The 72,089-nt window shown below is 42.8% G+C and overlaps 2 protein-coding genes across 7 annotated transcripts; both read left to right on the forward strand.

Annotated features, from left to right (window-relative positions):
* The first annotated feature begins 4,448 nt into the window (after nt 1-4,448).
* LOC110533429 (NHL repeat-containing protein 3) lies at nt 4,449-18,683 on the forward strand. 3 transcript variants are annotated; one of them, XM_036989814.1, is made up of 8 exons: nt 4,449-4,480; nt 6,164-6,200; nt 11,725-11,880; nt 12,098-12,248; nt 15,324-15,524; nt 15,772-15,863; nt 17,028-17,140; nt 17,284-18,683. In XM_036989814.1, exons 1-8 carry the CDS (start codon nt 4,464-4,466, stop codon nt 17,537-17,539), a joined length of 1,023 nt encoding a protein of 340 aa, XP_036845709.1. In that variant the 5' UTR covers nt 4,449-4,463; the 3' UTR covers nt 17,540-18,683. The 3 variants fall into 3 exon arrangements, with proteins under 3 accessions (XP_036845709.1, XP_036845708.1, XP_021473299.1); XM_036989813.1 differs by lacking the exons at nt 4,449-4,480; nt 6,164-6,200 and adding an exon at nt 8,799-9,104; XM_021617624.2 differs by lacking the exons at nt 4,449-4,480; nt 6,164-6,200 and adding an exon at nt 9,170-9,462.
* A 3,059-nt stretch (nt 18,684-21,742) lies between these two features.
* Nucleotides 21,743-54,950, forward strand: emsy (EMSY transcriptional repressor, BRCA2 interacting). Of its 4 annotated transcripts, none has more exons than XM_036989815.1 (20): nt 21,747-21,904; nt 28,321-28,429; nt 28,568-28,667; nt 28,811-28,885; nt 31,262-31,437; nt 32,027-32,176; nt 32,365-32,624; nt 32,848-33,091; nt 33,311-33,535; nt 33,654-33,803; nt 34,516-34,689; nt 42,412-42,548; nt 42,912-43,088; nt 44,498-44,687; nt 45,028-45,201; nt 46,058-46,216; nt 49,855-50,012; nt 52,515-53,084; nt 53,722-54,150; nt 54,331-54,950. In XM_036989815.1, exons 1-20 carry the CDS (start codon nt 21,887-21,889, stop codon nt 54,526-54,528), a joined length of 3,873 nt encoding a protein of 1,290 aa, XP_036845710.1. In that variant the 5' UTR covers nt 21,747-21,886; the 3' UTR covers nt 54,529-54,950. The 4 variants fall into 4 exon arrangements, with proteins under 4 accessions (XP_036845713.1, XP_036845712.1, XP_036845710.1 ...); XM_036989816.1 differs by lacking the exon at nt 21,747-21,904 and adding an exon at nt 22,035-22,390; XM_036989818.1 differs by lacking the exon at nt 45,028-45,201 and having other exon boundaries at nt 21,743-21,904.
* The last annotated feature ends 17,139 nt before the right edge of the window (nt 54,951-72,089 follow it).

Below are 72,089 nucleotides of genomic sequence, written 5' to 3' on the forward strand. Positions count from 1 at the left end.
CTGCTCTTCTGCCCGCCTCATTGGTCCAGAAATCTTCATGTTCCTCTTTAATCTGTGTGGGGTCTGAGTCCTGCTTCATTCCTGCTAACAGTGCTGATGCTAAGGGGGAACATCCTCTGCAGAGACTAGGAGAGAGACCCGCTTGAGGTCTGCAGAGGATAGGAAAATAATCTTTCACAAAAAATGTATTCCTTATTCAATGTTTAATATGGTACATTTATTGATTATAAATCACTCAGAAAATGTCCTTACACTTTCACAGCTTGAATATATTTCAGCATGGTCATTTGACACCGTCAGAGAGAATAAAGGAAATATGCATTTCTTTCCTTAATGAAATAATGTCCACAGTTATCTGATTACAGCAAAGTGGTGAGCTTACTGTACAGCGTGCATACCATAAAAGAAACAGACACCAAGAACCAACGTAAACAATGGAACAAATGGCAACAAATGGGACGGCAGGTAACCTAGGTGTTAGAGAGGCAGGCCAGCATTTCAACCCCACATAACACAATCTGAAAAAGTCAAAAGGAGTGAATACTTTTTTATACCCACTGTATATTGTTCTCTCCAGTGTGAATAATCAAATTGTCAGTTTTCCACTCAGGTTGAAAAAGTTGCTGCATTATTTGCTCCGGTGTGTGATGCCTCATATGGTTGCTCAGAGTTCCCTTCTTCCTGAAGGATTTGCCATTCCTTGCACTACTTTAATTTCTCCCCTGTGTGTGCACTCAAATGTTTAGTCAGACTTATTTTCTGGTTGAAGCATTTACCACAATATTGACAGCAATACCGTTTCTCCCCTGTATGACTTGCTGTGTGTAATCTTAATTGAAATGCTGTGGTAAAACATTTTCTGCACAGAGGACACTTGTGTGGTTTCTCCCCTGAGTGTCGCCTCATATGCACAGTCAGATGTCCTATCTGACGGAAGCATTTGCCACATTCATTGCAGCCATAAGGTTTCTCCCCGGTATGGGTCCTCTTATGCCTTTTCAGATCAGATTCCCAATAAAACAGTTTGCCACAAATATTACACCTAAACGGTTTCTCCCCTGTGTGTCCCCTCATATGCACTGTCAGATGTCCGATCTGACTAAAGCATTTGCCACATTCACTGCAGCAATAAGGTTTCTCCCCAGTATGGGCCCTCATATGCCTTTCCAGAGCAGATTTACAGTTGAAACATTTGCCACAAACAAGACAAGGGTTTTCACCAATGTGACTTGGTTTCATCTTGATCTCTTTAGTTGTACTGGTAGGGGACTCCACAATTTGCATTTGGAAAAGATGTGAGGGCTGAGGTGGGCCCTGATTTTCGACAGAAGCAGGAGTAAATATGAATTCTTTGGTATCAGACTCTATTTCTTTAAGCTGCTCTCCCCCCTGACTGGTCCAGAGTTCCTCATGTTCCTCTTTAACTTGTGTGGGCTCTGGATTCTCCTGCTTCAGACTGGGGCTCCACTGCTGCTGTTCAAGTGGGACCTCTTCTGGGAGACAGAGCTGATGGAGGTCTGGAGAAAAGGATAGGAAAGAAGAATCTTTCAAAAACTATTAATTCCTTAACCATTGTCTTACATGGTTAGTTGGTACACTTACAGTCCATTTATACTGGATAGACGCATGGTTGCTTTGAGTTGGGAGCAGTCTGACCGCATGCCTTTTTATCGGATTCTCCCAGAGAACCTTGAAGCCTCTGTTGCCTGATCTTCCATCATTCTACACTCAAAACGACTAAGTCCTACAATTTAAATAACGCTAATACGTTAAACATTGTGAACACCACTTTTTATTTCTTTACTGTAACAAGCTTGGAAAATACCTATTGAAAAAAGATTTGAAACTCTGTTGGCGCTCAAATCAATGACAAAATCCACAACCCAATGCTCTTTCTGGAAAATGCCATGGGCCAGCTGTTGCTAGCCTAGTCTGCGGCATGCTGATGGCTAGCTAAATGGTACTTTCAGTGTCCAAATGTTGACAAAATGACTAATATGCTGACCAAACCAGGCTCCGCACGTCTGTGTGCGCCATCGTGCGAGTGTTGATTTTGTCTATCCCCATCAAAATATCAAAACCAACTGTGAACCAACTATATTAATTTGGGGACAGGTTAATATGCTGACCAAACCAGGCTCCGCACATGTGTCTGTGTGCGCCATCGTGCGAGTGTTGATTTTGTCTATCCCCATCAAAATATCAAAACCAACTGTGAACCAACTATATAAATTTGGGGACAGGTTGAAAACACACATGAAAAACCATTCAAGAACATTTAGCTAGCTTTGTTGCTTTTTTTTTTGCTGGATACTAGTATAAATTGTTATCCATTTTAAGTCCTACAAAATTGTGTGTACTCCAACAATTTATCCACTGTTAAAAAGCTAAACCTTGTTAGTTTTCTTTGAATAATTTCTTCAAATGTTTTATGGCAGTTGGCAACGAACTTGAAAGTGCATTACAGCCACCAATTGGACTGGAGTGTGGACCTTTTTCATCTTTTAAATCACCCACACAGTATTTGCTAGAGGTCAACCGATTAATCGGAATGGCCGATTAATTAGGGCCAATTTCAAGTTTTCATAACAATCGGTAATCTGCATTTTTGGACACCGGCTTGTCACCAAAAACACACAATCGAGAGCATACTGTCGGGCTGTATCACCGCCTGGTACGGCAGCTGCTTCGTCCATAACCTGTTAGTTTTTCTCTAAGAAGCCCTCCTGTTCTCCACTCATTACCTGCACCTGTTTGAACTCATTACCTGTGTAAAAGACAACTGTCCACACACTCAATCAAACAGACTCCAACCTCTCCACAATGGCCAAGACCAGAGAGCTGTGTAAGGACATCAGGGGTTAAATTGTAGACCTGCACAAGGCAGGGATGGGCTACAGGACAATAGGCAAGCAGCTTGGTGAGAAGGCAACAACTGTTGGCGCAATTATTAGAAAATGGAAGAAGTTCAAGATGACGGTCAATCACTCTCGGTCTGGGGTTCCATGCAAGATCTTACCTCGTGGGGCATCAATGATCATGAGGAAGGTGAGGGATCAGCCCAGAACTACACAGCAGGACCTGGTCAATGACCTGAAGAAGGCTGGGACCACAGTCTCAAAGAAAACCATTAGTAACACACTACAGAAAGAGCTGCTATCTGAAAAAGCTGCAAAACCTGGACCGGTACAAATCAGCTGGGCTAGACAATCTAGACCCTCTCTAAAATGATCCGCCTCCATTGTTGCAACCCTTATTACTAGTATGTACAACCTCTCTTTCGTATCGTCCGAGATTCCTAAAGATTGAAAAGCTGCCGCGGTCATCCCCCTCTTCAAAAGAGGGTGACACTCTAGACCCAAACTGTTACAGACCTATATCCATCCTGCACTGCCTTTCTAAATTATTTTGAAAGCCAAGTTAACAAACAGATCACTGACCATTTCGAATCCCACCGTACCTTCTCCGCTGTGCAATCCAGTTTCCGAGGTGGTCACGGGTGCACCTCAGCCACGCAAAAGGTACTAAACGATATCATAACCGCCATCGATAAAAGATAATACTGCGCAGCCGTATTCATCAACCTGGTCAAGGCTTTCGACTCTGTCAATCACCGTATTCTTATCGGCAGATTCAACAGCCTTGGTTTCTCAAATGACTGACTCGCCTGGTTCACCAACTTCACCAAGTTCAGTGTGTCAAATCGGAGGGCATGATGGACGGACCTCTGGCAGTATCAATGGGGGTGCCACAAAGTTCAATTCTCGGGCCGACTCTTTTCTCTGTATATATCAATGTCGCCACTCTTGCTGCGAGTGATTCCTTGATCCACCTCTACGCAGACGACACCATTCTTAATTTTTTTTTACATTTTACCCCCTTTTCGTGGTATCCAATTGTTAGTAGTTACTATCTTATCTCATCGCTACAACTCCCATATGGGCTCGGGAGAGACGAAGGCCGAAAGCCATGCGTTCTTAAAAACCTCTCTGGGATATGTGGGACGCGTCCCACCTGGCCAAAAGCCAGGGAAAATGCAGAGTGCCAAATTCAAATAAATTACTATAAAAATCAAAATGTCATTAAATCACACATGCAAGATAGCAAAATTAAAGCTACACTTGTTGTTATGGATACAAGTATCCTGTGTGTGTGTGTGTTTCTTTTCTCTCCTTCTCCCCTCACAGGTGAAAATCATCACTCCCCAATCAGTCACCAATCAATCATCAATCAGAAGACACACCTCCTCCTGTTTCCTACCCAATCACAGTTCCTTTCCCTTGGTTTAAAAACCCTGTCAGTTGTTTGCTCTGGAGCTCAATCTCTCTGTAAATGCCATGTCTGTAGATCTCTCTGTTTCACTCTTTATGTATTGAGCACCTTCATATCACTTTGTCCTCACCTGTGAGTATTGTTTTTGGTTATGGTGTTTGTTTGCTGGTGGGAACCAAGACAAGTCACCCATGGGCATACACTACCCGTAGGTAAACTTTGTTAAATACACTAGTTAGAACTGGGCAGATCACCCACTGTATTTTTTTGGTTAGTTAGCTGTTGTTGAAATAGGCTAGTCTAGCTTAGGGGTGTTTTTGAATACTTATTTCTTTCCTTGGGTCCAGCTCAGCCCCTTTTCCTGCTCCCCCCAGTGTGTTTTCCAATAAACCCTGAGTTTGACGGTAGATTTCAGTAGTCGTGGTTAGTTCGTTCTCACTTTTACCTTGTCACTATTATAAATTGCGTGAGTTATGTTACGGGTCTCATTACCACCCCCCCCCCCCCCCCCCCCCCCCTCCCCTCCTAGACTGTCGGGCCAAAAGGGATTCGTAACACTTGTTGTGAATCCAGCCAACATGTCAGATTTCAAAAAGGCTTTTCGGAGAAAGAAAACAATGCTATTATCTGAGGATGGCACCTCTGTAAACAAAGAGAGAAACCATATTTCAACCCTGCAGGTGCGACACAAAACGCAGATATAAAAATATAATTCATGCTTTACCTTTGACGAGCTTCTTTTGATGGCACTCCAATATGTCCCATACTTCTTCATTACACAAAGGAATAACCTCAACCAATTTCTAAAGACTGTTGACATCCAGTGGAAGCGCTAGGAACTGCAAGAAGGTCCCTTATAAATCTGGATTCCCAAAGAAAACCCATTTGAAAAGAGTGACCTATAAAATAAACATCTGAATGGTTTGTCGTCTGTGCTAAATAAGTTCTGTTATACTCAGACATGATTCAAACAGTTTTAGAAACTTCAGTGTTTTCTATCCAAATCATATGTTATTATCATACTAATAATATGCCAATCTTATCTTCTGGGGATAAGTAGCAGGCAGTTGAATTTGGGCATGCATTTCATCCGGAAGTGAAAATGCTGCCCCGTCACCAAATACTGCCCCCCGCATCCAACCCGGAAGCCAGCCGCACCAATGTGTCAGAAGAAACACCGTGCACCTGGTGACCTGGCTAGTGTGCACTGCGCCTGGCCCGCCACAGGAGTCGCTAGTGCGCGATGAGACTTCTTTTTTTTTTTTTTTTTGAGTGAAAACCTCCTTCCATCAGCAAGAGCATTGTGGCTGGGTCTTTCAGCATGACAATCATCTCAAACACACCGCCCGGGCAACAAAGGAGTGGCTTCGTAAGAAGCTTTTCAAGGTCCTGGAGTGGCCTAGCCAATCTCCAGATTGCAACCCCATAGAAAATCTTTGGAGGGAGTTGAAAGTCCGTGTTGCCCAGCAACAGCCCCAAAACATCACTGCTCTAGAGGAGATCTGCATGGAGGAATGGGCCAAAATACCAGCAACAGTGTGTGAAAACCTTGTGAAGACTTACAGAAAACATTTGACCCCTGTCATTGCCAACACAGGGTATATACAAGTATTGAGAAACTTTTGTTATTGACCAAATACTTATTTTCCACCATAATTTGCAAATAAATTCATTAAAAATCCTACAATGTGATTTTATGGATTTTTTTTCTTTTCATTTTGTCTGTCATAGTTGAAGTGTACCTATAATGAAAATTACAGGCCTCATCTTTTTAAGTGGAAGAACTTGCACAATTGGTGGCTGACTAAATACTTTTTTGCCCCACTGTACCACCCACCACTGCAACCTGTATGCTCTCGTCGGCTGGCCCTCGCTACATATTCATCACCAGACCCACTGGCTCCAGGTCATCTATAAGTTTTTGCAAGGTAAAGCTCTGCCTTATCTCAGCTCACTGCTCACCATAACAACACCCACCTGTAGCATGTGCTCCAGCAGGCATATCTCACTGGTCATCCCCAAAGCCAACACCTAATTTGACCGCCTTTCCTTCCAGTTCTCTGCTGCCAATGATTGGAACGAATTGCAAAAATTGCTCAAGTTGGAGACATATCTCCCTCACTAACTTTAAGCATCAGCTATCTGAGCAGCTTGCCGATCGCTACAGCTGTACACAGCCCATCCAACTACCTACCTCATCCCCATATTGTTTTTATTAACTTGTTTTGCACACCAGTATTTCTACTTGCACATCAATCACTCGTTAATTTGCTAAATTGTAATTACTTCGCTACTATTAGCCTATTTATTGCCTAACCTCCTTACTCCATTTGCACACACTGTATATAGATTTTTCTATTGTGTTATTGACTGTATATTTGTTTCTCCCATGTGTAACTCTTGTTGCTTTTTGTCGCACTGCTTTGCTTAATCTTGGCCAGGTCGCAGTTGTAAATGAGAACTTGTAAAAAATAAAAAATAAATGTATAGTACATGGAAAGTATTCAGACCCCTTGACGTCTTCCACATTTTGTTACGTTAAAGCCTTATTCTAAAGTTGATGAAATTGCTCAATCTACACACAATACCCCATAATGACAAAGCAAAAACAGGTTTTTAGAAATGTTTGCAAATGTATTAACAATAAAAACAGAAATCACATTCACATAAGTATTCAGACCCTTTACTCAGTACTTGGTTTAAGCACATTTGGCAGCGATTACAGCCTCATGTCTTCTTGAGTATGACACTACAAGCTTGGCACACCTGTACTTCGTGAGTTTCTCCCATTGTTCTCTGCAGAGCCTCTCAAGCTCTGTCAGGTTGGATAGGGAGCATTGCTGCACAGCTGTTTTTAGGTCTCTCCAGAGATGTTCGTTGAATGTGTGACTTCAAACAAGGTTCAGAATGTCCACTCAGTGGGCCTACACATTGCACACCCTTTAGATTGTCCATTTTCATCTTACAGGGTTTTACATGAATTTCTCAATGTAGAATTTCAATAGCTCCTTGGTCATGTGACATACTGACCTCAAACAAGGTTCAGAATGTCCACTGACTATACCTTCATATCGCACGCTCTGATGTTTGTCTCCTTTCATATCATGCTATTAGAATTAAATATGTAAGCTTTGCAGGCCTTCATTTTACATGAGTATTAAAAAATAATAATTAAGTCAACAAAATGTTCCATCCTCGCGATAACTATCTTTCACATGGACACTGAAAAGATCCGCAAATGGCTGTATGTGGTATGGATCAAGGACAAGAGGTGTTCAAACAGAGGTGCTTAAAGGAAGGAGCACAGGTAGGCCTTATGAAAAACAGTGTTTCATATGCTCTTTTTAATTACAGTAATAGGCCGTGATTTGAAGGTCACAGTGAGCTTGATAACATGAAAGAATCCTTTTCATAGCATCACTTTCATATACTGTACATTAAGACAAATCCTTCTACGTTGAGTATTAGAACGCAGTTTACAACCGGATAACTGGATATTTTAGTGTATTCACAAGACACCAGCAGACAACTTACAAAATGCAATTTTGCATTTGAGGGTAAGTTTTTCTGATAAATAGTTATTTGATGCATTGCCTACTATCTCTAGCTGGGAAAATAAGTTATTTTGTGAGTAAAATCCTTTTTCCAAAATTGATTTAGGTACATTTTTGTGAAGAGGTATGAGGGTTGTGATATGGGTCATTTAATATTAAAATCAGCGCCCTTAACCACTGCGCCACCCGGGAGGCCACTCCCACACTATCTTTAAGCATCAGCTATCAGAGCAGCTTACACCGGCCGCACCTGTACATAGCCCATCCAACTACCTGATCCCCATATTGCTATATATTTTATATATTTTCTCTTCTTTTTTTGTGCTCATTTGCACCACAGTATCTCTACTTGCACATTCATCTTCTGCACATCTCACTCCAGTGTTAATTTGCGAAATTGTAATTATTTCACCACTACGGACTTTATTGCTTTACCTCCCTAATCTTACTTCATTTGCACACACTTTATAGACTTTTATATTGTGTTGACTGTACGTTTGTTTATTCCATGTGTAATTCTGTGTTTGTGTCACACTGCTTTGCTTTATCTTGGCCAGGTCACAGTTGTAAATGAGAACTTGATCTCAACTGGCTTCAATGTAAAACCATGTGAGATGAAAATAGACAAACTAAAGGGTGTGCAATGTGTAGGGCCACTGAGTGGACATTCTGAAACGTGTTTGAAGTCACTAGGTCACATGACCAAGGAGCTATTGAAGGTTTACATTTTGAAAAATTCATGTAAAATCATGTGAGATGAAAATGGACAAACTATAGGGTGTGCAATGTGTGCCTGTGTCATCCGGTTAGCTACAACCAATTTTGAAAGTGTTAGGAGTAATGGTTAAAGAGCTATTGAAATTTGACAAATTTGATTTGTCACTATGTTGATGGTCCCTAACTGCTGTTGGTGGACGTAAGGAAAACTACAGGCGAATATCCAACCTGAAACTGTCTTTACCTCGGTTTACAGGGACTATGTTTGGGAAACCGTTATTCCCAATCCCACTTTCTCCCCATGGCCGCAACCATAGTACGATAAACGGTAATTTTGGCCATTAGGGTCGTAGCCTAAATTACATGCTTCAAACCATGACTCGACACAGTAGTTGCTACAAACCTGATCGATGTAATTTTATCTCCGGATTGAAAACCAAATCAAGCAGCCGTCGTAAACGCTTGATCTCCTCCTTTGAATTGGAAATTTCGTCCTGGTATTCTGTTATCGTTTTTTCTACTTCTACGTATATCTCCACAGCAACCGCGGTTAGTCGCTTGGTAAGAAACCCATTCAACAACTGTAGTTTGGACATTTTTGCAAGACCTAATGTAAAAGACTTGACCACTTCTAGCTAGTAGACTGGCTACGTATGGAGAAAAAAAACCTCTCAGACAAAATGTACCCAAGACCACGTGACCTCAACCACGAACATCGTCATGTGATCAAAATAGGAAGTGGCGTTAGTCTTTTCGTCTGATTCAAAGGTGCTAGGTTGGGTGGAAGCGCCCGATATATTTGATTGTTAACCTTCAAGGTTTCCCCATGAAAAGACGAAATCATTTGTGTTTAATAGTGACGACCATGGGGACACTTTTTCTGCTTATGGTGGTATTATATGGTTCAATAAATTCACAGGTACGTAGCTCCTTTCAATAGTTTTTTTATGGTATTGACTTACCTGTTTTGCTGACTGTCAGCATCATATCCTTCCTTGCCCTTGTTGAGTTAGCTAACAGTTGCCAGAATCAATAGTTACTTGTCATATGTGCTCTAATACATAGATTACACAATTATTTCTCACTTAAAACCCTGTTAAGAACTGTCTGTTTTAGAACAGGATCCTTCCTGTCTGTCTTGTTCATAAGATACCCTGTCAAAATACTGGTCTGCATTCAGTACGTCTTTGTACTGAACGACCAGTTGAACAACGGGATGGGTTGTGGTAAAGGCCCTATTTGAGGCAATCAAATCAATGATGTACTGTGGGTAAATGGTGACTGACTGATCTATAAATAATAATGGGTAGTTCATTATTGTGCAAAATGATTTGGAGATGAATCAGTCGGCTGCAATGTAGAACAAGCCCAAAGACAGTACAGTATAAAACCCCACAGTGGAGGTGTCATAATACCCATTAAACCTTGCGGCCAAACAGGGAAATGGTTCCAATCGTTTTCCAGCATTCATTTTATCCATAGAGGATTTTAGAAACACTTCAAGTAAGGGCTGTGTTTTGTGTAGACTGACCCTGGCGTGACATTTTGATAACCATGTAAATCTCTCTCTCGGGCAAGGTGACTTTTATCAATATATTCGGCTCTATTTAATCTCAAATTCGAAAATGCTAATTCGCATCAAAGTAGGCATGCATGTCATCTCAAGCTGACACCTTTGCTAACAGGTATTATGTAAATTTAAAACTTGCGCAAGACAGTTAACAGAATTGTCAATTTAAAGAAATGTAGCTAATTTATTAATTACTATATTTAGATAATTCAGATATTCTTACCTTTGCCTCAATTCAGCAGTCTCTTCCAAATCATGGTATTTATGGTTCTTAATGATAGCCACATTAGCAGCTAATTAGTATTTCATTTTAGGGGGGTAAATACAAGTGAATATATTGATAAATCACCTTGTACTAGAGAGATTTAAACGTTTATCAAAACGTCACGGCAGGGTGATGGCGACTGCTTGCTTTCCAGCAGAAACAGTTTGTGCATATATTATGACAACATTTTGTGTATTAATTACACTTTGGATGGTGTAGCAATGCATCCAGACACTACAAAGATATAGGCGTCCTTCCTAACGCAGTTGCCAGAGAGGAAGGAAATCGCTCAGTGATTTCTTCATGAGGCCAATGGTGACTTTAAAACAGTTATAGAGTTTAATGACTGATAAGAGAGAACTGAGGATTGTAGTTACTCCATACTAACCTAAATGACAGCTTGAAAAGAACGAAGCCTGTACAGAATAAAAAATATTCAAAATCAGGCATCCTATTTGCAATAATGCACTTAAGTAAAACTGCAAAAAAATTGACGAAGTAATGTCCTGAATACAAAGCATTATCTTTGGGGCAAATACAACACATCACTGAGTACCATTCTTCATATTTTCAAGCATGGTGGTGGCTGTATCATGTTATGGGTATGCTTGTCATAAGCAAGGACTAGGGAGTTTTTGAGGATTAAAAGAAACGGAATAGAGCTAAGCACAGGCAAAATCCTAGTGGAAAACCTGGTTCAGTCTGCTTTCCAACAGACACTGGGAGACAAATTCACCTTCCAGCAGGACAATAAGCTAAAATTCAAGACCAAATATACACTGGAGTTGCTTACCAAGACGACAATGAATTTTCCTGAGAGGTCTAGTTACAGTTTTGACTTAAATCGACTTGAAAATCTATGGCAAGACTTGGAAATGGCTGTATAGCAATGATCAACAACCAACTTGACAGAGCTTGAAGAACTTAAAAAGAATAATGTACAAATATTGTACAATCCAGGTGCGCAAAGCTCTTAGACTTACCCAGAAAGACTCACAGCTGTAATCGCTGCCAAAGGTGATTATAACATGTATTGACCTAACTTTTTTTTATCAATATTAGTATTTTATATTTCATAAATTCTAACATGTATAAAAAAATATATTCTACTTTCACATTAGAGTATTTTGTGTAGATCGTTGACTAAAAAAATGACAATTAAATCAATTCTAATTCCACCCTGTAACACAACAAAATGTGGAAAGAGCTTTTTCTGAAGGCACTGTACCAGCAAGTTTATTACATATCAATCCATATCAACAGTAATCAAATACAGTAAAATAATTAGCCCTAATCAAATAATTTCCCATTAGAATGCATAAGGCAATGTTTTGTTTCTTTGGCAGCAATCGGAAACATCTGGCCTAAAACCAGATTACAGACTTCTTGGACGACCACTGTACAAATTGGATATCAACTGGCCCAAATATCCCGAGCTTTTCAGCGGCGAGGTATTTGGAGTGGCTGTCAACCAGTATGCCGGTGTGGTATATGTTGCACAGGTCAGTATGTTATCTTGAAGTCCTGTATTTGATTTAAAACCAATGGTGTTATGATACAAAACTTAAAGAGACAAAGGGAAAAGAAAAAGCAAGGCTTAAAAAAACAGATTAACATAACATTGTCATTGTAAAAACAGTGCTGAGTACAGATGTGCTGTACAAAATAGATGACAATGTAGGATATTAGGTATTAAATAACCAAACTTCTATGTCCCAGAGAGGTGAGACGGTTCCAAAGGTGCTGGTGTTCACAACAGACGGAGAGTTCCTACAGGCCTGGAACACGAGCACCCTGGAGATGCCCCATGGGATATTTTTGGCCGACGCCGCCACCAACCCCACCGTGTGGGTCACGGACGTAGGAAACGGTGAGGCCTCACAGCAGATCTAGGCCCGGTTTCCCAATAGAGATGGAACTTAAGCTTATGAGTGTAACGATGCACCTTTCCTACAACGGTCGAAGATGTAGCATGCGTTTCCCAAAACACCATGCAGAGAGAACGGTTGCTAAGTGCGTCGTTGGAGTATGTGTCGATACTGATAGGATCGAAAGGGAGTGCTGCTTTCGGATCAGCTTCATTCAGCTCTTTCCTCAACATTGTAATTACAGTGCATTCGGAAAGTATTCAGACCCCTTCACTTTTTCCACATTTTGTTACATTAAAGCCTTATTCTACAATGGATTAAATAAAACATTTTCCTCATCAACCTACACACAATATCCCATAATGACAAAGCAAAACAGGTTTTTAGAAATGTCTGCAAATTTATAAAAATATATAAAAAATACCTTATGTATATAAGTATTCAGACCCTTTGCTATGATACTTGAATTTGAGCTCAGGTGCATCCTGTTTCCATTGATCATCCTTGAAATGTTTTTACAACTTGATTGGAATCCATCTGTGGTAAATTAAATTGATTGGACATGATTTGGAAAGGCACACACACCTGTCTGTATAAGGTGCCACAGTTGACAGTGCATGTCAGAGCAAAAACCAAGCCATGACGTCAAAGGAATTGTCCGTAGAGCTCCGAGACAGGATTCTGTCGAGGCACAGATCTGGGGAAGGGAACCCCAAAATTTCTGAGGCAATGAAAGTCCCTAAGAACACAGTGGCCTCCGTCATTCTTAAATGGAAGAAGTTTGTAACCGCCAAGACTCTTCCTAAACAAGAACCCGATGGTCACTCTGAAAGAGCTCCAGAGTTCCTCTGTGGAGATGGTTGTCCTTATAGGTTCTCCCATCTCAAGATAGATCTCTTTGGCCTGAATGCCAAGCGTCACATCTGGAGAAAACCTGGCACCATCACTACGGTGAGGCGTGGTGGCAGCATCATGCTGTGGGGATGTTTGTCAGCTGCAGGGACTGGGAGACTAGTCAGGATCGATGGCAAGGATGGACGGAGCAACGTACAGAGATCCTTGATGAAAACCTGCTCAGGACCTCAGACTGTGGCGAAGGTTCACCTTCCAACAGGACAACGAACCTAAGCACACAGCCAAAACAACACTGGAGTGGCTTCAGGACAAGTCTCTGAGTCTCTGAATGTCTTTGAGTGGCCCAGCCATAGCCCGGACTTCAACCCTATCAAACATGTCTGGGAGAGAACCTAAAAATAGCTGTGCAGCGACGCTCCCCATCAAACCTGACAGAGCTTGAGATGATCTGCAGAGAAGAATTGGAGAAACTCCCCAAATATAGGTGTGCCAAGCTTGTAGCGTCATACCCAAGAAGACTTGAGGCTGTAATCACTGCCAAGGGGGCTTTAACAAAGTACTGAGAGAAGGGTCTGAATACTTATGAAAGTGAGATATTTCCGTTGTTTTTTTTTCTATTCTAAAAACCTGTTTTTGCTTTTTTTTAATGGGGTATTGTGTGTAGATTCATGAATAAATCTGTAATGTAACAAAATGTGGAAAAAGTGAAGTGGTCTGAATACTTTCTGAATACGCTGTATTTCACAATACTGATGCCGTATCAGCTCCTATAGAGATATTACTATCTACGGCTGCAAATATTCTAATGCTTACCCAATAAAAATGCTCTAAATCACAGATTTTGCACATTGCGCACATGTTCGGCTGCACCATTAATATTTTTTGACAAATTACAGATCGTAGCTTACAAGTAGCAAATAGAACTCAGTTGATTGAACATAATTTACTTGTTTTATCTTTTAATGCAGTCATCTCGGTTTTTATTTGAATCATATTTGTATATGTTGCTTGTTTGTATCAATTGCAAAGACATTGGCAACTTTGTATATGTAGTCAACTTTGTTCTGAAGGTATTGAGGTCACAGAGAGAAGGATAAACCATGCTATGTTTAGCAGAGATCTTCTGTGCATGTGACGCGGGAGGGCGTAAAAGCATCTAACAAAGCACTTAGCTGTTCTACAAGTGGTCTGATGTAGGGTTCAGATTCGAGTGTTTTCAAGTGCAACGTTAACGATAATTTTGGGAAACCACTCAAGAGATTTAACGATTGTCATACGAAGGCTCTAACGATGAATTTAGCCATAAAGAGCCCTGAACAGGTCGATTGGCACGTGTTTTTCTATTGCTCATTAGAAAACTAGATTTCAGTCTTAGAGGTGTGTTTCTTGACTGATTCCGCATTTGGTTAATGAAGTTTGCTCCCTATGAGACACTGTAGATGCAGAAGCCGATTTCACTTCCTCAAATTCCCCAGAATTAATATATGAACTCATGAAATCTGTAATACATTTTTACATTTTGGTCGAGGATGTTTTAGATGCAAAATTGTACATCTAACTAAGGTGTTTGGTGCAGTATTTCTCAAGTAAAAACATTTACGAAGTGTTGTCTTATGTAAACAGTTGGAGCTGCTGGGCAGATCTGTCTCACTGACTATGCTATTCGATAGAGAGCAATAATTTACCTAGTGTGACACACAGATGTTCCAAACTCTGTTTTAGACCAGACTGACTTTATGACCAAAATCATCCTATTTACACTTTGTAGTCAATTTTGACTCTTAAAATAACTGTTTCTAACTCATATCGATGCCACATAGGCCATTTTCAAAGGGATTTGTTGCTTTTTAAAGGCAGATGTTTTTTTAAGATGCTTTTGGGAAACCGGGCCCTGGGTCGTGTTCATTAGGACACGCAACGGACAACATTTTGCAACAGAACTGAAACAAGCCCTATTGTGAACGTATTCTATGTACTAAACACTTTAGTGTTGACAAAATACGGTGTATTTACTTTGTTAGTCATACACACATCTGGCTGATAAACATTGGATCCAGCTAAAGTGCCTTGCCTAATAGAAAAGTTTTTATACAACCTCATCACTCATCTATTTCCCAAAATATGAGCCTCCTTGACCTGTCTGCAGTCTCATTGCTTAGAACGCTGCTGTAGTCTCAGTGTTTTGAGTGACCACTGTATTTTTCCTATCCAATCTGTTGTAGGCCCGTATGGTCACTCCATTAAGCAGTACTCTCCCTCGGGCAAGCTGCTCCAGGTCCTGGGCTCAATGGGGGAAGCCGGCTCTGGGGTCAACCCGCTCCAGTTTGACCAGCCCGCTGAAATCTTTGTCCACAGCTCTGGGGAGATCTACATAGTGGACGGGGACGGAGGGATTAACAACCGCCTCATCAAACTGTCCAAAGGTGATGGTGACATTATAACCACAGAGAGCCTAGAATAAGTTGTATATGTCATTCTGTGGTTATAACATTACGTTCTATGCCAGAGCCACACTTCCAAAATGCCAAAATATAATTTCTATTCCCATTAAAGTTCTGGTAATTCTATTTGTATGGCCATTCATAGAAAATGGTGATACTACCCATTGAAATAACATAATGCTATAGCCATGGTGTGATCCATGTTATAAACTCTATGGTTTCTCTATAGACCTGGAGGTGCAATGGATGCACGGAGAGAAGGGCCAGGGCCTTGCACAGTTCTACATCCCCCATAGTGTGGCAGTAGATAACTATCAAAGGGTAGGTACATTGTGCAGGACTCTGCTGTACAAGCAGTGCTGTGTTAAAGACAACTTCAAGTTCAAAACCTTATTGTCCAATATTGTGAAGTGATGTCTAAGCAGGCATCTCGTGGTTGAAATGCTTCACAAGCTGAAATCCAAGTCTCATCTCACTCAACTTCATAGAACTGTACCTGATACAGATTGATAGTGACATTTTTGTAGTGCAAACTAATTGTGCAAAGTGCAAGAAGTACTGTAAACTGCAGTGTAATTTAATGTGAAACTTTTCTTCAATTATATGCGTTATATGGGCTACCGAGTGGCGCAGCGGTCTAAGACACTGCATCTCAGTGCACGAGGTGTCACTGCTGCATCACACCCGGCTGTGATTGGGAGTCCCATAGGGCGGCGCACAGTTGGCCCAACGTCGTCCTGGTTTGGCTGGGGTAGGCCGTCATTGTAAATAAGAATTTGTTCTTAACTGACTTGCCTAGTAAAATAAATAAGGAGGCGATTAATTTAAGTAGAGTTTATAAGCTGGGCTTTACATAAATACACTGAGTGTACAAAACATTAGGAACACCTAACACCGACTGTCCAGGTGAAAGCTATGATACCTTATAGATGTCATCTGTTAAATCCACTTCAATCAGTATAGATGAAGGGGAGGAGACAGGTTAAAGGAGGAGTTTTAAGCCTTGAGACATGGATGTGTGCCATTCAGAGGTTGAATGGGCAAGACAAAAGATTTAAGTGCCTTTGAACGAGGTATGGTAGTAGGTGCCAGGCACACCGGTTTGTGTGTCAAGAACTGCAATGCTGCAGGGTTTTTCACACTCAACAGTTTCCTGTGTGTATCAAGAATGGTCCACCACCCAAAGAACATCTGTCCAACTTGATACAACTGTGGGACGCATTGGAGTCAACATGGGCCAGCATCCCTGTGTAACGTTTTCGATGCCTTATAGTCCATCCCCCGACAAATTGAGGCTGTTCTAAGGGGAAAAGTGGGTGCAACTCAATATTAGGAAGGTGTTTCTAATGTTTTATACACTCTGTGTAGTCTCCTCTTTATAATGCATATTATTTAAGAAAAGTTTCAAATTAAATCACACTGCTAGATTGAGGTTTATGGTAAGCTTTGGATTTTGTGGTAAGTGTGTGTTGTGGTGTTGCGTAGGTGTGGGTTGCTGACAGAGGAAACAAGCGAATCCAGGTGTTTAATTCTGTGACTGGAGACTGGCTTGGAACATGGGGAAGCTGTTTCAATGAGGATGCACCCTACTCTGTCAGGTTGGTAGTGATAGTCCCAATATTTACCTGTCAGTCTTATTTTGTTATCTTTCATGGACACACTGGTTTTGCTAACTGCAACTCAATATTAGGAAGGTTTCCTTAATGTTTTGTACACTCAGTGTAATTAATTATCCCCATAGGTTGACACCAGACCAGAAGTACTTTGTGGTGGTGCAGCTGAACACCAATCAGATCTCCCTACTGGAGGCTCCACCTGTGGGTGTGATTGGTCAGTGCCAGGTGGTCAGTGTCATCCAATTGGCTGAAGACGTCAAGCCCCACCTAGTGGACCTGGACCTGAAGACTGGGGCTCTGTATGTGGCTGAGATTGGTGCACAGCAGGCTCAGAAGTTTACCCCATTCAGCCTGGGTACTGGCTTCCTGCAGGATGGTTGATGCACTCTATTATAGGCCGTGTTCCAGGCGGACAACATTGCAGACACATGACAGATCTCAGAACGCCTGGATTGGTGTTTAACATATCAGTTAACCACATCATATGATAGCAATCTGATGCTCGACTGTGCAGTCTATGATCTGGGCACAGAACCACTGGCTGATGCAGTGCAACGTCTGCAATGTAGTTGGCCTGGACCACGACTATAATCTTTTGATGAGAAGTTAACATGTATATTTAAATAGATTCAAATGAGCCAGGCCACTTATTGGACAAATCAAAGATGCCATTTTCTCCTCATACTGCTCATTTGAATAATTATTTACCCCAGGCTCACTAAGGTATAAAGTCCTTTGTATGTAACGTGCTACGCCAATCATTAACTCTTAGCCAGCTCCATGTTTACTGTTTAGTTCTTATGGAGGTATAGAAAAGTATTGCATGTCCAACTAACCAATCTCACTGGTCACTTACGTTAGCGGCTTGATGTTAACCAAATCTCATGATCCTGTTACTTAATTGCATGAAAGAAATGATTGTAAGAACCATAATTTGAAATTCTTTAAGGCAGCTATGTTTTAAAAGCGTCAAAGTGACTTGTGCTGTATGAGGTACTACTACTATCAAGTGAGAAACTTGTTTTCTTACTTGCAGTATGTTTGATCACAGTAATATGACCAGTGCTATTCAGATTAGATTTGAAAGGGTTCGGTGTCATCCGCTAGCATCTTTTGCCAGGGGAAGTGTTGTGATATATGAAATGTGTGGTTTAGCATTGAAAGTGTATAACATAAGCTTTCAATGCAAAGCATAACATTATTATGCTTGTGTGTGTGTATATGGTTTCATTGGGATTACAAGTCCTGTATTTTTTTGTGTTTTTACCCTGGGGAACAAATCTAATTTTATGGGGAAATGTTTACATTGCTTGCTCCTGAATATTGTTTATGGTCATATGCATATTTTGTTAAATTTGATTGTATGAATATACTGTGATTTGTTTCTGCTGCTTTTTATTAGTGCCATATCTTAGTCATGCTCTGCATCATTGAATTTTAAATGTTTTATGTTGCTTGTTATTCTTTCATTTTCAAGGGTAAAGATTGACAGAAATAAGATCTAAATAAACTTTTTGAAAACCAATATTGTCATAGTGATATAGCTTCCCCTGGCTTTAGTCTGTCATTATTTTGATGCATGAATACCAGGGGAGGATAGCTCATAATAATTTCTGGAGTGGAGTGTAATGGCTGCAATAGAGTGAATGGAATGGTATCCAAAACATTATTGCTGTCCTCAGCAGTCTTCACTGATGAATCCACAACCCCTTCATGTAAAGGGATTCTGAAAACAGCAAGGCAAAGAAAAACAGACCAAAAACAGGAATTACAGTCTGAGTGACAAATGTAATTAGATTATCAATCCACAGCAATTGCAAACAAAATGTTGTTAGAAATCACACGGAACCCAAACCGGCTGCGCACGTGCGCTATCGTGCATTCATTTATTTTGCCCCCCCCCCCCCCCAAATGTATTTGGCTAAGGTGTATGTTACTTCCAACTTCAACTGTAGGTGCTCCTTTTGTCCAGGTGGGAAAGGGTAGTGTGGAGTGCAATAGAGATTGCATCATCTGTGGATCTGTTGGGGCGGTATGCAAATTAGAGTGGGTCTAGTGTTTCTGGGATAATGGTGTTGATGTGAGCCATGACCAGCCTTTCAAAGCACTTCATGGCTATAGACGTGAGTGCTATGAGTCAGGAGTCGTTTAGGCAGGTTACCTTAGTGTTCTTGGGAACAGGGACTATGGTGGTCTGCTGAAAACATGTTGGTATTACAGACTCAGACAGGGAGAGTTTTAAATTGTAAGGGAAGAAACTTGCCAGTTGGTCAGCGCATGTTCGCAGTACACGTCCTGGTAATCCGTCTGGCCCTGCGGCTTTGTTAATGTTGACCTGTTTAAAGGTCTTAATCACATTGGCTGCAGAGAGTGTGATCACACAGTGTTCCGGAACAGCTGGTGCTCTCATGCATTTTTCAGTGTTATTTGCCTCGAAGCGAGCATAGAAGTAGTTTAGCTCTTGTCACTGGACAGCTCTCGGCTGTGCTTCCCTTTGTAGTCTGTAATGGTTTGCAAGCCCTGCCACATGCGACGAGCGTCAGAGCCGGTGTAATACGATTCGATCTTAGTCCTGTTTGATGGTTAGTCGGAGGGCATAGCGGGATTTCTTAGAAGCTTCCGGGTTAGAGTCCCGCTTGAACGCGGCAGCTCTAGCCTTTAGCTCTGTGCTGATGTTGCCTGTAATCCATGGCTTCTGGTTGGGGTATGTATGAATAGCATTCTCATATACAAATACATTTGATTTGATTCATATAGGTGTTCCTTTTGTCCAGGTGGGAAAGGCCAGTGTGGAGTGCAATAGAGATTGCATAATCGGTTGATCTGTTGGGGCGGTATACAAATTGGAGTGGGTCTAGGGTTTCTGGGATAATTGTGTTGATGTGAGCCATGACCAGCCTTTCGAAGCACTTCATGGCTACAGACGTGAGTGCTACCGGTTGGTAGTCGTTTAGGCAGGCTACCTTAGTGTTCTTGGGCACTATGATGGTCTGTGCCCATGTTGGTATTACAGACTCAGACAGGGAGCGGTTGAAAATGCCAGTTGGTCAGCGCATGCTCGCAGTACACGTCTTTGTAATTCATCTGGTTTGGGTACGTAAATACTGATGAAGCCAATGGCTGATGTGGTGTACTCCTCAATGCCGTAGTGTTAGGGTTGCGTCAATTTGAATCTGGTATCAGGATAAATATGACACTGAGTCACCGATTGTATGCTATGTATTTTTTATTAGCTAAGCAATAAGTGGTAAATGCAATTTTTGTATATACGGGCTCTCTGTCCCACCTCGCAGGGCAAACAGAGAACTGACTTGTTCCTGACAAAGATAATATAATATACTCTGATGACAGAAGTAGTTCCTGCTTCCGAGTCGCCTGTCAGAGTAGAGACTGGGCGTGGTTAAGACTCACCCAGCCTATCATTGATTGTTGGCGCAGAGGCTGGTCCCAGCCCCCTAAGCGCTTCAGCGGTCAGTCGTTGTAGCTGTGTAGAATATACAGTTATCAGGCACCTGGGTCCTGTTATCTAACAAAAGACAGTTTGTTCTCGCAACACTACGTTCTGAATGTTCCCCCCCAACTCATTGCACAGTTCCTGTCTTCATGTTATTCTGTATTTTTCCATCATGAGAAAGGCCCATGGCCCTGAAACTGTTAACAATGTCTCAAGTCAGCTATGTTGCATAACACATACATCCACACAAGCCAACAGCAGATAATATTCAATCACATATATGGTAACGACTATAGTGTCTAACACAGAATCCTCATAGTAGGATTCCCGGAACATATTCCAGTCTGAGCTAGCGAAACAGTCCTGTAGCTTAGCATCTGCTTCATCTGACCACTTTTTTTTATTTATCTCATCACTGGTGCTTCCTGTTTTAATTTTAAGCAGTTATCACCAATCTCCTGTTATGGATATACTGACAATATACATGTCTCTCCACACAATGGGAGTCGTTGTCCACAAAGCACCATGGCGGGCTGTCTAGCTCCCGCCTACCCTTTCTTTGGAGTGATTGATACATCTCCTTATTGTAATCTATTTTTTTAATCTTCAATCAGGGTTGTCGACGTCAACTGCTTCATTTCAACGGAGAGACGCTATGCTACTAGCCTCATGGCATGAATATCTATAGCCATCTCTGATATAAAGTTTTTTTTTAATCAAAGTCGCCGGGGTGTCACGTGCCCTACTTAACGACCCTGGGTTTATAAACGCGGAAATTGACTCTGCAGCACGAGCATACTTTTGCGGCACAGTCGGTAGCGCGCTGTAGTTCGGGCCTGAAGGTCGAGGGTTCGAGAGTGTTTCAATACACTGGTGTCAGAAGTGGGATCGGACCTTGCATCCACGACAGTGCGTGTGCTTGACCGGTGAGCGCGTTCCTGTAAGACTTAGAGTCGCAAGCTAGCGAGAGGACGCGCTCTTTGAAAGGATTAGTGTAACGACCCTGGGTTTATAAATGCGGATATCGAGTCCACCGCTCGAGCAAGCTTTTGCTGCGGAGTCGATATCCGCGCTTATAAACACAGGGTCGTTACATTATATTAGTACACTCGTAACAATTTAAGCATTACGAAACTCCTATTTGAGCAAATAAGCCATTCATTTTTGTTGACCAAATTCGATCCTCATTGACTTTGACGCCAACTGCAGGAGGGAGACAGATTTTTCCGCCGAGTTGAGCATCTCCCTTCCTCCAACCCAACCACTGTTTAAAAATGAAATTGAGAGAAATGGTATGAATGGGCGGGATTTATAACTTGTGACTGTGGTAACTAGTGACGACCAATGCCAAAACCAGTGCACAAAGAATGTCAACAGTGACGTCATTGGGTCCTAAAAAAGTGTTAGAAAAACCGCCTATCTGGATTTATGTTTCTTGGTATATCTGTATGGGTTTATTTTTAACCGTTTTTCATGATTATTCCATATGTGAAAAAATAAGGGGGTAAGATCCCCAAATTATCAATATTAGATCTTAACTTTTCAAATTAATGTCAATCCAATCCAGGTTTATTTTTGGACAGCATTATTTCAGGCCCAAGTGTTTTGGCGTTGTTCAATCATGGCGGAATTGAAGGTCTTTGGAACTGAGGTGGATCCTTAGTAAAGAAAAACATATTTTTCATATTTTGGTGTGTGCAACTTCCGTTGGATTAATATGTAATAATGTACTGATCCTTTCAATCAGGACTGTCATAACGACGTTGCAACACTGCATGGTAAGTTGGCTGAAGGAACGCTACCAGCTAGCTGAATAGCTAGCTATCAAACGTCGTTAGCTTACTCCCAGGGGGATGCTTGCACAACTTGAAATGCTTGATAGTATCTAGAACTATGCAAACAGTTTATCTTAGTGTTAGATATTATACAAATACTTATTTATTTGCTGTAATGTTGTATTTTGAGTGTCATGCAACTCTCAATTTAGTAGTTAACGCGTTACCTCGCTAATGTTGTTGTGCAGGCTAACGCTGGTTTTGCAAACCAGAGTAAGTCATTTGGCACCCGTAGGTTTCTTCTAGCTATCTAGTGTCACTGTTTAGCCACCCAACTGAATGCGTTTTCTTCCTATGTCAATGATATTAGGACGGTAGAATAGGAGTATATAAGCCTTTTATTGAAAGGATGTCAACAGGTACCAACCAATGATATGTATTAGGGTGGCGCTATTTTGAAGCTACCGGGCAGCCATTCTGGTACGATAATCTCTTTTCACGCCACTTCCATTCCAGGTTCGGATAATTTATGCAGCAGGCTAGGAGACTGAGGTTAGGAAAAGGGTTAGTGCTCTCCTAACCTGCTACGAAAATAGCTTCTTAAAAGTGTGTCCCATTTGGTGCTCCTCTGTTGGGGGGAAAAAAAACATAATAATTAGACGAGGTACGATCATGAATATCGTACCAACGGGACATCAAAAACTGTAATATCCTATGTTTCACGGAATCGTGGCTGAATGGCGACGTGTATGTATATACGCTGCACCGGCAAGATAGAACAGCACACTCCGGTAAGACGAGGTGGGCGGTCTTTGCATATTTGTAAACAGCCGGTGCACGAAACTTCCTTAGTATTGTGATAAATTGCAGGCCACACTACTTGCCTAGAGAGTTCTCAGCTATACTTTTCGTGGCTGTTTATTTACCACCACAGACAGATGCTGGCACTGTCAGATGCTGGCACCACAGACAGATGCTGGCATCCCCAGCCGCATCCTCAGAGCATGTGCAGACCAGCTGGCTGGTGTGTTTACGGACATATTCAATCAATCCCTATCCCAGTCTGCTGTTCCCACATGCTTCAAGAGGGCCACCATTGTTCCTGTTCCCAAGAAAGCTAAGGTAACTGAGCTAAACTACTACCGCCCCGTGGCACTCACTTCCGTCATCATGAAGTGCTTTGAGAGATTAGTCAAGGACCATATCACCTCCACCCTACCTGACACCCTAGACCCACTCCAATTTGCTTACCGCCCAAATAGGTCCACAGACGATGCAATCTCAACCACACTGCACACTGCCCTAACCCATCTGGACAAGAGGAATACCTATGTGAGAATGCTGTTCATCAACTACAGCTCAGCATTTAACACCATAGTACTCTCCAAACTCGTCATCAAGCTCGAGACCCTGGGTCTCGACCCCGCCCTGTGCAACTGGGTACTGGACTTCCTGACAGGCCGTCCCCAGGTGGTGAGGGTAGGTAACAACAATCTCCACCCCGCTGATCCTCACCACTGGGGCCCCACAAGGGTGCGTTCTGAGCCCTCTCCTGTACTCCCTGTTCACCCACGACTGCGTGGCCACGCACGCCTCCAACTCAATCATCAAGTTTGCAGACGACACAACAGTGGTAGGCTTGATTACCAACAACGACGAGACGGCCTACAGGGAGGAGGTGAGTGCCCTCGGAGTGTGGTGTCAGGAAAATAACCTCACACTCAACGTCAACAAAACTAAGGAGATGATTGTGAACTTCAGGAAACAGCAGAGGGAACACCCCCCTATCCACATTGATGGAACAGTAGTGGAGAGGGTAGTAAAGTTTTAAGTTCCTTGGCGTACACATCACAGACAAACTGAATTGGTCCACCCACACAGACAGCATCATGAAGAAGGCGCAGCAGCGCCTCTTCAACCTCAGGAGGCTGAAGAAATTCGGCTTGTCACCAAAAGCACTCACAAACTTCTACAGGTGCACAATCGAGAGCATCCTGTCGGGCTGTATTGCCTGGTACGGCAACTGCTCCGCCCACAACCGTAAGGCTCTCCAGAGGGTAGTGAGGTCTGCACAACGCATCACCGGGGACAAACTACCTGCCCTCCAGGACACCTACACCACCCGATGTCACAGGAAGGCCATAAAGATCATCAAGGACAACAACCACCCGAGCCACTGCCTGTTCACCCCGCTATCATCCAGAAGGCGAGGTCAGTACAGGTGCATCAAAGCTGGGACCGAGAGACTGAAAAACAGCTTATATGTCAAGGCCATCAGACTGTTAAACAGCCACCACTAACATTGAGTGGCTGCTGCCAACACACTGACTCAACTCCAGCCACTTTAATAATGGGAATTGATGTAAAATATATCACTAGCCACTTTAAACAATGCTACTTAATATAATGTTTACATACCCTACATTATTCATCTCATATGTCTATGTATTTACTGTACTCTATCATCTACTGCATCTTTATGTAATACATGTATCACTAGCCACTTTAAACTATGCCACTTTGTTTACATACTCATCTCAAATGTATATACTGTACTCGATACCATCTACTGCATCTTGCCTATGCCGTTCTGTACCATCACTCATTCATATATCTTTATGTACATATTCTTTATCCCTTTACACTTGTGTGTATAAGGTAGTAGTTTTGGAATTGTTAGATTACTTGTTGGTTATTACTGCATTGTCGGAACTAGAAGCACAAGCGTTTCGCTACACTCGCATTAACATCTGCTAACCATGTGTATGTGACAAATAAAATTTGATTTGATCAGGGGCGGCAGGGTAGCCTAGTGGTTAGAGCGTTGGACTAGTAGCGAGTTCAAACCCCCGAGCTGACAAGGTACTAATCTGTCGTTCTGCCCCTGAACAGGCAGTTAACCCACTGTTCCTAGGCCGTCATTGAAAATAAGAATTTGTTCTTAACTGACTTGCCTGGTTAAATAAAGGTAAAATAAAAATTAAGTCACTGGTTCTATCAATAAGTGCATTGAGGACGTCGTCCCCACAGTGACTGTACGTACATACCCCAACCAGAAGCCATGGATAATAGGCAACATTCGCACTGAGATAAAGGGTAGAGCTGCCGCTTTCAAGGTGCGGGACTCTAACCTGGAAACTTACAAGAAACCCTGCAATGCCCTGCGACGAACCATCAAACAAGCAAAGCGTCAATACAGGGCTAAGATTGAATCATACTACATCGGCTCCGACGCTCGTCTTATGTGGCAGGGCTTGCAAACTATTACAGACTACAAAGGGAAGCACAGCCACAAGCTGCCCAGTGACACGAGCTAAATCACTTCTATGCTCGCTTCGAGGCAAGCAACACCGAGGCATGCATGAAAGCATCAGCTGTTCCGGACGACTGTGTGATCACTCTCTCCGTAGCCGACGTGAGTACGACCTTTAAACAGGTCAACATTCACAAGGCTACGGGGCCAGACGGATTACCAGGACATGTGCTGACCAACTGGCAGGTGTCTCCACTGACATTTTCAACATGTCCCTGATTGAGTTTGTAATACCAACATGTTTCAAGCAGACCACCATAGTCCCTGTGCCCAAGAACACGAAGGCAACCTGCCTAAAGGACTACCAACCCGTAGCCATGAAGGGCTTTGAAAGGCTGGTAATGACTCACATCAACACCATTATCCCAGAAACCCTAGACTCACTCCAATTTGCATACTGCCCAAACAGATCCACAGATGATCCAATCTCTAATGCACTCCACACTGCCCTTTCCCACCTGGATAAAAGGAACACCTATTTGGGAATGCTATTCATTGACTACAGCTCAGCGTTCAACACCATAGTACCCTCAAAGCTCATCACTAAGCTAAGGATCCTGGGACTAAACACTCTGCAACTGGATCCTGGACTTCCTGACGGGCTTCTCCCAGGTGGTGAGGGTAGGTAGCAACACATCTGCCACGCTGATCCTCAACACAGGGGCCCCCCAGGGGTGCTTGCTCAGTCCCCTCCTGTACTCCCTGTTTACCACGACTGCATGGCCAGGAACGACTCCAACACCATCATTAAGTTTGCAGATGACACACAATGTGATCAACGACGAGACAGCCTATAGGGAGGAGGTCAGAAACCTGGCCGGGTGGTGCCAGAATAACAACCTATCCCTCAACGTAACCAAGACTAAGGAGATGATTGTGGACTACAGGAAAAGGAGGACCGAGCACGCCCCCATTCTCAACGACGAGGCTGTAGTGGAGCAGGTTGAGAGCTTCAAGTTCCATGGTGTCCACATCACCAACAAATTAGAATGGTCCAAACACACCAAGACAGCCGTGAAGAGGGCACAACAAAGCCTATTCCCCCTCAGGAAACTTAAAAAGATTTGGCATGGGTCCTGAGATCCTCAAAAGGTTCTACAGCTGCAACATCGAGAGCATCACTGCCTGTTACTGCAATTGCTCGGCCTCTGACCGCAAGGCACTACAGGCACTACAGAGGATAGTGCGTACGGCCCAGTACATCACTGGGGCTAAGCTGCCTGGCATCCAGGACCTCTACGGTGTCAGAGGACGGCCCTAAAAATTGTCAGACCCCAGTCATAGACTGTTTTCTCTACTACCGCATGGCAAGCGGTACCTGAGTGCCAAGTCTAGGACAAAAAGGCTTCTCAACAGTTTTTATCCCCAAGCCATAAGACTCCTGAACAGGTAATCAAATGGCTACCCGGACCATTTGCAATGTGTTCCGCCCCCCAACCCTCTTTTACGCTGCTGCTATTCTCTGTTTATCATATGCATAGTCACTTTAACTATACACTCGTACGTATTACCTCATTTGGCCCGCCCAACCAGTGCTCCCGCACATTGGCTATCCAGGCTATCTGCGTTGTGTACCACTCGCCAATCCCTCTTTTATGCTACTGCTACTCTCTGTTTATCATATATGCATAGTCACTTTAGACATATGTACATACTACCTCAATCAGCCGACTACCCCGTGTCTGTATGTAGCCTTCCCACTTTTATAGCCTCGCTACTGTTATTTTTCACTGTCTTTTTACTGTTGGTTTTTATTTCTTTACATACCTATTGTTCACCTAATACCATTTTTGCACTATTGGTTAGAGCCTTTAAGTAAGCATTTCACTGTCAACCACTGTTGTATTTGGCGCACGTGACAAACTTTGATTTGAATAATAATAGTAATAATACAAAAATTAAGATTTTGGAAGCTATAGAAATGCTTTTATTATTAATTCGTTTTTGACAAGTATATTCCATTATAGACACCTTAATTAATGGATAATTCAAAATTATGTTAACTGAGAACATAAACATGTATAAAAATATACTCCTTAAAGCAATTTTTTTAGAGAATACTGTTACTGTCCCCACTCCAACAAATAAATACTTAAATACATGTAATTCTGTCCTTGAAACATTTGATTGAAGTACTGTAGAATTCCATTATGGAGGACTGCGCCTTAGGAGTACCAATATGGCCGACAGGTGGCTTCAAAGCCTCTCATTGGCCGTTACATAAAATCCGTAATCCAGGTTTTATACACGTAATTGGTACCAACTCAGGGAATAAGCTTACTAATAACAATAGACCGGTGGCTTAGGTTACTTAACTAGATTGTATCAATCCTGATTTGGAAGCTGCTGACAATGCTTGTTTATGGTTTAATAATATCCATATTCAGATATGGAACTTCTATTACTGACAACCATATTGCATTATCCAATTCTGATATATTATGACTTCTTGGTACACAGTGCTAGACCTTCTTCTACCATTACTTTGTACATGAAAGGTACCCTGACACTAAGAGTTGGAGAAACGTATTCATATTTCAAATAAAGTAATTGTAGTGCATGGATAATCTAGATGATTACATATTTGACATGTCCTCTCTTCTGCTCACTGTCAATGTAGTTGATGATTCAGCAGGAGAAACCGCAGCTGGCCTGCACCATGCCTGTGGTGTGGCCCACTCTCCTTGACTTGGGCAGGGATGAGTGTAAGAGAATCCTCCGTAAACTTGGTAAGTGCCTTTGAACTTATCCGGCCTCTCTGGCTTGCCTTATGCATGAAGTGATTTGTCACTTTCAAAGAACCCCAAATGTTACTGCTATTTCAGAGTGAAAGTTGTTTTTAATGATAAAACATATTGTTTCAACAGAGCTGGAGGCGTATGCCGGTGTTATCAGTGCTTTGCGAGCCCAAGGCGACCTCACCAAGGATAAGAAGGATCTCCTTGGAGAACTCACTAAAGTCCTCAGGTAAACCAGCAAAGTCACTATATTTTTCTCATAGCTAGAGGAACCTATGAAATATTGGACCCTTTTCTTAATAAAAACAAACTTGGCTTGTGACGTAATTGCTCATACTTTCTTTGCTAATACTGTATGGCTGTCTCCCACAGCATTTCAACAGAGCGTCATCGTGCAGAGGTCCGTAGGGCAGTCAATGATGAGCGCCTTACCACCATTGCCTATCAGTAAGTCAAGTTACCCTCGTAAGGTGGTCAATACTAAAACTACATACACATTATGACCAACTACTACATACTAGTACACGCTTCAGCCCCTCAATTTATCATATTTTTACCATGAGGAGTACACCACATCAGTCACTGACTTTATCAATAAGTGCATCGAGGACGTCGTCCCCACAGTGACTGTACGTACATACCCCAACCAGAAGCCATGGATTACAGGCAACATTCGCACTGAGCTAAAGGGTAGAGCTGCCGCTTTCAAGTTGCGGGACTCTAACCCGGAAGTTTACAAGAAATCCTGCTATTCCCTGCGACAAACCATCAAACAAGCAAAGCGTCAATACAGGGCTAAGATTGAATCATACTACATCGGCTCCGACGCTCGTCTTATGTGGCATCGCTTGCAAACTATTACAGACTACAAAGGGAAGTACAGCCGAGAGCTGCCCAGTGTCATGAGCCTACCAGACAAGCTAAATCACTTCTATGCTCGTTTCGTGGCAAGCAACACTGAGGCATGCATGAGCGCATCAGCTCTTCCGGACGACTGTGTGATCACGTTCTCCGTAGCCGACGTGAGCAAGACCTTTAAACAGGTCAACATACACAAGGCTGCGGGGCCAGACGGATTACCAGGACGTGTGCTCCGGGCATGTGCTGACCAACTGGCAGGTGTCTTCACTGAAATGTTCAACATGTCCCTGATTGAGTTTGTAATACCAACATGTTTCAAGCAGACCACCATAGTCCCTGTGCCCAAGAACACGAAGGCAGCCTGCCTAAATGACTACAGACCCGTAGCACTCAAGTCTGTAGTCATGAAGTGCTTTGAAAGGTTGGTAATGGCTCACATCAACACCATTATCCCAGAAACCCTAGACCCACTCCAATTTGCATACCGCCCAAACAAATCCACAGATGATGCAATCTCTATTTCACTCCACACTGCCCTTTCCCACCTGGACAAAATGAACACTTATGTGAGAATGCTATTCATTGACTACAGCTCAGCTTTCAACACCATAGTACCCTGAAAGCTCATGACTAAGCTAAGGATCCTGGGACAAAACACCTCCCTCTGCAACTGGATCCTGGAATTCCTGACTGGCCACCCCCAGGTGGTGAGGGTAGGTAGCAACACATCTGCCACGCTGATCCTCAACACTAGAGCTCCCCAGGGGTGCTTGCTCAGTCCCCTCCTGTACTCCCTGTTTACCACGACTGCATGGCCAGGAACGACTCCAACGCCATCATTAAGTTTGCAGATGACACACAACAGTGGTAGGCCTGATCAACGACGAGACAGCCTATAGGGAGGAGGTCAGAGACCTGGCCACGTGGTGCCAGAATAACAACTTATCCCTCAACGTAACCAAGACTAAGGAGATGATTGTGGACTACAGGAAAAGGAGGACCGAGCACGCCCCCATTCCCCGTGTCCACATCACCAACAAAAACGAAAATGGTCCAAACACACCAAGACAGTCGTGAAGAGGGCACGACAAAGCCTATTCCCCCTCAGGAAACTAAAATGATGGCATGGGTCCTGAGATCCTCAAAAGGTTCTACAGCTGCAACATCGAGAGCATCACTCACTGCCTGTTACGGCAATTGCTCAGCCTCTTACCGCAAGGCACTACAGAGGGTAGTGCGTACGGCCCAGTACATCACTGGGGCTAAGCTGCCTGCCATCCAGGACCTCTACACCAGGCGGTGTCAGAGGACGGCCCTAAAAATTGTCAGACCCCAGCCACCCCAGTCATAGGCTGTTCTCTCTACTACCGCATGGCAAGCGGTACCGGAGTGCCAAGTCTAGGACAAAAAGGCTTCTCAACAGTTTTTACTCCCAAACCATAAGATTCCTGAACAGGTTGTCAAATGGCTACCCAGACTATTTGCATTGTGTGTGTCCCCCAACCCATTTTTTTTACGCTGCTGCTACTCTCTGTTTATCCTATATGCATAGTCACTTTAACTATACATTCATGTACATACTACCTCAATTGGGCCGACCGACCAGTGCTCCCGCACATTGGCTAACCGGGCTATCTGCATTGTGTCCGACCCGCCAACCCCTCTTTTATGCTACTGCTACTCTCTGTTTATCATATATGCATAGTCACTTTAACCATATGTACATACTACCTCAATCAGCCTGACTAACCAGTGACTGTATGTAGCCTCGCTACTGTATATAGCCTGTCTTTTTACTGTTGTTTTTATTTCTTTACTTACCTATTGTTCACCTAATACCTTTTTTGCACTATTGGTTAGAGCCTGTAAGTAAGCATTTCACTGTAAGGTCCACACCTGTTGTATTCGGCTCACGTGACAAATACAATTGTCATCAAACCAAAGTTTATTTGTCTTGTCAAGCATGTCAGGTCCCAACAGCTCCTCAGAGTGGTCCATCGAGGGGCGTCGGCTGGTCCCGCTGATGCCCAGACTGGTCCCCCAGACTGCCTTCACTGTGACCGCCAACGCAGTAGCCAGCGCCACAGCCAATCAGAACGCTTCGCTTCTGCTGCCTGCCGAAACAGGAAATAAAGAAGGTAAGATCAGACAGCTCAAGGTGGAAATTGCTCTTAACCACAGATCTAGGATCACATTACCTTGCTCCTAATCTTAGCCTGAGGGTTAATCCATTTGAATTCAATCACTTTTTGACAGCACCTCTTTCGATTTGAACTGAACCTTCCATATGTATTTGCCCATTTAAATGGACTTTTTGAACCTGAATACCAACATTTTCAAGAGATGAAAGTGCTCAAACTTGACCTATTTGACATGCCTCCACCATACCATGAGACAGACATGTATTCATCACTGGAAAAGATAAACTATTGAGATTTGATATCATTTAAAAGCTTACAAACAGGGTTGTCAAACTGTTTTATCATTTCTGGATTTTTTTAACTTACATTTTTACCTTTAAGTCAATTGTGTAAAATCAGACATTTCAAAATATTAGCATATGTTGTAGCTTAGACCCTATTTTACGTCATCTGGCCCTGTCAGTAGTTAGGAGTAACTTTCTACCTGCAACATCAACTGAAGAGGGAGGAAGACATTAAATGATGAATCACTTATGTCTTCTTATAGTGTCTTTTTATATGAATTATGGTTGTTATTTGTTTGCAGTGGTTGTTTGCTACTCCTACACAAGCACCACGTCCACCAGTGCCACGGCGCCCAGCAGCAGTGCAGCAGCCATGGTGAAATCCCCCCGTCCGGCCAGCCCCGCCTCAAACATGGTGGTGCTGCCCAGCGGGAGCACAGTCTATGTGAAAAGTGAGTGTCAGAACAGAGATTTTATGTTTGTTTATTATTTTACTTTGGAAAGAAAAATAAGTGTTTATTTAAGAATTTTGCATTGGTTAAGGAGTCTCCGGTGCGACACTCACTAAACAGAACCTGAAGTCTGTCAATGTATTGCTGCATTCTTTGTCTCCGTCTGTATGTTTCTCTCGCTCCCCCAGGCGTGAGCTGCTCGGATGAGGATGAGAAGCCGCGTAAGCGGAGGCGGACTAACTCCTCAAGCTCCTCCCCTGTGGTGCTGAAGGAAGTGGCCAAGGTGACCCCGCCCATGTCCAAGACCATCACTGTGCCGGTGAGCGGCAGCCCCAAGATGAGCAACATCATGCAGAGCATCGCCAACTCCCTGCCACCGCACATGTCCCCCGTCAAGATCACCTTTACAAAGCCCACCACCCAGACCACTAACACCACCACGCAGAAGGTGAGCAGGACAGAACTGACCATTGTTCAGTATAAATCCTCTTGTTCTATAGGCAAAGAGTCAATATAGTGAGGTGTGAGCCAGATAATATAGGAATGTATGGATATGTTTGAATGATCGTAAGTGATTGCATACTGTTTGCAAACTCGATTGTAAGTGATTGTGTATAAGAACTTGATTGTAAGTGGCTGTGTAATTTACTGTATAATGTATGTTTTGTCAGGTGATCATTGTGACGACCTCTCCAAGCTCCAACTTCGTTCCCAACATCCTGTCCAAGTCTCACTCACACAACTACGCGGCGGCCATGTCCAAGTTGGTGTCCACCTCCATGCTGACCTCGGCCAACCAGAAGCAGACAGTGTTAATCCCGGCCAGCTCCAGTCCCTCCTCGGCCTCAAACACAGTCGCTGTGACCACCATGGTTTCTTCCAGCCCGTCTATGGTCATGTCGACAATAGCGCAGGGTAGGTTTGAATGTCCCACTTCCTGCAGTGTTTTCAAATAGTTTGTTTACTCAGGATTCATTACCGGCCTTTGCCCAATTTAGACAAAGATTGTCTTGTTCTAGCAACTAAGACCTTTCATGTATACAACATTTTATTGAAACAGGAATTGTACTGAATTGTGTATCTGATTGGTCTTTGAAACTGACCACTATATTGCTTGTCCTCTCCCTGTGCCAGGTGGCTCGTCGACGGGCATGAAAGTGGCCTCCGCCAGGCTCCCCTCTCCTAAGACCATGGTGGGCTCTCCAACCCAGATTCTGGCCCAGTTCCCCAAGCAGCACCAGCAGTCACCCAAGCAGCTGCAGCAGGGCTCCCCCATGGGGGCCGGCGTCATGGGCCAGGCCCAGTCCTCTACCACTCTCCCCGGCTCCAAACCCACCATTCAGATTAAGCAGGAGTCAGGTGAGTACAGGGAGTGATACCCAACTCTACTGGTGTTAGTACTCTACCCTGAGTATGCAAGTGTACAGAAAGTCTTAATCATGTATTTAACTAATGATTTGTCTAATTGGACCTGTAGGTGTCAAAATCATCACCCAGCAGATGCAGCCCAGTAAGATCCTGCCCAAGCCCTCCTCTGTAGGCATGTCCAGCAGCAGTTCCTCCCCCATCATGGTTGTCAGTAGCAACGGGGCCATCATGACCACCAAGTTGGTGTCTCAGCCCACAGGTGTGCCTTCTCACATACTGCTTTTCGACTGTAACACAAGTGTTACACTAGTGTATACACACTGATGTTTTACTAGGTAAACAGTGTTTCCAAAGCTAGGGCTGACAGTGAGGACTTGTGAAGAACAAAATCAACAACCTCTGCATAATCAAAACAGTTGCTTTGTGAGGATGTCTTAACCATTGATGGTGTAAACCCATGTTCAGTTAGCCATTATGTAAATGCTGCCAGAAAAGCCCCAGTGGCTTTCTTGGTCCCAGGTTAGAGCAGGTCCACCGAGGCCATGGCCCAGTGAGTCCCAGGAGCCAGGCTGTGGGGGTGGAAACACAAAAGTCTGAGGCTGTTTGGTAAAATACCAAGGTAAATCCTCAGTGTAAATGCACCAAAAGTAAACTCACAAAACAGACAACTGTCGTCCAAACATGTAAATAATACACAAGGACAGTAGATGTCTGCACTGGTTTGGATAATCTGTGTTTTAATCCATTATTCTATTTTACTTACTTAGTGTATTTCTTATTTCTCGTTGGCTTTTTATTTATTAATACATTGTTATAGATTTCTTGCATTGTTGGGTTTTGGGTTTGCAAGAAAGGCATTTCACTGTACTTGTGCATGTGACATGAAACTAGATATTGATATGAAGAAATACTTAGCAAAGCCCCGTCATTTTATTTTCTTTAAATTGAGGAAAAACATTGATTTTGTGCAGGCACCCAGGCCACATACTCAAGGCCCACTGTGAGTCCCTCCATTGGCGCCAGGATGGCGACGTCAACCAGTGGTGCCACCTACGTCAAGACCACCAGCGGCAGCATCATCACGGTGGTCCCCAAGTCTCTAGCCACACTAGGCGGCAAGATCATCAGCAGCAACATTGTGTCTGGTGAGTTTGAAAGTTCTGTAGTGTTACTAGGGTTTCGGGGGGGATTTACCAGTGATGTTTACATTTACCAGTTAACTACTGGAATTTTGGATACTTTAAAGGATTTTAAATAATTGACGTAACATGTAAAATATATATTGCTAATAATTTTTTAAAAATTCATGTGAAAAATAGAATCACAAAGCTGTCAAACATCCTCAGTATAACCTATCAACTTAGTGCTGTTGCTGTTTTAATATGAAGGTTTCTGTCTGGATTAAATTTGTTGTAAATACTTTGGGGCTGAACTAGTGGAAGTTGTGAAATAAGTCAATAGTTGGAAGCGTTGCAGAGTAAATTGCAGATTTCATTCTTTTTTCTTTTTAAAATTTTTTACCCCCTTTTCTCCCCAATTTTGTGGTATCCAATTGTTAGTAGTTACTATCTTGTCTCATCTCTACAACTCCCGTACGGGCTCTGGAGAGACGAAGAAACACAACCCAACCAAGCCGCACTGCTTCTTAACACAGCGCGCATCCAACCTGGAAGCCAGCTGCACCAATGTGTCGGAGGAAACACCATGCACCTGGTTAGCGTGCACTGCGCCCGGCCCGCCACAGAAGTCGCTAGTGTGCGATGAGACAAGGATATCCCTACTGGCCAAACCCTCCCTAACCCAGACGACGCTATGCCAATTGTGCGTCGCCCCACGGACCTCCCGGTCACGGCCGGCTGCGACAGAGCCTGGGCGCGAACCCAGAGTCTCTGGTGCCCTAGACCACTGCGTCACCCGGGAGGCCAGATGATTTCATTCTTGATTCAATGTTTTTCTTTTGTTTTTATTATTAGGCTATTTTCTCCTAAACCATATTGTCCTTCTACTAGAAACTCATAGACGACATGGACACGGATATAAAAATGTATATGAATATATACAATGGTGTAAAGTACTAAAGTGTTTTTTTGGGGTATCTGTACTTTACTATTTACAGTGCCTTGCGAAAGTATTCGGCCCCCTTGAACTTTGCGACCTTTTGCCACATTTCAGGCTTCAAACATAAAGATATAAAACTGTATTTTTTTGTGAAGAATCAACAACAAGTGGGACACAATCATGAAGTGGAACGACATTTATTGGATATTTCAAACTTTTTTCACAAATCAAAAACTGAAAAATTGGGCGTGCAAAATTATTCAGCCCCCTTAAGTTAATACTTTGTAGCGCCACCTTTTGCTGCGATTACAGCTGTAAGTCGCTTGGGGTATGTCTCTATCAGTTTTGCACATCGAGAGACTGACATTTTTTCCCATTCCTCCTTGCAAAACAGCTCGAGCTCAGTGAGGTTGGATGGAGAGCATTTGTGAACAGCAGTTTTCAGTTCTTTCCACAGATTCTCGATTGGATTCAGGTCTGGACTTTGACTTGGCCATTCTAACACCTGGATATGTTTATTTTTGAACCATTCCATTGTAGATTTTGCTTTATGTTTTGGATCATTGTCTTGTTGGAAGACAAATCTCCGTCCCAGTCTCAGGTCTTTTGCAGACTCCATCAGGTTTTCTTCCAGAATGGTCCTGTATTTGGCTCCATCCATCTTCCCATCAATTTTAACCATCTTCCCTGTCCCTGCTGAAGAAAAGCAGGCCCAAACCATGATGCTTCCACCACCATGTTTGACAGTGGGGATGGTGTGTTCAGGGTGATGAGCTGTGTTGCTTTTACGCCAAACATAACGTTTTGCATTGTTGCCAAAAAGTTCAATTTTGGTTTCATCTGACCAGAGCACCTTCTTCCACATGTTTGGTGTGTCTCCCAGGTGGCTTGTGGCAAACTTTAAAATACACTTTTTATGGATATCTTTAAGAAATGGCTTTCTTCTTGCCACTCTTCCATAAAGGCCAGATTTGTGCAATATACAACTGATTGTTGTCCTATGGACAGAGTCTCCCACCTCAGCTGTAGATCTCTGCAGTTCATCCAGAGTGATCATGGGCCTCTTGGCTGCATCTCTGATCAGTCTTCTCCTTGTATGAGCTGAAAGTTTAGAGGGACGGCCAGGTCTTGGTAGATTTGCAGTGGTCTGATACTCCTTCCATTTCAATATTATCGCTTGCACAGTGCTCCTTGGGATGTTTAAAGCTTGGGAAAACTTCACAACAGTATCTCGGACCTGCCTGGTGTGTTCCTTGTTCTTCGTGATGCTCTCTGCGCTTTTAACGGACCTCTGAGACTATCACAGTGCAGGTGCATTTATACGGAGACTTGATTACACACAGGTGGATTGTATTTATCATCATTAGTCATTTAGGTCAACATTGGATCATTCAGAGATCCTCACTGAACCTCTGGAGAGAGTTTGCTGCACTGAAAGTAAAGGGGCTGAATAATTTTGCACGCCCAATTTTTCAGTTTTTGATTTGTGAAAAAAGTTTGAAATATCCAATAAATGTCGTTCCACTTCATGATTGTGTCCCACTTGTTGTTGATTCTTCACAAAAAAATACAGTTTTATATCTTTATGTTTGAAGCCTGAAATGTGGCAAAAGGTCGCAAAGTTCAAGGGGGCCGAATACTTTCGCAAGGCACTGTATATTTTTTTTACTTTTACTAAACTACATTCCTAAAGAAAATAATGTACTTTTTACTCCAAACATTTTCCCTCACACACAAAAGTACTAATTCTATTTTGAATGATTAGCAGGACAGGAAATTGATCTAATTCACACACTTCTCAAGAGAACATCCTGGTCATCCCTACTGCCTCTGATGTGGCGGACTAAATAAACACAAATGCTTCATTTGTAAATGATGCCTGAGTGTTGGAGTGTGCCCCTGGCTATTCATTCATTTATTTATTTTTAAGAAAATGGTGCCATCTGGTTTGCCTAATATAAGAATGTGAAATAATTTATACTTTTACTTTTCATACTTAATAAGTATATTATAGAAATTACATTTACTTTTGATACTTAAGTACAGTACCAGTCAATAGTTTAGACACCTATTAATTCCAGGGTTTTTCTTTATTTTTACTATTTTATACATTGTAGAATAATAGTTAAATCAAATCAAATCAAATTTTATTTGTCACATACACATGGTTAGCAGATGTTAATGCGAGTGTAGCGAAATGCTTGTGCTTCTAGTTCCAACAATGCAGTAATAACAAGTAATCTAACTAACAATTCCAAAACTACTGTCTTGTACACAGTGTAAGGGGATAAAGAATATGTACATAAGGATATATGAATGAGTGATGGTACAGAGCAGCATAGGCAAGATACAGTAGATGGTATCGAGTACAGTATGTACAAATGAGATGAGTATGTAAACAAAGTGGCATAGTATAAAGTGGCTAGTGGTACATGTATTACATAAGGATACCGTCGATGATATAGAGTACAGTATATACGTCTGCATATGAGATGAATAATGTAGGGTAAGTAACATTTATATAAGGTAGCATTGTTTAAAGTGGCTAGTGATATATTTACATAATTTCCCATCAATTCCCATTATTAAAGTGGCTGGAGTTGAGTCAGTGTCAGTGTGTTGGCAGCAGCCACTCAGTGTTAGTGGTGGCTGTTTAACAGTCTGATGGCCTTGAGATAGAAGCTGTTTTTCAGTCTCTCGGTCCCAGCTTTGATGCACCTGTACTGACCTCGCCTTCTGGATGATAGCGGGGTGAACAGGCAGTGGCTCGGGTGGTTGATGTCCTTGATGATCTTTATGGCCTTCCTGTGACATCGGGTGGTGTAGGTGTCCTGGAGGGCAGGTAGTTTGCCCCCGGTGATGCGTTGTGCGGACCTCACTACCCTCTGGAGAGCCTTACGGTTGAGGGCGGTGCAGTTGCCATACCAGGCGGTGATACAGCCCGCCAGGATGCTCTCGATTGTGCATCTGTAGAAGTTTGTGAGTGCTTTTGGTGACAAGCCGAATTTCTTCAGCCTCCTGAGGTTGAAGAGGCGCTGCTGCGCCTTCTTCACGATGCTGTCTGTGTGAGTGGACCAATTCAGTTTGTCTCTGATGTGTATGCCGAGGAACTTAAAACTTGCTACCCTCTCCACTACTGTTCCATCGATGTGGATAGGGGGGTGTTCCCTCTGCTGTTTCCTGAAGTCCACAATCATCTCCTTAGTTTTGTTGACGTTGAGTGTGAGGTTATTTTCCTGACACCACACTCCGAGGGCCCTCACCTCCACCCTGTAGGCCGTCTCGTCGTTGTTGGTAATCAAGCCTACCACTGTTGTGTCGTCCGCAAACTTGATGATTGAGTTGGAGGCGTGCGTGGCCACGCAGTCGTGGGTGAACAGGGAGTACAGGAGAGGGCTCAGAACGCACCCTTGTGGGGCCCCAGTGTTGAGGATCAGCGGGGAGGAGATGTTGTTGCCTACCCTTAAGACATCAAAACTATGAAATAACACATATAATCATGTAGTAATCAAAAAAGTGTTAAACAAATCAAAATATATTTTTAGTTTCTTCAAAGTAGCCACTCTTTGCCCTGATGACACTTTAGCACACTCTTGACATTCTCTCAACCAGCTTCACGAGGAATGCTTTTCCAACAGTCTTGAAGGAGTTCCCACGTATGCTGAGCACTTGTTGGCTGCTTTTCCTTCACTCTGCGGTCCAAGTAATCCCAAACCATCTCAATTGGATTGAGATCGGGTGATTGTGGAGGCCAGGTCATCTGATGCAGCACTCCATCACGCTCCTTCTTGGTCAAATAGCCTTTACACAGCCTGGAGGTGTGTTTTCGGTCATTGTCCTGTTGAAAAACAAATGATAGTCCCACTAAGTGCAAACCAGATGGGATGGTGTAGCCGTGTTGGTTAAGTGTGACTTGAATTCTAAATAAATCAAAGACAAATTTTTGACTGGTGTGTGTGTGTGTATGTATATACTCTGCTCAAAAAAATAAAGGGAACACTAAAATAACACATCCTAGATCTGAATGAATGAAATATTCTTATTAAATACTTTTTTCTTTACATAGTTGAATGTGCTGGCAACCAAATCACACACATTATCAATGGAAATCAAATTTATCAACCCATGGAGGTCTGGATTTGGAGTCACACTCAAAATTAAAGTGGAAAACCACACTACAGGCTGATCCAACTGATGTAATGTCCTTAAAACAAGTCAAAATGAGGCTCAATAGTGTGTGTGGCCTCCACGTGCCTGTATGACCTCCCTACAACGCCTGGGCATGCTCCTGATGCGGATGGTCTCCTGAGGGATCTCCTCCCAGACCTGGACTAAAGCATCCGCCAACTCCTGGACAGTCTGTGGTGCAATGGCGTTGGTGGAGCGAAATATGATGTCCCAGATGTGCTCAATTGGATTCATGTCTGGGGAACGGGCAGGCCTGTCCATAGCATCAATGCCTTCCTCTTGCAGGAACTGCTGACACACTCCAGCCACATGAGGTCTAGCATTGTCTTGCATTAGGAGGAACCCAGGGCCAACCGCACCAGCATATGGTCTCACAAGGGGTCTGAGGATCTCATCTCGGTACCTAATGGCAGTCGGGCCTCCTCTGGCGAGCACATGGAGGGCTGTGCGGCCCCCCAAAGAAATGCCACCCCACACCATGACTGACCCACCGCCAAACCGGTCATGCTGGAGGATGTTGCAGGCAGCAGACCGTTCTCCACGGCGTCTCCAGACTGTCACGTCTGTCACATGTGCTCAGTGTGAACCTGCTTTCATCTGTGAAGAGCACAGGGCGCCAGTGGCGAATTTGCCAATCTTGGTGTTCTCTGGCAAATGCCAAACGTCCTGCACGGTGTTGGGCTATAAGCACAACCCCCACCTGTGGATGTCGGGCCCTCATACCACCCTCATGGAGTCTGTTTCTGACCATTTGAGCAGACACATGCACATTTGTGGCCTGCTGGAGGTCATTTTGCAGCGCTCTGGCAGTGCTCCTCCTGCTCCTTCTTGCACAAAGGCGGAGGTAGCGGCCCTGCTGGGTTGTTGCCCTCCTACGGCCTCCTCCAGGTCTCCTGATGTACTGGCCTGTCTCCTGGTAGTGCCTCCATGCTCTGGACACTACACTGACAGACAGAACCTTCTTGCCACAGCTCGCATTGATGTGCCATCCTGGATGAGCTGCACTACCTGAGCCACTTGTGTGGGTTGTAGACTCCGTCTCATGCTACCACTAGAGTGAAAGCACCGCCAGCATTCAAAAGTCACCAAAACATCAGCCAGGAAGCATAGGAACTGAGAAGTGGTCTGTGGTCCCCACCTGCAGAACCACTCCTTTATTGGGGGTGTCTTGCTAATTGCCTATAAATTCCACCTGTTGTCTATTCCATTTGCACAACAGCATGTGAAATTTATTGTCAATCAGTGTTGCTTCCTAAGTGGACAGTTTGATTTCACAGAAGTGTGATTGACTTGGAGTTACATTGTGTTGTTTAAGTGTTCCCTTTATTTTTTTGAGCAGTGTATATATCTCTCTCACACTCATGGCCATAGGTTTGTGGACATGTGCTCGTCGAACATCTCATTCTAAAATCATGGGCATTAAATGGAGTTGCCCCCCCCCCCCCTTGCTGCTATAACAGCCTCTACTCTTCTGGGAAAGCGTTCCACTAGAACATGACTGCAGGGACTTGCTTTCATTCAGGCATGAGCATTACTGAGGTCGGCATTTCGGCCTGGCTCGCAGTCGGCGTTCCAATTCATCACAGAGGGGTTGAGGTTAGGGCTCTGCAGGCCAATAAAGTGCTACCACACCAATCTAAATTGTCATGCTGAAATAGGAAAGGGCCTTCTCCAAACTGTTGCTACAAAGTTGGAAGCACAGAATCGTCTAGAATTTCATTGTATGCTGTAGTTTTAAGATTTCCCTTCACTGGAACGAACAGGTCTAGCCCGTTGCTTGAAAACAGCCCCAGACCATTATTCATTCTCGCATTCGGGCAGGTAGCGTTCTCTTGGCATACCTCAAACCCAGATTAGTTTGTTGCAGTGCCAGATGGTGAAGTGTGATTTATCACTCCAGAGAACGCCTTTCCACTGATCCAGAGTCCAATGGAGGCAAACTTTACACCACTCTGGCCGATGCTTGGCATTGCGCATGGTGATCTTAGGCTTGTATGGGGCTGCTCGGCCATGGAAAACCATTTTGTCAAGCTCCTGACAATCAGTTATTGTGCTGATGTTGCTTCTAGAGGCAGTTTGGAACTCGGTAGTGAGTGTTGCAACCGAGGACAGACTATTTTTACGCACTACTCTCTTCAGCACTTAGCGGTCCCATTCTGTGAGCTTGTGTGGCCTGCCACTTCACGGCTGAGCCGTTGTTGCTCCTAGACGTTTCCACTTCACAGTAACAGCACTTACAGTTGACCGGTGCAGCTTAAGCAGGGCAGAAATTTGACAAAATTAATTTGTTGGAAAGCTGGCATCCAATGATGGGGCCACGTTGAAAGTCACTGAGCTAATTCAGTACGGGCCATTTTACTGCCGCTGTTTGTCCATGGCAATTGCATGGCTGTGTGGCTGAAATAGCAGAATCCACTAATTTGAAGGGGTGTCCACATACTTTTGGCTATGTAGTTACTCCAGTATACATTTACTAAAGTTTACATAGATTAGCAAAATTACCAAACTTTTGCAACCCTAATGTTACCAATTTTGACTGAACATCTAGTTGTCCAATTATAGTGACTTCAATATGTTGTGTTTTGGCAAACCTTTAGATGTTCTTTCCCCCTCCATTGCAGGTACAACAACTAAGATAACTACCATTCCTATGACGTCCAAGCCCAATGTTATTGTGGTGCAAAAGACCACTGGCAAAGCAACGACCATCCAGGGCCTGCCTGGCAAGAATGTGGTCACCACACTGTTGAATGCAGGGGTCAGTTCAACATGATTGTTATTATAAATGAAACCATTTTAATTAAGACATTTTTTTATGTTAAATAAAATCTATCTAGATTCTAAGTAATTATTTCAGAAGTGTTCAAATGTATTGACCCCAAAACGTATTTTTACGTTTTTTTGATAGTTCTAGTTTAGCCTTTCATCAGTCTATTGTGTTCAGCTCCATATTATGCATTTACATGTTAATGTTTTCAGTTGTCATTTAGCAGACGCTCTTAATTCATAGTGACTTACAATTAGTACATTAATCTTAAACTCTGGTCAAAAGTAGTGCACTATATAGGGAATAGGGTGCCATTGGTTACAGAACCAAAATATGAATGCCTCTGTGCCATAGGGCGAAAAGACCCTGCAGGGTGTGCCGGGGTCCAAGCCAGCCATCATCACAGCCTCCAGACCCATCACCAAGATGATCGTGACCCAGCCGAAAGGCATGGGCTCAGGGGTGCAGCCCAACACCACCACCAAGATCATCCCCACCAAAATAGTGTACGGCCAGCAGGGCAAGACCCAGGTCAGTAACAGTCCAACGCTGTCTATGTAGGGTGAAGTTGCCCCTAGACGTTGGCTCTTGGGTCAGTTTTGCCTTTACCCCTCTAATGCTTAGGTTTGGGGAAGCTGATCCGAGAGCTGTCTGTACTCTGGGGAAACTTCACCCTGGAGCGTCTCAGCCACTCAACGAGTAGTGTGAACGAGATCATTTCGTACTAAAAGCTCTTTGTCTTGGATACAGTTCTTTCGGAAAATATTCAGACCCCTTGACTTTTTCCACATTTTGTTATGTAACAGCCTTAACTTAAAATGGATTTAAAAAAAATAAGAATTCCTCGTCAATCTACATGCAATACCACATAATGAAAAAGCAAAAACAGGTTTTTAGACATTTTTGCAAATGTATACATTGAATTAACCACAGGTGGACTCCAATCAAGTTGTAGAAACACATCAAGCATGAGCAATGGATACAAGATGCACCTGAGCTCAATTTCGAGTCTCATAGCAAAGGGTCTGAATATGTATGTACCTAAAGGTGTTTCTGTTTTTATTTAGCACATTTGCTAAAATCTCTCAACCTGTTTTCGTGGCCTCCGGAGTGGCGCAGTCGTCAGTTGAACGGTGTTTCCTCCGACACATTAGTGCGTCTGGTTTCCAGGTTAAGCGAGCAGGTGTTAAGAGGTAGCGCGGCTTGGCAGGCCATATTTCGGAGGGTGCATGACTCGACCTTCGCCTCTCTCTCTCTCTCTCGAGCCCGTTGGGGGAGTTGCAGCGATGAGACAAGATCGTAACTACCAATTGGATATCACAAAATTGGGGAGGAAAAGATAGGTAAAATTACAATAAAAAAAAAAATATATATATATATAAAACTTTCGCTTTGTCTTTATGGGTTAGTGTGTGTGTGTATTTATGTATATGTATGTATGTATGTATATATATATATATATAATATCTCTATATATATATACATACATACATACATACATACATACATACATACATACATACATACATACATACATACATACATACATACATACATACATACATACATACATATATGTGTATATATATGTATATATATATATGTATGTATATATATATAGGATAGGGCTGTAATGTAACAATGTGGAATAAAGGAAGGTTTCTGAATACTTTCTGAATGCACTGTATATTTTAACTTCTGTCCTGAATTACCAATGCATCAGGTCAGTGTAACTTTAGGATTGCAAGACCATACCACTTTAAATGGGCACATTAATTATATGTATGATGTAAAAAAGGAACACCAGGACACTTGACATTGGTCTCGGCTGTGCTGTACTTTATGGAGCAACAAAAACTATTTCTCTAGTGCCATTCACTGAGCTCTTCTAGGTGTGTAATATTGAATATAACGTTTTTTAAACATTGATTCGTGTCCAGGTGCTGATCAAGCCCAAGCCCATCTTCCAGACTGCAGTGTTGAGCGAGCAGACCAGGCAGCTGGTGAGCGAAACACTGCAGCAGGCGTCCAGGGTGGCTGACGCACAGGAGGGGGCGCTGAAGGATGAGTCAGGTGGCATCGCCGAGGGCAGCTTTCAGCCCGCCGATGGCTCCAACAGCAGCAGTCACGGTACGTCGTGGCACTCCACATAACAGCAAGAAGTACATGATATAGCCTGCAGTCTAACTACGAGAACAAAAAAGACACTCAAGTTAAAACTGTGTATTGTAGTCTCACACAGCTATTGACTACCTCATCTGTAGTATGAAAGTGTATCTATTCTCACAAGTATCCAGCTAAGTTCAATTCCCTTCACTTTCAAATGGTAAATGGCTCCACTCGCATAATATAATTATTTCAATTCCCTTTTACTTGAATGCCATGTCCAATTTAATTCCCACATCGACTGGAATCTAAAGGGAATCCGCACAATTCCATATGACTTGTTTTGGTTGTTGTCACCGGTCAGACTCCCAGCCCGTAGTGCACATCATCTCCTCCAGAGGGCAGGAGTGGGCTGAGCAGCATGAAGTGTCGGTGGAGTCCGGCCCCACCATCATCTACCAGGACGTGTCTACGGGGAACGTGACCCAGTCGGCCACCTCAACCATTAAGGCCCTGCTGGAGCTGCAGCAAACCACAGGTGACTAACAGAGTGACCACCGTCACCATGACAACTACCATACCACTTACCAGGGTTGGGGTCAATTCCATTTCAATTCAGAAACAGAGTAATCTTCCTGGCAACAAGGCTAGTCACCTGTTAATAGTGCTTGTTATTATGGCTGGGATTCTATCCCAGAAGTCAGTGCAAGAACTCTGGGGGGTTTCCAAACCACTTCCCCTTTTGTAATCTTTATTGCTGTGGACCTTTCACTGACTTCTTGTAAAAGGCTGTTTGTTGCTTGATATTGAGCGTGACTGTGTTGAGTGTGACTGATGCCTGATATACAAAAACATCCCCCTTTTAGTGTTTGCAGATAGAAACGAGATGGAGCCATCGCCATATTGCACCTATCTAGTCCTTGCTATAGTGGTAGGGTTGGCTAATCTTGGCAGGGTTAGCCTGACCTGACTCAAATAATATAGATATTAAATTTGTACACCGCGATTAGTTGAATTAGGTGTGTCAGTTGCTGTGCGAATATCCTGACACTGCAGCCCCTAAAACGATGTTTAATACAAACGACTTGAGAAGAAAGCCCCAGCTTCTGACACCTCAGTTTTTCCACGCATACAAACACACAATTTCTTACCGGTGCAATTAATGGGCCTGTGGCGCATTCAAACACAGCCTGATCACAGGTCAAGTGACTGGACTCTCTGGGACCTGATTCTGGGAGAATCGGATGTAAAAGTGTTCGTCGTTGGGGTCAGACTGCTCTGAACTCTAATTCTCATGTAAGTGACGGTACTTTCTTGTCCCGCGTCTTTCCAAATATAAATGGAGTAGTTGTTTATTAGATGACTGATAGTGACAGTCTCTGTTGCCTTTACAGTGAAGGACAAGGGTGAGGCGAAGCCCAGGCAGCACACCATAGACCTGAGCCAGATGGCTGTGCCCTTTCAGATGGCCCAGGACAAGAAGCAGCAGGATCCAGTCTCCCCTGGGACATCCACTGTAGAGACTGAACCGTCCACTGAATACATAACTGCTGGTACATGAACTGACCACTCGGGTTTCTTCCCAAATGGCACCCTATTCTCTATATAATGCACTACTTTTCACTGAGGTCCAGCCCTGTTCAAAGGTAGTGCACTATATAAGGGATAGGGTGCTATTTGAGAAGCGAGCTCACTGAAACATTTCTCCTTGGGCATTACACACAGCCAAGACACTATAATCTGTCTTACTTTTTAGTTTCTCAGATTTGATCAATTGTCATATTACACTGTATTGTCATCACTTTAGGAGGACACCTAAAATGATCCCCAAAGTGATATGATGTTCACTTTCTTTTCATACTGTTTCATTGCGAAATACATTGATGTACAGTACCAGTCAAAAGTTTGGACACACCTGGGCATTCTTTCAACCAGCTTCATGAGGTAGTCACCTGGAATGCATTTCAGTTAACAGGTGTGCCTTGTTAGAGGATACGTTCATTAGAGTTACCACCCAGAGGATACGTTCATTAGAGTTACCAGCCTCAGAAATTGCTTCAGAGTTCAAGTAACAGACACATCTCAACATCAACTGTTCAGAGGAGACTGCGTGAATCAGGCCTTCGTGGTTGAATTGCTGCAAAGAAACCACTACTAAAGGACACCAATAGAAGAAGAGACTTGCTTGGGCCAAGAAACATGAGCAATGGACATTAGACCAGTGGAAATATGTCTTTTGGCCACAGCATTCTGCAGCAATATACCATCCAATCAAGGTTTGGGCTTAGTCCCACTATCATTTGTTTTTCAACAGGACAATGACCCAACCCACCTCCAGGCTGTGTAAGGGCTATTTGACAAAGAAGGAAAGTGATGGAGTGCTGCATCAGATGACCTGGCCTCCACAATCCCTCGACCTTAACCCAATTGAGATGGTTTGGGATGAGTTGGACCGCAGAGTGAAGGACAAGCAGCCAACAAGTGCTCAGCATATGTGGGAACTCCTTCAAAACTGTTGGAAAAGCATTCCAGTTGAAGCTAGTTGAGAGAATGCAAAGCTCTCATCAAGGCAAAGGGTGGCAACTTCGAATAACACTTTTTTGGTTGCTACTTAATTCTATATGTGTTATTTCATAGTTTTGATGCCTTCACTATTATTTTACAATGTAGAACATATTAAAAGTAAAGAAAAACCCTTTAATGGGTAGGTGTGTCCAAACTTTTGACTGGTAGTGTATATCATATTTCGTCACCCCTTAATGATATTACACCTTGGATGGAAAATTATACACTTTCCTACTCATGTATTCAGGGGTTTACACACAATTGTAGCCCTTAACCACGCAGAAATAAGCAAAGTGGAAAAACAGCAGGCTGTTCTATACTTAGCTGTACTCACTAAAGAATGTCTCGAAATAATGCAGTTCCGAGTAATTGAGAGCAATTCCATGTTAAAAACAAGGTTTCCATCCATAAAACATTTTAATTACAGGCAAAACAAAATACAATAGACAAGGTGGGATATTTTTGTGTCAGGAAAATTAATTATGCGATAAATGGTGGAAACTATTTTTTTATCCACAAATATTGATATAATAACCCTTATATTAAATTAAACTAGGAGTCACCCGATGACATGTGTGGTCCTCCCAGCTCGTCGGGAAAACATGCAGTTTATTAGGCTACAGATTAAATAAGTTATGATGAACTTCAGAGGGCGGTGAAAGTGATGAGCTTGATTCTCCTTTCCAATAAATATTGAGGGTCTTATTCTGGTGACATGATTGATGCTTGGCTGCCGTTTGATAAATAAAAATTATTTTGTCCATAATGATCTCATCATGTACAGTGCCTTGCGAAAGTATTCGGCCCCCTTGAACTTTGCGACCTTTTGCCACATTTCAGGCTTCAAACATAAAGATATAAAACTTTATTTTTTTGTGAAGAATCAACAACAAGTGGGACACAATCATGAAGTGGAACGACATTTATTGGATATTTCAAACTTTTTTAACAAATCAAAAACTGAAAAATTGGGCGTGCAAAATTATTCAGCCCCCTTAAGTTAATACTTTGTAGCGCCACCTTTTGCTGCGATTACAGCTGTATGTCGCTTGGGGTATGTCTCTATCAGTTTTGCACATCGAGAGACTGAACATTTTTCCCATTCCTCCTTGCAAAACAGCTCGAGCTCAGTGAGGTTGGATGGAGAGCATTTGTGAACAGCAGTTTTCAGTTCTTTCCACAGATTCTCGATGGATTCAGGTCTGGACTTTGACTTGGCCATTCTAACACCTGGATATGTTTATTTTTGAACCATTCCATTGTAGATTTTGCTTTATGTTTTGGATCATTGTCTTGTTGGAAGACAAATCTCCGTCCCAGTCTCAGGTCTTTTGCAGACTCCATCAGGTTTTCTTCCAGAATGGTCCTGTATTTGGCTCCATCCATCTTCCCATCAATTTTAACCATCTTCCCTGTCCCTGCTGAAGAAAAGCAGGCCCAAACCATGATGCTGCCACCACCATGTTTGACAGTGGGGATGGTGTGTTCAGCTGTGTTGCTTTTACGCCAAACATAACGTTTTGCATTGTTGCCAAAAAGTTCAATTTTGGTTTCATCTGACCAGAGCACCTTCTTCCACATGTTTGGTGTGTCTCCCAGGTGGCTTGTGGCAAACTTTAAACAACACTTTTTATGGATATCTTTAAGAAATGGCTTTCTTCTTGCCCCTCTTCCATAAAGGCCAGATTTGTGCAATATACGACTGATTGTTGTCCTATGGACAGAGTCTCCCACCTCAGCTGTAGATCTCTGCAGTTCATCCAGAGTGATCATGGGCCTCTTGGCTGCATCTCTGATCAGTCTCCTCCTTGTATGAGCTGAAAGTTTAGAGGGACGGCCAGGTCTTGGTAGATTTGCAGTGGTCTGATACTCCTTCCATTTCAATATTATCGCTTGCACAGTGCTCCTTGGGATGTTTAAAGCTTGGGAAATCTTTTTGTATCCAAATCCGGCTTTAAACTTCTTCACAACAGTATCTCGGACCTGCCTGGTGTGTTCCTTGTTCTTCATGATGCTCTCTGCGCTTTTGACGGACCTCTGAGACTATCACAGTGCAGGTGCATTTATACGGAGACTTGATTACACACAGGTGGATTGTATTTATCATCATTAGTCATTTAGGTCAACATTGGATCATTCAGAGATCCTCACTGAACTTCTGGAGAGAGTTTGCTGCACTGAAAGTAAAGGGGCTGAATAATTTTGCACGCCCAATTTTTCAGTTTTTGATTTGTTAAAAAAGTTTGAAATATCCAATAAATGTCATTCCACTTCATGATTGTGTCCCACTTGTTGTTGATTCTTCACAAAAAAATACACTTTTATATCTTTATGTTTGAAGCCTGAAATGTGGCAAAAGGTCGCAAAGTTCAAGGGGGCCGAATACTTTCGCAAGGCACTGTAGGCTATACGTGCGCTCTAGCCAACAGTGCTATCTGTGAACACTGTACTGTATCTGTTGGCTGGAGTGCACGTGCCTTTTATCTGCAACAAGTCATTTTAATGGAATCACCACCCTGGTGGGAAAATGCGCACATTGTTATTAAATGGATTTTAGAATATTCACATGCAAACTCTGTTGCCAATTGGATGGGAACCTAACTTATGATGATCTCTCTTTGTGCAGTTAAAGCCAGCCGGGCCGGACCATCCTCTGGAGGCGACATGGTCATGTCCGCTAGCCAGCAACTGGCGGCGTCCTCACAGAGCACAGGTCACACCCCCATGGTGGTCAAGTCCATCCCAACTTCCTCTGCGGTCACCGTCACACGCATTGTCCAACTGGTGAGACAAACGCCTACCTAGTATATGAACTTAATCACATACATGAGGCCTCCCGGGTGGCGCAGTGCTGCAGCGCCAGTTGTGCCACCAGAGACTCTGGGTTCGCGCCCAGGCTCTGTCGTAACCGGACGCGACCGGGAGGTACGTGGGGCGACGCACAATTGGCCTAGCGTCGTCCGGGTTAGGGAGTGTTTGGCCGGTAGGGATATCCTTGTCTCATCGCGCACCAGCGACTCCTGTGGCAGGCCGGGCGCAGTGCACGCTAACCAAGGTTGCGGCTGGGTTGGATGCGCGCTGTGTTAAGAAGCAGTGCGGATTGGTTGGGTTGTGTATCGGAGGACGCATGACTTTCAACCTTCGTCTCTCCCGAGCCCGTACGGGAGTTGTAGCGATGAGACAAGATAGTAGCTACTAACAATTGGATGCCACTAAAATTGGGGAGAAAAAAGGGGTAAAATTCAACAACAAAAAAAAAAAAATCACAAATATATGTTCGTCTTTGTATTCTTCTTTTTCTGGCATAGGATCTCACTGTTCATTAGGAAAGTGTAAATCCTTAAAATAAAGTGGTGAGGACGCATGAATGTGAAATATCAGAATAATAGTGAGTGATTTTATTTTATTTCAGCTTTTATTTCTTTCATCACATTTCCAGTGGGTCAGAATTTGTAGTATTTGCTAGCATTGACTTTAAATTGTTTAACTTGGGTCAAATGTTTCGGGTAGCCTTCCACACAAGCTTCCCACAATAAGTTTTGGCCCATTCCTCCTGACAGAGCTTGTGTAACTGGGTCAGATTTGTCGGCCTCCTTGCTCGCACACGCTTTTTCAGTTCTGCCCACAAATTGTCTATAGGATTGAGGTCAGTGCTTTGTGATGGCCACTCTTGAGATGTTGCTTCAATATATCCACATAATTTTCCCCCTCATGATGCCATCTATTTTGTGAAGTGCACCAGACACTCCTGCAGCAAAGCACCCCCACAACATGATGCTGCCACCCCGGTGCTTCACAGTTGGGATGGTGTTCTTCAGCTTGCAATCCTCCCCGCTTTTCCTCCAAACATAGCGATGGTCATTATGGCCAAACAGTTCTATTTTTGTTTCATCAGACCAGAGGACATTTCCCCCAAAAGTACGATCTTTGTCCCCATGTGCAGTTGCAAACCGTAGTCTGGCTTTTTTATGGTGGTTTTGGACCAGTGGCTTCTTCCTTGCTGAGCGGCCTTTCAAGTTATGTCAATATAGGACTCATTTTACTGTGGATATAGATACCTTTGTACCTGTTTCCTCCAGCATCTTCACAAGCATCTTCACAAGATCTTTTGCTGTTGTTCTGGGATTGATTTGCACTTTTCGCACCAAAGTATATTAATCTCTAGGAGACAGAAGGCATCTCCTTCCTGAGCGGTATGATGGCTGCGCGGTCCCATGGTGTTTATACTTGCGTACTATTGAACATGATACCTTCAGGCATTTGGAAATTGCTCCCAAGGATGAACCAGAGTTGTGGAGGTCTACAATTTCTTTTCCGGGGTCTTGGCTGATTTCTTTTGATTTTCCCATGATGTCAAGCAAAGAGGCACTGAGTTTGAAGGTAGGCCTTGAAATACATCCACAGGTATACCTCCAATTGACTCAAATTATTTCAATTAGCCTATCGCTTCTAAAGCCATGGCATCATTTTCTGGTATGTTCCAAGCTGTTTAAGGCACAGTCAACTTAGTGTATGTAAACTTCTGACCCACTGGAATTGATACAGTGAATTGTAAGTGAAATAATCTGTCTGTAAACAATTGTTGGAAAAAATTACTGAACAAAGTAGATGTCCTAACCGACTTGCCAAAACTATAGTTTGTTAACAAGACATTTGTGGAGTGGTTGAAAAAAAAGTTTTAATGACTCTAACCTAAGTATGTAAACTTCCAACTTCAACTGTATCAATATGCACCAATATTCAGGTAACTGCCAAAATAATGGAAACATGAGGGATACAAATAGTGTTGAATGCAGGTGTTTCCACACAGGTATAGTGTGAGTTAATTAAGCAATTAACATCCCATCATGCTTAGGGCTATGTATTAAAATGCTGGGCAGGCCATTATTTTGGCTACCATGGCTATGTCTCCATAGGATGACAATACCCCCATCCACAGGGCACTAGTGGTCACTGAATTGTTTGATGAGCATGAAATCGTTATAAACCGTATGCCATGGCCGTCTGTCACCAGATATCAACCCAATTGAACACTTATAGGAGATTCTGGAATGGCGCCTGAGATAGCGTTTTCCACCACCATCAACAAAACACGAAATTGCGGAAGAATGGTGTTGCGTAGAGTTCCAGACACTTGTAGAATCTATGCCAAGGTGCATAGAAGCTGTTCTGGATCATGGTCGCCCAACACCCTATTAAGATACTTTGTTGGTGTTTCCTTTATCTTTAGCAGTTACCTGTATTTCTATATATACCACTATTGCTAATGATCGTATGTCATTCCAGGCGTCGGAGGGCCAGCTTATCCACAGTAAGCAGGCGGAGGAGATGGTGATGGAGGAGGGTGAACTAGAAGGGGACACCCTGGACCCCCAGACGGGCCTGTTCTACCGTTCCATCCAACTCGCGGCAGCCCCTGCCCCTCAGCACCACACACTCCCCCAACCCCAAAGCCAGTCACACTCTGAGCCCCAGTCGGAGCAGGGCAGACACATGCCCCACTCCACCCAGCCCATGCCCCACTCCACCCAGCCCCCACAGCTACACAGCAAGCCCCAGATGAGCCAGCCTTCCTCCACCTTGGTGAAGAAGCCACCCCAGCTCCAAGAGCAGTACCAGCCCAAGCCCCAGGCTCCAGGGCAGAGCCTGAAGGAGAGGCCCTCCTCTGCCTCGGGATGCCCCCAGCTGGTGGGCCTGGGCACCCCTACAAAGCCACCCTCCCTCACCCCCCAGCTCCCCAAGCTGCAGCAGGCACCCACCTCCCACCACAGGCCCATCCACACACAGCTGTCCCAGCCGCCACCCCTGCAGGCCCACCACCCGGTGGGTGCAGACAAGACCCCTTCCACAAGCCTGGTGAGCACCATCCCTCTCTGATGGACCTCCAGGCCCCAGTGACTATTTTATTTATTGGTCCGTGACAGATCAGGTTGACACAGTGAATCATCAACTGTCAGATGCATTGTGCCATAATGCTTTAGAATAGAACTTAATTTAAACTTTATTTGCCCTCTAGATGGATTTTGCCTTAAACATTTAAAAGCATTTACACCGAGTGCACATTCCATACATGTAAATCTTGTCCTGATTCACAGCACTTGTACCTTGATGGGCCTTTTAAGATCAATAAGATAAGACAAAGCTCTGGGCATCATGCCACAAATTCCCTTCCCATCAGATCAGTGTTGTTTGTACAGTAGCGCAGGAAGCCTGACAAAACCTTCACAGCCCTGTATGACAACCTGAAAATAAATTACCATTGTTTTTCATTCAAAAGGGGGCATGAGTTTCCCCATGCCCTACACTAGTTCCAACCATAGAAATGGAAGGGGAAGCCCTTTCAGACCATGGCAATTTGACTAACACTCATGGGTACATTCAATATGGCCGCTGGTCTACATATTACAGAACATTGACTTGAATTGCAATGTCTGTTCTATTAATTTCTATAGTTCCAACCAAATCCATTTTTCCCCTCTCTCCCCCGACATAGCCGCCAATCATCACCCAGGGCGCCAGCATCACCAAGATCACCTTCGGCGGTAGCAGCAGCCACCAGTCCCCGCCCGTGTCCAGCAGTGGCGAGGCCACAGCAAAGCTGGTCCCCGCCGAGCCCAGCAGCTCGGGCCCGTCCGGCAGCGAGAAGCCCTCCGTTTCGGACATCCTCAAGATTTCCATGATGGAAGCGGAGATAGACCCTAGCGCCGAGCCAATGGTGGTGGACTCGTCCAGCGACTGCAGCCCCTACGGGAAGGGTGTGGGGGCAGGGGGAGATTTAGGTGTGTTGGGGGGCTCAGGCCCGGTCATCAGCAGCTCGGGGGCCACCCTGCACCACTCATCCCACTCCAAGCCCCAGCACAGCCAGTTTAGCCGCATCCAGGGCCTAGTGGCCAAGGGCAAAGAAGACCTGGACGTCATTGAGGTACATTTCTGTGATTTCAAAGATGTATGTTATAGCATAGCAAAGCCTTACTAATTACATATTCTGAGCCATATGATTAACATCTCTTAAACATTGCTTATTATAGGACAACGGTCATCTAAGCTTTTAACATCTATAGACAATAAAAGCTAAATAACATCCGTTTACTCCCCTCCCCAGGTGATCCCTCGGTACTCTATCATGCCAGACTCCAGCCAGTCCAACGTGGTGGTGGAGCCCAGCGGCTTCCTGGAGATCAGCAACTACACCAGCCAGCGGCTGGACGAGGAGAGCGCCATGGAGCAAGAGGTGGACAGCAGCAATGACGAGGCCACCACTGTCAGCCCCATGGAGGGCTGTGCCGACCAGTCCCAGTGACCACTACACATGTCAACTCCGTCACACACGATGTGTGGCAGAGATGAGGGTGATTACGGTCATCACAGTGACTTGTGGTTATCTCCCGACTTAGTTAGAACCCTAATCACGTTACGGCAAACGAATAAATGAGGTATTTGCATAACGGTATTTGATTCGACAATGTAAATTTGAATACATGATAGTACAGTTTGAGTTTCTGACTTGTAAAAAATAAGTTTGATGGCCTTCAGATTACTTCAGTATGTTTTAAAGTGGGCACATGCAGTGATTCAAGATTTGTCACAGACAATAACGGCTGACCATAAAGGGATTGTAGTAACCCTTGAGGAATTAACACTTTGAAGTTGAAACAGTTGGTAAGAACAATTGTTGGAATAAAAAAGAAATACAAACAAATAAATACACATTCAACCTTGTTAGTTTGAGTTTTTCTGTTTTGTGTTCCCTGTGTAACTTTTTAGAAGTTTAACTAAACTTTTATACAACAGCTTAAAACTGTTTTTCTGTTACAGGACTGCACACAATTTGGCATTCCCTTGGTGAATGTTGTTTTGTACATGACCTATCAGTCCATCTTAATGAATTGAACTTTCAACATAAGGAAATCGCCAATGTTTCCACCAAATGTTTATTTTCATTAAATCATAGGGGTAAAAAGAAAGGCTTAATGTGAGGGCTAGATGTAAGCTAGGCTAGTGTGTGTGTGTTGGGAAGTTTCTGTGAATACCAGCACCCTTTTGTTAGTGCCGTAATTCTGGGTTGTATAAATTACATTTTTGTCATTTAGCAGATGATCTTATCCAGAGCAATTTACTGTTGTGAGTGCATAGATTATTTTTTTTGTACTGGTCCCCCATGGGAATCGAACCCACAGCCCTGGCTTTGCAAGCTCCATGCTCTACCAACTGAGGCTATACAGATTTTGTGAGTGTGTTTACACAATGTGGTTGGTCTAACTGCAGTGTAGTCAGCGATGGAGATGGAGGCTAGCCATTGTGCTAACTAGCCTACAGAGCATCTGTGTACTGGACTGGCTGAAAGGGGAATCTGTCATTCATTATAGGGTGCTTTTGCTCTCTCGTCGGTCTTTGGCGAATCTTCTCATGTTATCCACACAGAGGGACTTTGTGTCCGGATATTGCTAAAGCAATGAGTATGCCCAAGCCCAAGGGAGGATGATGTAGACCTACAACTAGCTCTCCCCTCATTTACTCCTTTGAGTGGTTAGCATTGTGTGCTAACAAACCACATTAGTAGCCAAAAGATGATTAAACGGTTCATTTCTGGATACAGAAATGGACATTTTGGGCATTGCTTTGAGGTTGTTTCAGGCTGAACATGTGACAAGCATCTGTTTTGCTAATTGAAATTGTAAATGATTCTTCAACTCACATGGATTCTAAATCATGCCTTTGTAAAACTGAAAATATGTAAGCATTGGCAGCACATACCATAATAAATCAGGTGTGTTTTGTAAGAATGGGGGACCACAGACATAATCATTGTCCTTTTATTTAGCCTTTGGTTGTTTTGTATTTTGCCCTAATTACATGCACAAGGTGTTTATAACCCATTATCAGTCACTATTTACAAATGTGCTTCATAATATTCCACAAATTTCCATTTGAAAATCCCTTTGTATATATATATATATATCATTGACACCATGCGCAAACTGTCCGTCTTGTTTGCTGCACCTGTTTTATAACTGTATCTACCCATTACAGCTAATGGGGAAACTGCACTCTGACAACAATCGATTTACAGGGGTGTATTCACTAGGAACCACCCGGTTCGAAACGGGACGGACTAACCTGAACTTGTCCAACAAACACTCATTTTGGTTGCAAAATGTTTCCAGTTGCAAAACGTGTTGCTACGGTGTGCATTAATAAATGCACCCCCGAATTTCTTTTTCTATTTTAGTACAATTAGATAAGGAAGTGAGGTCACACGGGAAGCCCCTTGTGGGATACCATAGCAAAAAACTGTCGTAACCTCTACGCTAGAATTTCCATGAATAATAGATTCTCTTTAAATTCTAAATAGACCTTAAAAACCCCTTGACGTTGTCCGCGCCCCGCGGAAATGTAATTAGCGTAATAAAAAAATCCCCATAAAAATCTCTGTTTTAACTAGAGACATCTGTTTTTTTTGCATGGGCTGCAATCCACCGCATCCACGGTTGTCGGCCATGCGCTACTGTGGTGAAAAGTTGCAGAGCTATAGTGTGTTTGTCAGACGATGAAATATCCCGAAAATTGGTATTCTCACGAAAACGTCTGTAGCATCCAAACTGATATGACCCCTCTGTGGAAAGATGAGACTCTCACGAACACGTCCTCTGTTTTGCTATACGATCCCCGACTCGTCTAGTCGGTTCTCCCAACTTCTATTTGTAGCGTCTGAAAAGTACGAACACGTACATTTCAGGGTTTTTGACGTGGACGCCCCACAAGACTGAAGGTAGCCTGGTACCAGTTTAAAAAATAAATGGGAGCATATATGGAAGTAGTTTAGTGCGTAAAACCAAAAAATGGGTTTTATTATATTGTCCCCTGAAATAAAAATAATACCCTGATCGTTCTTATATCTCTCAAATATAGAACAGACACTTCCAAACAAAAGTTTTTCCATGTATGAATCTGTAATTTAATGTGTTTCTATTTGCTATAGCAGAAAGGTCAAATTCAATGTTTCATCAAATATTTTTGTTTATGCCTAAAGGGGTCTTAAAATTCTACATCAAATCTCCAAATGAGCATTGTTATGACCATCTTAAAAAATGTCATACGTTAGCTTAGTAGACCCCATTTTGAATGGGGTCTACTGTATCTGAAACCTGTGCTAGTTGATTCCATTGAATACAACCTTTTTCAAATGCAATCCCCAACAAAAATATGCATAGTGGTACTTGAGAAGTCTCAATTGCTGAATGTAACTTCATAAAAGAGGAACTGAGAGAACTTTCACTGCCAGGCTTGTGGTTCAGGCTCCCAAACATCTGTGTGTGTTTAGACCTTGCAACCACAGATCGACCAGCGCAACCACAACTAGAACACAACCACTCAACTCCGCTACCCACTTCAGCATGGGAGCAAGCAAGTCTGTGCCTCAATATAGGAATACTCTTTTTACCCAACCGTGCTGACCCGAACCGTACTATACTGGCTCAGATCATTTCCTTTCACTATGTCCTTTCCATTACTATTCCAGCTACTCTGGTGGATGCATACCCAGCCCAGTCCAAATGGTTTGGCTTAGCTAAGTAGAGTGAAATCACAACTTGTGCATTTATTTCAGTCACACAGATCATTTTTCTTAAGTTCAGATCATTTAATTTAGGTTCCCTATAAGGTAGACTGTATCTCTGCATGCATATGTTAATTAAAATGGGATACATTCTTGTTGTTGGACACGTCCTTCCTTCTAAGACGTCTACTGGCATCACTAGAATAAGAATCTTTAAGATACACACTCGGGTTGTACATCTATCTGCATTTAATTTTCACACAATGGTTGTGCTATTTTTTTGTGATAAAACCATTGTCCAACCAATGTTTGTGACATTGTTTTTGTACAGAAACATTCCACTTTAGCACAACCATTGTGCCAAAAGCATTGTATATCAGTTCAGTGTGTGCGGAGTGGAATCCAGCCAGAATCTGGTTTGTGGTAATACTCCTGGTTAACCTGATCCCTCACTTTAATACTCACTGTGGTGTCCATGGAGGGAGTTGAATGGGCATTTGGGGCCATATGTATTAAATGTCTCAGAATACGAGGGCTGATTTAGGGTCAGGTTTTCCTTTTAGATTATAATGAATAAGACTACATGGACAGGGTGGATCTGATCCTACTTCAGTACAGAGTGAATATGTTTCTAGATCATTATGCTGTGCCTCACTCGTTGGTAGATTCGTGGGTGTCATCTGTTTTTCTACCCTCCTATCGATGTCTGACCGGGCTTAGTTGAGGTGGTAGGGTCACTCCGACTCCTTTTTCAGTGACTGGTCCTCTGGCTATTCCTGTATTCATCAACCTGGCCTGCTTTTGGTCTGCCTTTCTCCTGCTTTGGAATTGATATCCTGGATTGAGGGTTGATTGTGCTCAGGCTGAGATCTGTCCGGCAGCCCAGACGTATTTGGACGTGGCCCTAGGATATGTGACTTTATATAGTGGCGAAGTAATTACAATTTAGCAATTGACACTGGAGTGATAGATGTGCAGATGAGGATGTGCAAGTAGAAATACTGGTGTGCAAAAGAGCAGAAAAAAACACATGAGGTAGGTTGGTTGGATGGGCTATTTACAGATGGGCTGTGTACAGCTGCAGCGATCGGTAAGCTTCTCTGGCACCCAATGCTTGAAGTTAGTGAGGGAGATACAGTGGGGCAAAAAAGTATTTAGTCAGCCACCAATTGTGCAAGTTCTCCCACTTAAAAAGATGAGAGAGGCCTGTAATTTTCATCATATGTACACGTCAACTATGAATTTATTTGCAAATTATGGTGGAAAACTTTTGTTAATGACCAAATACTTATTTTCCACCATAATTTGCAAATAAATTCATTAAAAATTCTACAATGTGATTTTCTGGATTTTGTTTCTCATTTTGTCTGTCATAGTTGAAGTGTACCTATGATGAAAATTACAGGCCTCTCATCTTTTTAAGTGGGAGAACTTGCACAATTGGTGGCTGACTAAATCTTTTTTTGCCCCACTGTGTAAGTCTCCAACTTCAGTGATTTTTTTCTTCTTCTTCTATTCGTTCCAGTCATTGGCAGCAGAGAACTGGAAGGAAAGGCGCCAAAGCAGGGGTTGGCTTTGGGGATGACCAGTGAAATATACCTGCTGGAGCTTGTGCTACGGGTGGGTGTTGTTATCGTGACCAGTGAGCTGAGATAAGGCGGAGCTTTACCTAGCAAAGACTTATAGATGACCTGGAGCCTGTGGGTTTGGTGACGAATATGAAGCGAGGGCCAGCCAACGAGAGCATACAGGTCGCAATGGTGGGTAGTATATGGGGCTTTGGAGACTAAACGGATGGCACTGTGATAGACTGCTTCCAATTTTCTGAGTAGAGTGTAGGTTACAGCCAGGTCTCATGTCACTGATGCCCCCCCCCCCCACACACACACTTCGAGGAGACGTGCAGGTGTGTGTGTGTGTGCGTCTGTGTGTGTGTATTTCCATATTTATGTATTTATGTGTGTATGCTGCTACATGACAACTCCCATCTTTTCTTGTATAACATCAGAAAACGGTAGAACACCACAGAGGTTCTTGTCAACATGTGAAGTGTGTGTCAACATCTGTCACCAATATGGACTGCGCTGGTGAGGTAGGCATACTGCATCTGGTAGGGCATTTTTTAAATCAGTGCCCTTTCTGGATTTTACAGCACTTTACTGCTGCAACTGAAATAACAATTTATTGTTAGAATTTCTGATTGATGTCGATTTACAAGTGAATGAGACACGTGCCGGACAGAGCAGCCAAAGCCATCAAAGCCATGTGCTAGGCATCTGATGAGATAAAGTTAAACATTTTACACCTCATCAGCGAAGACAGTTATTATAGTGCCCATTCATAACACAATCTATCAACGGCTAAGCATTGTCAGACAGTTTGTCAATGCTTCTGATGTTTAAAGGCCTCAAATCCACATCAGTCCAACATCGAGCCTCTCTGTAGCCAGCTCAACTACACTACTGTTCAAAAGTTTGGGGTCACATAGAAAGGTCCTTGTTTTTGAAAGAAGAGCACATTTGTTCTCCATTAAAATTACATCAAATTGATCAGAAATACAGTGTAGACACTGTTAATGTTGTAAATTACTATTGAAGCTGTAAACGGCTGATTTTGTATGGAATGTCTACTGAGGCCCATTGTCAGCAACCATCACTCCTGTGTTCCAATGGCACGTTGTGTTAGCTAATCCATGTTTATCATTTTAAAAGACCAATTTGATCATTATCAAACCCTTTTGCATGTATGTTAGCACAGCTTAAAACTGTTGCGTTGATTAAAGAAGCAATAAAACTGGACTTCTTTAGACTAGATGAGTATCTGGAGCATCAGCATTTGTGGGTTTGATTACAGGCTGAAAATGGCAAGAAACAAAGACCTTTCTTCTGAAACTCGTCAGTCTATTCTTGTTCTGAGAAATTAAGGCTATTCCATGTGAGAAACTGCCAAGAAACTGATGATCTCGTACAACTCTGTGTACTACTCCCCTCACAGAACTATGCAAACTGTCTCTAACCAGAATAGACAGAGGAGTGGGAGGCCCCAGTGCACAACTGAGCAAGAGGACAAGTACATTAGACTGTCTAGTTTGAGAAACGGAGCCTCACAAGTCCTCAACTGGCAGCATCATTAAATAGTACCCGCAAAACACTAGTCTCAACGTCAACAGTGAAGAGGCGACTCCGGGATGTTGGCCTTCTATGCACAGTTCCTCTGTCCAGTGTCTGTTCTTTTGTCCATCTTAATCTTTTCTTTTTGTTGGCCAGTCTCAGATATGTTTTTTTCTTTGCAACTCTGCCTAGAATGCCAGCATCCCAGAGTCGCTGGCATGCTGTAGATATTCCATAAAAAATCTACCGTTTCCACAATAGTCATTTTCAACATTAATAATGTCTATACTATATTTCTATACTAGTATTTCTATACTATAATAACTATAGTTATTTTAATGGGCAAAAAATTGGCATTTCTTTCAAGAACTTGGACATTTCTAAGTGACCCCAAACTTTTGAACGGTAGTGGAAATAAATCATTGGTTTTGCCCAGCTGAATACAGCCCTGGATTGGTCAGAGAGAGAGCATGCTGGTTGGCCAGGAATGAGGCTATGCTATGCTGTACTCCCACAGTGAAATCCTTGGTTTATGTTCAGGGCCAGCTCCAGGCATAAGCGACGTAAGAGGTCGCTTATGGCCCACGGCCGCTAGTGGGCCCCTGCCAAAGACAAAACAGTTGGGGTCTAAACTTACTGTTGAGAGTTAGAATAGTAGAATACACAAGGTGCAATTTCGAAATTTGGTTGTGCAGCAGCAGTTTTTGTCCTGTTATATCAGTCACTGAAGGTCACTAAATTCACAATGTCAGCTAACAATTTTTTGATTGGTAAATTAGTCTAGCCAGCTGCTGTATCTAAACTTGTAGATGTCTAGTAGAGTTTCATGAATTTTGTTATTAAATTGCTAAACTTCTGTCTGCCCCATGGCAAGATGTGTAGAATTGCAGAAAGCTTGCTTTAAAACTCCAAAACTTTCTCTACTCCCCATGGCAAGAAGTATAGAATTGCAGAAAGCTTGCTTTAAAACTGCAACACTTTCTCTACTCCCCATGGCAAAATGTATAGAATTGCAGAAAGCTTGCTTTAAAACTGCAACACTTTCTCTACTCCCCATGGCAAAATGTATAGAATTGCAGAAAGCTTGCTTTAAAACTGCAACACTTTCTCTACTCCCCATGGCAAAATGTATAGAATTGCAGAAAGCTTGCTTTAAAACTGCAACACTTTCTCTACTCCCCATGGCAAAATGTATAGAATTGCAGAAAGCTTGCTGTAAAACTGCAACACTTTCTCTACTACCCATGGCAAAATGTGTGGATTTGCAGAAAGCTTGCTTTAAAACTGCAATAATTTCTCCAAGATGAAAGGAGGAGCAGGGGTAAGGAGGATGAGGAGGATAAGGATGTACTGTAGATAGAAGAACCCCCCCCCCAAAAAAAACAAACAAACAACTGAGTCTGCCTGGGAATGTTAGGAGCAGAGGACATAAATAATGTTGGCTGAAGGTCACCTTTGATCTCTCGGTTTCTCATGTTCCCTCTCAGAGACAGACTGTGTGCAAAACCCCTGACCGGCGTATCAGTTCTGGGTTGTGTTCATTGGACACACTATAGCAAAACAGTTTGCAATGGAAAACAGAATTAAGCGTTTTAATTAAGCGTACCTAAACTCCATTTCAGAGCATCTTCTTTCCATTTAGTGCCTACTGAACACAGCCTTCCTCACAGAGATTATCAGAGTTTGAACATGACTCATCTTCATTGGAAACATCCAGGAAGCAATGAAGAAATTAAATAACCTATGGTGTCAGTATATGATTAATTGCTAAAGTTTCCTAATTATTGTTAACGTTTCCTAATTTCATACACATTATTGTTTGCCAATGTTGCCTCGTGTGTTGTAATCCAACTCTGGGTCATATTCACTAGGAACTAAACTGTAGCAAACAGACCTAAACATGGAGGGAGAACCTTAATTTGTCAAATGAGAAACGCATGTTTTGTTTTCAGTTGCAAAACGCTTTTCTACGTTGTGCACTATTGAATTTGACCATGGGTTCCATCTGACCAATGAGGTTGGACATACACAGACCAAAATAGGTCAGACAGTCAGCAGTGTTTGATAAATGTCAGTGTATAATTTCAATGTTTTTGTCATAATAATGCTGCCATCATATCGCATTGTCTCGAAAATGTGTTCAAAATGTCGTAGTCTGTAATTTCAGGTCTTTGGTAGAATTTAACCTTGAATTTTTGAGAAACAGAACGTATTGAATGATTTCCTCCCTCTCTAGTAATGTGCGTTTTGTGTTATTTGCTATCTGGCAGAACGATCATACTGGAATAACTTCCTCAACTCTCTCAAGTGTCCCATCATTGTTTTGAGGGAAGGTGGCGGATCTCTGCCAAAGAGGTAGCAATTGTCAGAAAAGTCAGTTAATTGAGATTAGTCCACCAAGAAAGCATACCTTATTTGTGTCCCAAATGGCACACTATTCCCTACATAGTGGACTACTTTTAAAAAGTAGTAGGGAATAGGGTGTAGGGAATAGGGTGCCATTTGGGACATTGCACCCACTGTTAACAATGAGGAAGTCCCCTTATAGCATCTGTAGTCCATCCCTATGTGAGAAGTACCCTTCACACACTGCTATCAGGTTCCCCTCTCCCACACACTCAATAAAGGCCACAGACAGAGGGGCGGTACACTCTACTTAGACAGATAGTGGGTGTACATTTCACTTCGAGTGAATAGCCTAGTGGAACAAAGTCAGGGGCAGTACGAGCGAAAGATAAGCAAAATGTCAGTGACGCAGCACTTCTGTAAACTATGATAGAGCAAAAAGAGTGTTTGTTCTATATCGGTTTTACCACATCTCCATCTGCCGATGAGTATTGATGTCATGTTATTTCCACATTGTCTCTGTATGCCTCAACACTGGTATCAAAAACATTAGGGACCCAGTTTAAATGATAACAACATAAAAATAGTTTTATGCAGCATTCATAGTCTTCATAAACACTACGTAGAAAGATGCTTCACAAATCAAGCAAAATGTTGCCAAAGGTGGCATAAACCTTTTGCCAAGTATTTATTTAAGAGCAAGTTAAATTTACCAAACCATCCAGTTTCTAGTACTTTCCCACCAGTCCAACCATTGCTGTCATGTGTAATTGTTTGAGTATTTGTATATTATTTATTATGAATTCCCATTAGCTGCTGCCACTCTTCCTGGGGTCCGGAAAAATTATGTCAGTTATACAATTTTAAAAACATTACAATACATTCATTACAGAATTCACAACACACTAAGTGTGTGCCCTCGGGCCCATGTTCCACTACCACATATCTACAACACAAAATCTGTGTGTGTATAGTGCATATGTTATCATGTTTGTGTATGCATGTGTCTGCCTAGCTTTGTGTTGCTTCACAGTCCCTGCTGTTCCATAAGGTGTATTTGTATCTGTTTTTTTTATCTGATTCTACTGCTTGTATCAGTTACTTGATGTGGAATAGAGTTCCATGTAGTCATGGCTCTATGTCGTACTGTGCGCCTCCCATAGTCTGTTCTGGACTTGGGGACTGTGAAGACACCTCTGGTGGCATGTCTTGTGGGGTATGCATGGGTGTCTGAGCTGTGTGCTAGTCATTTAAATAGACAGCTCGGTGCTTTCAACATGTCAATACCTCTCACAAATACAAGTGGCGAGGAAGTCAATCTCTCCTCTACTTTGAGCCAGGAGTGATTGACATGGATATTATTAATGTTTTCTCTCTGTGTACATCCAAGGGCCGTGCTGCTCTGTTCTGAGCCAATTGCAATTTTCCTAAGTCCCTCTTTGTGGCACCTGACCACAAGACTGAACAGTAGTCCAGATGCCACAAAACTAGAGCCTGTAGGACCTGACTTGTTGATAGGGCTGTTAAGAGCAACGCTTTATTATGGACAGACTTCTCCCATTCTTACCTACTGTTGTAACAATATGTTTTGACCATGCCAGTTTACAATCCAGGGTTACTTCAAGCAGTTTAGTCACCTCAACTTGCTCAATTTCCATATGATTTATTACAAGATTTAGTTGAGGTTTAGGTGAATGATTTGTCCAAAATACAATGCTTTTAGTTTTTTAAATATTTAAGAAATATTTAAATATATCTAACTTATTCCTTGCCACCCATTCTGAAACTAACTGCAGGTCTTTGTTAAATGTTACAGGCATTTCAGTTGATGTAGTAGCTGTAGTAGCTGACGTGTATAGGTAACTAACATGTATAGTCATTCACATACATCGACACACTGACTTTACTCAAAACAAGTGGCATGTCGTTAGTAAAGATTTAAAAAGTAAGGGGCCCTGGGAAATTCCTGATTCTACCTGGATTAAAATGTAACCTTTATTTAACTAGGCAAGTTGATTAAGAACCAATTTGTATTTACAATGACGGCCTACCGGGGAACAGTGGGTTCAGGGGCAGAATGACAGATTTTATCTTGTCAGCTCGGGGATTCAATCCAGCAACCTTTCAGTTACTGGCCCAACGCTCTAACCAATTGGCTACCTGCCACCCCATGTTGGAGAGGCTTCCATTAGACAGGTAAAACATTATCCACAATATAGCAGCAGACTAAGATCAATAATGTCAAAAGCCACACTGAAGTCTAACAAAACAGCCCCCACAATCTTTTATCATCAATTTCTCTCAGTCATTTGTGTAAGTGCTGTGCTTGTTGAATATCCTTACCTGTAAGCGTGCTGAAAGTCTGTTGTCAGTTGGTTTACTGTTGCATTGTATCTAGTCAAACACTATTTTTTCAAAAAAAATTCTAAGGGTTGGTAACCAGCTGATTGGTCAGTTATTTCAGCCTGTAAAGGGGGCTTTACTATTCTTAGGTAGAGGAATTACTTTTGCTTCCCTCCAGGCCTGAGGGCGTACACTTTCTCGTAGGCTTAAATTTAAGATATGGCAAATAGGAGTGGCAATATCGTCCGCTATTATCCTCAGTAATTTTCCATCCAAGTTGTCAGACCCCGGTGGCTTGTCATTGTTGATAGACAACAATAATATTTTCACCTCTTCCACGCTCACTTTATGGAATTAAAAATGACAATTCTTGTCTTTCATAATTTGGTCAGATATGTGTCGTGTCAGCATTTGTTGCTGAATGATGGAGCTGAGATTGTCACGAATCCCGCTTCCTGAGTCTGTGTTTGCATGTGTTTCTGTCCTGGAGTGTGTCTCCGGTGTCCTGGAACGCACCCTGTCTGGTTGCCGGGCGAATTAGCTTGTTGGGAGATCGATGTTCACCCGCACCTGTATCCCATCAGTAATCTGCACACCTGTCCTGATCATCACCTCTCCCCTTCAAAAGCTCTGACCTGACATCCATTCCCTGCCGCCGGATCGTTAGCCATGAACAGTATGTTGTGCCATAGTATCAGCCTCAAGTTGGATAGAATTTGTTTTGTTGTTTTTTACGTATTGCTTGCCTTAAACTTACCTCAGTTTGTTCTGTCTTCAGTTACTCATCCGGATCATTTACCCCATTCCCGCCTGGTCGTCGGAGGATTCCGCTACCCCATTGGATCCACCTATTTACTCCCATCAACTCACCACCGCTGCCCGCTACGCCACCTGGATATATCTACCCATTCACATTCACTTGTAAATAAATACTCACCTTCTTCCTACTCTCCTTGTCCTGGTCTGCTTCTGGGTTCGATTTTGAAAGAACTTGACAGAGATTGCCTTTTTTCCACAAAATTAATTTAAGGTGCTCGCTCCAAAGCTTTTTACTATCATTCTTTGTCATTTATCCTTGTTTCATAGTATAGTTTCTTTTTATTCAGTTTAGTCACATAAATTCTCAATTTGCAGTTTGCCAATCGGTTGTGCAACCAGACTTATTTGCCATTCCTTTTGCCTCATCCTTTTCAACCATACAATTGTTCAATTCCTCATTAATCCACAATGATTTAACCATTTTTAGTCATTTTCTTAATGGGTGCATGCTTATTAGTAACTGGGATAAGCAATTTCATAAATGTGTCAAGTGTTTGCTCCTCATTACACCAACACATTCTTTACATCAACATAGGAATCACTACAAAAATTATTGTATGACCTCTTATACACTATATTAGGCATAGCCTTTGGAACTTTGGTTTTCCTAGATATGGCTACGATATTGTGATCACTGTAGCATATTGGCAGTATTTAACATGAGATCCTCTCTAATTTTCACAGGAATGTGGTTCTGAATATAAATATCAACACCTCCACCACTGGCATTTCTGTATTTTCTGTACATTTTATAAGCTTGTATTGCTACCACTGTATCAACAGTATTGTCTAAGTGAGTTTAAGAGAGAATATGAATGTCTGTTACTGGCAAGATACTAATTTCATGAACCTTGTTTCTTAAGCTACATATGTTAACGTGGGCTATTTTTTTGTTCACTTTTCTGGCATGGTTGCTTGATTTCATTGCTTTACTGGGAAGCTTTGCGTAAGTAGATACAGTTGAAGTCAGAAGTTTACATACACTTAGGTTGGAGTCATTAAAATGTGTTTTTTCAACCACTCCACAAATTCCTTGTTAACAAACTATAGTTTAGGAAAGTCAGTTAGGACATCTACTTTGTGCATGACACAAGTAATTTTTCCAACAATTGTTTACGAACAGAATATTTCACTTATAATTCACTGTATCACAATTCCAGTGGGTCAGATGTTTACATACACTAAGTTGACTGTGCCTTTAAACAGCTTGGAAAATTCCAGAAAATGTCATGGCTTTAGAAACTTCTGATAGGCTAAATTACATCATTTGAGTCAATAGGAGGCGTACCTGTGGATGTATTCAAGGCCTACCTTCAAACTCAGTGCCTCTCTGCTTGACATCATGGGAAAATCAAAAGAAATCAGCCAAGACAATTGTAGACCTCCACAAGTCTGGTTCATGCTTGGGAGCAATTTCCAAATGCCTGAAGGTACCACATTCATCTGTACAAGCAATAGTATGCAAGTATAAACACCATGGGACCACGCAGCCGTCATACCGCTCAGGAAGAAGACTCGTTCTGTCTCCTAGAGATTTACGTACTTTGGTGCGAAAAGTGCAAATCAATCCCAGAACAACAGCAAAGGACCTTGTGAAGATGCTGGAGGAAACAGGTACAAAAGTATCTATATCCACAGTAAAACGAGTCCTATATCGACGTAACTTGAAAGGCCGCTCAGCAAGGAAGAAGCCACTGGTCCAAAACCGCCATAAAAAAGCCAGACTACGGTTTGCAACTGCACATGGGGACAAAGATACAACTTTTTGGAGAAATGTCCTCTGGTCTGATGAAACAAAAATAGAACTGTTTGGCCATAATGACCATTGTGATGTTTGGAGGGAAAAGGGGGAGGCTTGCAAGCTGAAGAACACCATCCCAACCGTGAAGCACAGGGTTGGCAGCATCATGTTGTGGGGGTGCTTTTCTGCAGGAGGGACTGGTGCACTTCGCAAAATAGATGGCATCATGAGGATGGAAAATGATGAGGAGATATTGAAGCAACATCTCAAGATATCAGTCAGGAAGTTAAAGCTTGGTCGCAAATGGGTCTTTCAAATGGACAATGACCCCAAGCATACTTCCAAAGTTGTGGCAAAATGGCTTAAGGACAACAAAGTCAAGGTATTGGAGTGACCATCACAAATCCCTGACCTCAATCCTATAGACAATTTGTGGGCAGAACTGAAAAAGCATGTGCGAGCAAGGAGGCCTACAAACCTGACTCAGTTACACCAGCTCTGTCAGGAGGAATGGGCCAAAATTCACCCAACTTATTATGGGAAGCTTGTGGAAGGCTACCCAAGTTAAACAATTTAAAGGCAATGCAACCAAATACTAATTGAGTGTATGCAAACGTTTGATCCACTGGGAATGTGATGAAATAAATGAAAGCTGAAATAAATCATTCTCTCTACTATTATTCTGACATTTCACATTTTTTAAATAAAGTGGTGATCCTAACTGACCTAAAACAGGGAATTTTTACATGGATTAAATGTCAGGAATTGTGGAAAACTGAGTTTAAATGTATTTGGCTAAGGTATATGTAAACTTCCCACTTCAACTGTATTTGTCATGTTATTTATGTTAGTGCAGGATGTACGCCACACATAGTGTACCTCCTACTAAGGCACACTGCATAACAGCATAAATCTGGTTTATAGACATGATTGCTGCATACAATAGCTGTAGGATCAACAGAGGAATTAAGGGCAGTTAGAAGGACATAAATTAGGTTACTTACATTGTGTCTACCAACACCCCTGGTATAATGTACATTTGCTAAAAACATTATGATGACTCTGCGACACAATGGTAGGGATTAACTGAGCTGGACTTGGGTCATTGACAAGTCATTGTCTCAACAAAGCCTTATAATGTTGTGAAAGGATCCAGGAACCCAAATGATTTGGTTGGATCCCATCCTCCTTATAAAACGTGTTTTGTTTCCAAAAGGTATCAAAATTGTCAACAAAAGTTCCACCCATTGAACTGCAATAATCACGTAGCCAGTTGTGAAGAGAAAGAATCCTGCTGAAGCGTTCAATACCACGATTCATAGAGGACACAGGGCCAGATATGATGGGTCTTTTATACGTGTCTAGCAGAGAGTCAATCACCTCTTTGATATCCAGTTTCCACTGTTCAACCCTTCGTAATGTAATTAAAACCCACATGGACTACGATAGAATCAATGTCCATATCCTGGCGTAGTACATTTGGGAGCAGCTTAGTAATGTCATTTACTTGAGCTCCGGGATAGGACATTGTTTTTGCACAGAGGAATAGTCACATTTCTTACCATGGAGCCTCCCAAAATCACGGCTGGCGAAAAGGACAAGGATATCCGCCCACTCCCATGCTCCACAGGATGTTGCAGGCCTCCGACAGATGGAGAAGCGCCACTTGATCCAGAGCAGGGACAGAAGGTTGCCAACGTTGACTTCGAAATCGTAGGGGAAGGAGTAGGCAGAGAGGCCACAGACACAAGTACACACAGCGACGAAGGTGCAGGAAGATCAGGCTCCAGGGGGCGAAACTATTAGATGATTGTATCTGCTCCGGGCCTCTCGTTGGGAGTGTAGACTGCTTTGCGGGAGGCCGCTGTCTTCGGCTTCCATGGCTCATGACATTTGCCCATTGCTGATTGCCATGCTCCACTGCTGTGCTCCTTCGACTCCGCTATCAAATGGGGGAGGAGACGCAGGAGATGACTCCCCAGGCAAATGATCTCCGGGCAACACCGGCCAGTCGGATAACGACAAACGACAAGACGGAGATGCATCCAACATGTGCGAACACCGTCCAGCCACGGGCGTAGAAAAGGTAAACATTCCACTCTGCGTTTTCCCCAGTTTCTTATGTAGGCTGGTTACCTTCGTGATCAAGGAAGCCACCTCAAGCCTACAATCCTCACAAGCAAACAATTGTAACATTGGAACTCTGAGTGATCCAGTTTGTCCCAAAACAAAGCGTAGTAGATACAGCTCCTACAGGACTAGAACCGTTCATTTACTTCTCCAGACAAAGAGGGCTCCATTGGAAAACTCATCTGGGACTAACTTCCTTAGCTTGATGGCAGTCCTAGCTGTTAAAAGCTAACCGCGTCAAGGAATCCATGCAGAAACAAGTTTGGTATTTATGTTTAACAAAGATTTGTTGTTTTAGTTAAAATAACAAACCAAGTTTTTCCAGTATACAGTGTTCAGCTGCACATTCTGATTGGTTAGCAAATTTGTTTATTTAACACGTGTTTAAGCTTAGTTTTTACCGCAGTCCTTCTTTTACAGTCTTTTAAATGTTTGAGTAAGGCCAGCTATCTCGCATACTGCATAACATTTGCAGTATGCAAATGTATAGGCCTTATAAAGGGTTTATGAAGTCTTAATTAGGTCTTAAAGCGCCAATATGTAACTTTGGCCAACCCAACCAAATGCACATATGTGTTACTACTTTTGAAATATGTGTTACAGACATGTCATTTGCATTGAAAGCAAGTCTAAGAAGTGGTAGTAGATATGTTCTATGTGTGCTATTTCTATGTTTCACATTCTTACGTTTTGTTTTTGCATCTATTACTTTCGGTTTTGTACAGAAGCTTCAAACAGCTGAAAATACAATATTGTGGGTTATGGAAAATATATTTCACAGCGGTTTACATAGTACAATGATTGTCTATACTATACTTGCTTGTTTTGTCACATAAAGGGAAATGAGGCAAACTATTGCCTAATTTTAGCAACCAGGAAATGCCGGACGGATTTCTGCACAGTGCATCTTTACATTTTTTGTTTCTTTTCAAATTAGACTGGCACTAGTCGTGAAACCCAGAACACACCAACATCCGGTGGGAACCCTGACTGTATGTGAAAAGGAGTTAACCACGTGTCTTTGGTTTTAATGTTACATTTCTCTCTCACTTATGTCCAAGGACTTATGGACACCTGCTAAAGGGAGGATACAGTAGAGCCCCAACTATTTGGTCTCTTACTGCTACTCACCCTATCTGAGCTGCCTATTCAACCTACCACGATCCTGCACCTTGTCTAGGCAGATCCAAGATGGCCGATTCCAAGGTGGGATTCAAACCTTGTTCTGTCAGCTGCCAATGTAAACACTATCCAGCTAACTAGCAGCCGGCTCCTCACAGAATGTTGTAAATATATATATTTAGTACCCTTCATCACTGTTTTATAAGTATGTCACAGTGCTGCTCACAAACTTTCTCTAAATCGCTAAATCTGGCTATCGTTAGCCACGCTACTCTCCATGACTTGTCCACATCCCTTTAGATCCACACACACATTGTTTGCACGTGGGTGATTAGCCTACAGCCAAATAAACGTTCATGCACTTGTGAACTTTGCTGGAGTTTCTAGCTGGCTAGTTGTTTTGTCTTAAATATGGAATTTACTATTGCAACCTTTTGATGGCAAATGTATTCAATTCTATAGTTGCTGAGGGTATACTTTTCCAGGCAGGTGTTTCCACTGCAAGAGCACAAGCCGATAAGGGCGTTACCGTTGCACAGCAGTAGATTACCTATATTGTTGAACTTGTCTATGTAAATGATATCGAATTACATTTGAATTCTGTAACGTTCATAGCTGACTCCACTTGTACATTTTGGGTTTGTTTACGTTATGTCTTGCCTGGGTTTGTTTTGTCGCCCTGACAGGTTGATATT

This window comes from Oncorhynchus mykiss, chromosome 10, assembly GCF_013265735.2.
Source record: "Oncorhynchus mykiss isolate Arlee chromosome 10, USDA_OmykA_1.1, whole genome shotgun sequence".
NCBI lineage: Eukaryota > Metazoa > Chordata > Actinopteri > Salmoniformes > Salmonidae > Oncorhynchus > Oncorhynchus mykiss.

Coding starts and splice junctions, on each gene's coding strand:
- LOC110533429 (XM_036989813.1), top strand. CDS start 8,907: ATGCTTCAAACCATGACTCGACACAGTAGTTGCTACAAACCTGATCGA. Junction 12,249..15,323: donor GGTCACGGACGTAGGAAACG/GTGAGGCCTCAC, acceptor AATCTGTTGTAG/GCCCGTATGGTCACTCCATT. Junction 15,864..17,027: donor CAGTAGATAACTATCAAAGG/GTAGGTACATTG, acceptor GGTGTTGCGTAG/GTGTGGGTTGCTGACAGAGG.
- emsy (XM_036989815.1), top strand. Junction 33,092..33,310: donor CATGTCGACAATAGCGCAGG/GTAGGTTTGAAT, acceptor TCCCTGTGCCAG/GTGGCTCGTCGACGGGCATG. Junction 45,202..46,057: donor GGAGCTGCAGCAAACCACAG/GTGACTAACAGA, acceptor TTGCCTTTACAG/TGAAGGACAAGGGTGAGGCG.